Source organism: Lutra lutra, chromosome 3, assembly GCF_902655055.1.
Source record: "Lutra lutra chromosome 3, mLutLut1.2, whole genome shotgun sequence".
Lineage (NCBI taxonomy): Eukaryota > Metazoa > Chordata > Mammalia > Carnivora > Mustelidae > Lutra > Lutra lutra.
The window spans coordinates 82,279,855-82,351,943 of record NC_062280.1 but is presented as its reverse complement, the minus strand read 5'-3'; the positions used below and the strand labels follow the sequence as shown (position 1 = coordinate 82,351,943).

General features: G+C 36.6%; 1 protein-coding gene across 1 annotated transcript; it reads right to left on the bottom strand.

The window, feature by feature from the left end:
• Window positions 1-32,536: 32,536 nt before the first annotated feature.
• Window positions 32,537-54,208, bottom strand: ZC3H15 (zinc finger CCCH-type containing 15). The gene is made up of 10 exons (XM_047722396.1): window positions 53,994-54,208; window positions 45,474-45,575; window positions 40,670-40,781; window positions 39,497-39,649; window positions 38,980-39,071; window positions 37,663-37,845; window positions 36,170-36,316; window positions 35,903-36,004; window positions 35,038-35,161; window positions 32,537-33,340 (listed from the first exon to the last, which is right to left on the bottom strand). Exons 1-10 carry the CDS (start codon window positions 54,066-54,068, stop codon window positions 33,150-33,152), a joined length of 1,281 nt encoding a protein of 426 aa, XP_047578352.1. The 5' UTR covers window positions 54,069-54,208; the 3' UTR covers window positions 32,537-33,149.
• Window positions 54,209-72,089: the final 17,881 nt, after the last annotated feature.

Here is a 72,089-nt window from a genome sequence, read left to right as displayed (position 1 = left end):
ACAATTTTGTGAGTTTTATCTCTAGAAACTTGACTTGGTTCTCACAGTGAGTATCAGAGAAAAATCAGCTTGTGTTTCTGTCAGGGAGAAGAGAAAAGAAACTATTTTGCAAGAGCATTGTCTTCTTAACAAGGCCTGCCCACAAGAGAAACTATTTTATAGATCCTAAACTACTGAGATTTTATCAGAAGGGAAATGCCCAATTCTAGCCAGCTCTAGCCTTCCACGCGGAAGAAGGGAAATACCCAACCCAATCCCTTCTAGCCTTCTACATGGGGGAAGGGAAGTAGCCCACTCCAGCCCCCATTAACCATCTTGTCCCACCTGGGGGGCAAATACTGAGATGCAATTGTGGAGTTCACAACTTAGAGGGACTTACAAAAGACTGAGGCCTAGTAGGACTGTAGAACACTTTCCCTTACTACCTTACCCCTTACTACCACATTACTAAAGGCCTATTTACTATAGTTAATTTTACCCAGTATATCATGTATGACTATCAAGGAAAAATTTTAAAGCATACTAAAAGCCAAAAATACTGTTTGAACAGACAGCATGCATTAGAACCAGACTCAGATATCTTAGGGATGTTGGAATTATCAGACCAGGAACTTAAAAACAATTACGTTTAATATGCTAAGGGCTCTAATGGATAAAGCGGATAGCTTGCAAGAAGAAATGGGCAATGTAAACAGAGAGGTGGAAATTCTAAGAAAGAATAAAAAAGAAATACTAGAGATAAAAAAAGCTATAACAGAAATGAAGAATACCTTCAATGTACTTATTGGTAGATTGGACACAGATGAGAAAAGAATCTCTGAGCTTGAGGAGATCTTAATGGAAACCTCCAAAACTGAAAAACGAAGAGAGAAAAATAAAAGATTGTGGGGAAGAAGACAAAAAAGAATGTCTAAGAACTGTGGGACAATTATAAAAGGTGGAATATATACATAATGGGAACACTAGAAGGAGAAGAAAAAGAGAAATGAAAGAGGGAATAGCACTATAGATTCCACAGACATTTAAAGGATAATTAAACACTTCATAAAAACTAACTCAAAGTGGATTATAAACCAAAATGTAAGACACAAATCTTAAAACTCCTAGAAGAGAACACAGGAGAAAACCTGAGTAACCTTAGGTGTGGTGGTAGTTTTTCAGATGATAGAAAAAATTGGTAAGGTGGACTTCATTAAAATCATACAGTTCTACTTTGCAAAAGACAATATCAAGAGAATGAGAAAACAAGCCTCAAGGTAGGAGAAAATATTTTCAAAACATATCTGATAAAGGACTGTTTTCTGAAATACACAAAAACACTTAAAACTCAACTATAAGAAAATGAAGAACTGCATTAGAAACTGAGTCAAAGACCTGAATACTCAATCAAAGAAAATATAAGTGGCAAATAAGTACATAAAAAGATGCTCAACATCATATGTCATCAGGGAACTGTGAGTTGAAATAATGTGAAGCCACTATCCACCTTGTAAAATGGTCAAAATCCAGAACAAACACCAAAAGCAGGTGAGGATATGGAAGAATAGGAAGTGTCATTGCTGGTGGGAATGTGAAAGGCTTTGGAAGACAGTGTGACAATTTCTTACTACACTAAACATATCTTGTCACAAGATCCTTAGTATTTACTCAAATCAGTTGAAAAGTTATATCCACACAAAAACTTGCACATAAAGATGTTTATAGCAGCTTTTTTCATAAGGGCCAAATGGAGAAGCAATCAAGATGCCCTTCAGTAGGTGAATGAATAAACTGTGGTACATCCAGACAATGGAATATTTCTCAGCGCTACAAAGAAATGTTATTGAGCCACGAAAAGACAGAGGAACTTTAAGTACATATTATTAAGTGAAAGAAGCCAGTTGGGAGAGTCTACCTCCTGTATGATTCTAAGTATGTGACCTTCTAAGAAAAGACAAAACTATGGAGACAATAAAAAGATCAGTTGTTTTGGGGGTGGGGGTTGGGGATATGAATAGGTTAAAAGGATTTTTAGAGAATTTGGTTCTGGAAAAGCCGAACCATGGAGGAAGTAGAAGGATCAATGGTTGCTAGGGTTTGGGGGAGAAGAAGATGAACAAGTGGAGCGCTGGATGTTTATGTCAGTGGGGCTATATGTTTATGTTTATGTCAGTGGGACCGAGCTCAGTCTTTGGTCTTCTTTTTTGTATCTATACTTACTTTCTTGGTGATTTCATCAAGACTCATAGTTTTAATTACTATGGATAACTAAGGATGCCTCATTCAAAACACCCAATTTGTGGGCTGTGGAAGGATTAAGTAAGTTAATATATATAAATTTGTGTCTGAACAGAGTAAGTATTTTACATAATCAGCTAGAAACTTGGTAGCTGTATAATAGGCATCACAAATGGTATGTGTTCAAAACTAAATTTCCAATTTTTCTTTCTTGGGTTCCCCCTCCTGTAGATTTTTCCAAATTATCACTTACTTCCTAACATATTCACCATCTGGTCTACGAGAAAATTTTGGTGGTTCTACCTTCAAAATATATTCAGGACCTAATTCTTCCCATTCTCATCACTGGAGCAGAAAACTGAATCATATCTACTTTTCCTGTTAGAGCCTTGTCCAAGGTACAAGCATCACCTTCCACCTACTCTACCGTAAATTTACGGACAAGTCTCCCTGCTTTCCTTATCGCCCTTTGGTCTAGTTCAACGCAGCAACCAAAGTGCTCCTCTTAAAATGTAAGTCAGATCCTGACATTATTTAGTTCTAACTCCTCCAAGGGCAGTGCATCTTATACAGGGTAAAAGCCAGTATCTGTGCAATAGCCTACAAGACCTTAGATTAACTGGTTTGGTGCTCCTGATTTCATCTCTTATCACTCTCTGTGTAGTTCACTCCACCTCAGCATATCAGCCTCCTTGCTGTTTCCCAACTATACCAAATATATTCCTTCCTCCATTACTTTTGCATTTGATTTCCCTCTGCCTAGAATGTCCTTCCTCCAGATAATCTGCTCAAATGTCTCTGCTCATCGCTTCTTGCCTTCTTTCGTATCACCCTCAAAAAATTTTCCCCTCTCTTGCAGTATCATGGCCACCAGGAGAGGACCTAGCCTGTAGATAATGTTAAAACTTCAAAACCAGGTTCTTTTTTTTTTTTTTAATAATTTTTTTTATTTTTTATAAACATATATTTTTATCCCCAGGGGTACGGGTCTGCGAATCGCCAGGTTTACACACTTCACAGCACTCACCATAGCACATACCCTCCCCAATATCCATAACCCCACCCTCCTCTCCCAACCCCCTCCCCCCATCAACCCTCAGTTTGTTTTGTGAGATTAAGAGTCACTTATGGTTTGTCTCCCTCCCAATCCCATCTTGTTTCATTTACTCTTCTCCTACCCCCTCAACCCCCCATGTTGCATCTCCTCTCCCTCATATCAGGGAGATCATATGATAGTTGTCTTTCTCCGATTGACTTATTTCGCTAAGCATGATACCCTCTAGTTCCATCCACGTCGTCGCAAATGGCAAGATTTCATTTCTTTTGATGGCTGCATAGTATTCCATTGTGTATATATACCATATCTTCTTTATCCATTCGTCTGTTGATGGACATCTAGGTTCTTTCCATAGTTTGGCTATTGTAGACATTGCTGCTATAAACATTCGGGTGCACATGCCCCTTTGGATCACTACGTTTGTATCTTTAGGGTAAATACCCAGCAGTGCAATTGCTGGGTCATAGGGTAGTTCTATTTTCAACATTTTGAGGAACCTCCATGCTGTTTTCCAGAGTGGTTGCACCAGCTTGCATTCCCACCAACAGTGTAGGAGGGTTCCCCTTTCTCCGCATCCTCGCCAGCATCTGTCATTTTCTGACTTGTTAATTTTAGCCATTCTGACTGGTGTGAGGTGATATCTCATTGTGGTTTTGATTTGTATTTCCCTGATGCCGAGGGATGTGGAGCACTTTTTCATGTGTCTGTAGGCCATCTGGATGTCTTCTTTGCAGAAATGTCTGTTCATGTACTCTGCCCATTTCTTGACTGGATTATTTGTTCTTTGGGTGTTGAGTTTGCTAAGTTCTTTATAGATTTTGGACACTAGCCCTTTATCTGATATGTCATTTGCAAATATCTTCTCCCATTCTGTCAGTTGTCTTTTGGTTTTGTTCACTGTTTCCTTTGCTGTGCAAAAGCTTTTGATCTTGATAAAATCCCAATAGTTCATTTTTGCCCTTGCTTCCCTTGCCTTTGGTGATGTTCCTAGGAAGATGTTGCTGCGGCTGAGGTCGAAGAGGTTGCTGCCTGTGTTCTCCTCAAGGATTTTGATGGATTCCTTTCTCACATTGAGATCCTTCATCCATTTTGAGTCTATTTTCGTGTGTGGTGTAAGGAAATGATCCAATTTCATTTTTCTGCAGGTGGCTGTCCAATTTTCCCAACACCATTTATTGAAGAGGCTGTCTTTTTTCTATTGGACATTCTTTCCTGCTTTGTCGAAGATGAGTTGACCATAGAGTTGAGGGTCTATTTCTGGGCTCTCTATTCTGTTCCATTGATCTATGTGTCTGTTTTTGTGCCAGTACCATGCAGTCTTGATGATGACAGCTTTGGAATAGAGCTTGAAGTCCGGAATTGTGATGCCATCAACTTTGGCTTTCTTTTTCAATATTGCTTTGGCTATTCGAGGTCTTTTCTGGTTCCATATAAATTTTAGGATTATTTGTTCCATTTCTTTGAAAAAAATGGATGGTACTTTGATAGGAATTGCATTAAATGTGTAGATTGCTTTAGGTAGCATAGACATTTTCACAATATTTATTCTTCCAATCCAGGAGCATGGAATATTTTTCCATTTCTTTGTGTCTTCCTCAATTTCTTTCATGAGTACTTTATAGTTTTCTGAGTATAGATTCTTAGTTTCCTTGGTTAGGTTTATTCCTAGGTATCTTATAGTTTTGGGTGCAATTGTAAATGGGATGGACTCCTTAATTTCTCTTTCTTCTGTCTTGTTGTTGGTGTAGAGAAATGCAACTGATTTCTGTGCATTGATTTTACATCCTGACACTTTACTGAATTCCTGTACAAGTTCTAGCAGTTTTGGAGTGGAGTCTTTTGGGTTTTCCACATATAGTATCATATCATCTGCAAAGAGTGATAGTTTGACTTCTTCTTTGCCGATTTGGATGCTTTTAATTTCCTTTTGTTGTCTGATTGCTGAGGCTAGGACTTCTAGTACTATGTTGAATAGCAGTGGTGATAACGGACATCCCTGCCGTGTTCCTGACCTTAGCAGAAAAGCTTTCAGTTTTTCTCCATTGAGAATGATATTTGCGGTGGGTTTTTCATAGATGGCTTTGATAATATTGAGGTACGTGCCGTCTATCCCTACACTTTGAAGAGTTTTGATCAGGAAGGGATACTGTACTTTGTCAAATGCTTTTTCAGCATCTATGGAGAGTATCATATGGTTCTTGTTCTTTCTTTTATTAATGTGTTGTATCACATTGATTGATTTGCAGATGTTGAACCAACCTTGCAGCCCTGGAATAAATCCCACTTGGTCATGGTGAATAATCCTTTTAATGTACTGTTGAATCCTATTGGCTAGTATTTTGGCGAGAATTTTTGCATCTGTGTTCATCAAGGATATTGGTCTGCAGTTCTCTTTTTTGATGGGATCCTTGTCTGGTTTTGGGATCAAGGTGATGCTGGCCTCATAAAATGAGTTTGGAAGTTTTCCTTCTATTTCTATTTTTTTGGAACAGTTTCAGGAGAATAGGAATTAGTTCTTCTTTAAATGTTTGGTAGAATTCCCCCGGGAAGCCGTCTGGCCCTGGGCTTTTGTTTGTTTGGAGATTTTTGATGACTGTTTCAATCTCCTTACTGGTTATGGGTCTGTTCAGGCTTTCTATTTCTTCCTGGTTCAGTTGTGGTAGTTTATATGTCTCTAGGAATGCATCCATTTCTTCCAGATTGTCCAATTTGTTGGCGTAGAGTTGCTCATAGTATGTTCTTATAATTGTCTGTATTTCTTTGGTGTTCGTTGTGATCTCTCCTCTTTCATTCATGATTCTATTTATTTGGGTCCTTTCTCTTTTCTTTTTGATAAGTCTGGCCAGGGGTTTATCAATCTTATTAATTCTTTCAAAGAACCAGCTCCTAGTTTTGTTGATTTGTTCTATTGTTTTTTGGTTTCTATTTCATTGATTTCTGCTCTGATCTTTATGATTTCTCTTCTCCTGCTGGGTTTAGGCTTTCTTTCTTGTTCTTTCTCCAGCTCCTTTAGGTGTAGGGTTAGGTTGTGTACCTGAGACCTTTCTTGTTTCTTGAGAAAGGCTTGCACCGCTATATATTTTCCTCTCAGGACTGCCTTTGTTGTGTCCCACAGATTCTGAACCGTTGTGTTTTCATTATCATTTGTTTCCATAAATTTTTTCAATTCTTCTTTAATTTCCTGGTTGACCCATTCATTCTTTAGAAGGATGCTGTTTAGTCTCCATGTATTTGGGTTCTTTCCAAATTTCCTCTTGTTATTGAGTTCTAGCTTTAGAGCATTGTGGTCTGAAAATATGCAGGGAATGATCCCAGTCTTTTGATACTGGTTGAGACTTGATTTAGGACCAAGAATGTGATCTATTCTGGAGAATGTTCCATGTGCACTAGAGAAGAATGTGTATTCTGTTGCTTTGGGATGAAATGTTCTGAATATATCTGTGATGTCCATCTGGTCCAGTGTGTCATTTAAGGCCTTGATTTCCTTGTTGATCTTTTGCTTGGATGATCTGTCCATTTCAGTGAGGGGAGTGTTAAAATCCCCTACTATTATTGTATTCTTGTCGATGTGTTTCTTTGATTTTGTTATTAATTGGTTTATATAGTTGGCTGCTCCCACGTTAGGGGCATAGATATTTAAAATTGTTAGATCTTCTTGTTGGACAGTTCCTTTGAGTATGATATAGTGTCCTTCCTCATCTCTTATGATAGTCTTTGGCTTAAAATCTAATTGATCTGATATAAGGATTGCCACTCCTGCTTTCTTCTGATGTCCATTAGCATGGTAAATTCTTTTCCACCCCCTCACTTTAAACCTGGAGGTGTCTTCGGGTTTAAGATGAGTTTCTTGTAGGCAACATATAGATGGGTTTTGTTTTTTTTATCCATTCTGATACCCTGTGTCTTTTGATTGGGGCATTTAGCCCATTAACATTCAGGGTAAGTATTGAGAGATATGAATTTAGTGCCATTGTATTGCCTGTAAGGTGACTGTTATTGTATATTGTCTCTGTTTCTTTCTGATCTACTACTTTTAGGGTCTCTCTTTGCTTAGAGGACCCCTTTCAATATTTCCTGTAGAGCTGGTTTGGTATTTGCAAATTCTTTCAGTTTTTGTTTGTCCTGGAAGCTTTTAATCTCTCCTTCTATTTTCAATGATAGCCTAGCTGGATATAGTATTCTTGGCTGCATGTTTTTCTCATTTAGTACTCTGAATATATCATGCCAGCTCTTTCTGGCCTGCCAGGTCTCTGTGGATAAGTCTGCTGCCAATCTAATATTTTTACCATTGTACGTTACAGACTTCTTTTCCCGGGCTGCCTTCAGGATCTTTTCTTTGTCACTAAGACTTGTAAATTTTACTATTAGGTGACGGGGTGTGGACCTATTCTTATTGATTTTGAGGGGAGTTCTCTGAACCTCCTGAATTTTGATGCTTGTTCCCTTTGCCATATTGGGGAAATTCTCTCCAATAATTCTCTCCAATATACCTTCTGCTCCCCTTTCTGTTTCCTCTTCTTCTGGAATCCCAATTATTCTAATGTTGTTTCGTCTTATGGTGTCACTTATCTCTCGAATTCTCCCCTCGTGGTCCAGTAGCTGTTTGTCCCTCTTTTGCTCAGCTTCTTTATTCTCTGTCATTTGGTCTTCTATATCGCTAATTCTTTCTTCTGCCTCATTTATCCTAGCCGTCAGAGCTTCCATTTTTGATTGCACCTCATTAATAGCTTTTTTGATTTCAACTTGGTTAGATTTTAGTTCTTTTATTTCTCCAGAAAGGGCTTTTATATCTCCCGAGAGGGTTGCTTTAATATCTTCCATGCCTTTTTCAAACCCGGCTAGAACCTTGAGAATCGTCATTCTGAACTCTATATCTGACATATTACCAATGTCTGTATTGATTAGGTCCCTAGCCTTTGGTACTGCCTCTTGTTCTTTTTTTTGTTGTGAATTTTTCCGCCTTGTCATTTTGTCCAGGTAAGAGTTTATGAAGGAGCAAGTAAAATACTAAAAGGATGGCAACAACCCCAGGAAAATATGCTTTAGCCAAATCAGAAGAGATCCCAAATTGTGAGGGGGGAGAAAGGGGATAAAAAGGGGTTCAGAAAGAAAAAAAAAAAAAGAAACTATTAAAAAAAGAAAGCCAATAAAGAAAAAATATAAAAAGAGGAAAAAATATATATATATTAGATAAACTATTTAAAAAACGTTAAAAAAGAAAACGGTAAAAGTTAAAAAAATTTAGCAGAAGAAGAGAAAAAGAAAAAAATTGAAAAAGAAAAAAAATTAAATTAACTGCAAGGCTAAAAAATCATGGGGAGAAAGCCATGAGTTCCGTGCTTTGCTTTCTTCTCCTCTGGAATTCTGCCACTCTCCTTGGTATTGAAACTTCACTCCTTGGTAGGTGAACTTGGTCCTGGCTGGGTTTCCCGTTGATCTTCTCGGGGAGGGGCCTGTTGTAGTGATTCTCAAGCGTCTTTGCCCCAGGCGGAGTTGCACCGCCCTTACCCGGGGCCGGGCTGAGTAATCCGCTCGGGTTTGCTGGGTTTGCTTTCGGGAGCTTTTGTTCCCTGAGCACTTTCCGTAGAGTTCCTGAGGACGGGAATGAAGATGGCGGCCTCCCGGTCTCTGGCCCAGAGGAGCCGAGAGCCCGGGGCCCCACTCCTCAGTGCGCCCTCAGAGAACAATGCCCAATGACTCCCGTCACCCTGGCCTCTGGCCGCGCTCCGAGCTGACCGAGCCTGCGACCGGTTCAAGGCAACCCCGAGCTGAGAGTCACTCCTCGGCTCTGTCTCTGTAGCTGGCTTCCCCATTCTAATACCGGTAAGCTCTGCGACACTCAGACACCCCCGATCCTTCTGCAACCCTGCGGGACCTGAGGCCGCACTGACCCCGCCTGGGCCTCACCCCAGTTAAGCCTCTGGAGCGATGTCCCTCAGCGGAATAGACTTTTAAAAGTCCTGATTTTGTGCTCCGTTGCTCCGCCGCTTGCCGGGAGCCGGCCCCTCCCCCCACGGTCTATCTTCCCGTCGCTTTGGATTCACTTCTCCGCCAGTCCTACCTTTCAGATAGTGGTTGATTTTCTGTTTCTAGAATTGCTGTTCTTCTTCTCTTCAATCTCCCGTTGGATTTGTAGGTGTTTGCAATCTTTAGATAAGCTATTTAGCTGATCTCCCGCTACCTGAAGTAGTCTCAGCCTGCTACTTCTCCGCCATCTTGACTCCTCCCCAAAACCAGGTTCTTGATGATATTCTTTGAGCATCTAGATCAAGCCTTGCCTAATGACAGCCATACCCTTGAACTATTACATGAGGCAACCACGCCCTGTAGAGCTGATTAACATTTCTGGCAAACAACCTGGAAGGCACTGTATGTGAAAAATATCACTATCATTAGCATATTTTAATCATAACTTATTATTCATATTTTAATGTTGTAGAATTGCATAATGAGTATTAGCAAAAAGAAAATTGTAATTTGTGTAAAGGATGGAGAAATGTATTGCTTAATCTTTTCTTCTAAAGACATTATTATGTTGTACAACATGAAGAGAAAAGAGTAAAGACAGGGTAAGGGGACAAAAGGAAGAGAGCAGACAGTTATAAATTGTTAGGCTTTGTGCTAAGTGCTTCACATGTATTTTCTTCTCTGAAATTCAGCACCCCCAGGGCAAACGTTTTCCATTGCATTTTACAGATGAGGAAGGGCAGAAAGTTAAGGTCATCTAGCTATTAAGGGGAATAGTTAGCACTTGTGACTAGGGCTGTGTTACTCCAAAATCTATCCTTTTTCCATTTTCACCATGCTGGGTTTGGTCTTTAAATCTTTCTGCAATAAATAAGTACTATTTATTGAGTCAGTGAGTGAAGCCAGAAACCAAGTGGAAAAAAAAATTCTTTTCAGTCTGCAAATGTCAAGGATGATAATATGTGGCTGTGTTCTTACCATTGAACTTAAAATCTTGTAATTCAGGCTTTTGTAAAAATATGAGGAACAGAAGAAATTTCCTATCAGCACTTTTAAAGATTAAAGATTGGTAAAATGTTACTGCATATAGGGACAATAACCCATCTATTTCTTGGAACCAAGTCTATGAGGGAGAAGGCTATGAATTAACTACAAATAGAAAAATCAGCTCATCTGGTTTTTTCTTTTCTTTTCTTTCTTTCTTTCTTTCTCTTTCTTTCTTTCTTTCTTTTTTTAAGATTTTATTTATTTATTTGACAGAGCGTGAGAGAGTGCAAGCAGAGCAGCAGAGGGTGAGGGAGAAGCAGTCTCTGTACTGAGCAGAGAGCCGGATGTGGGGCTTGATCCCAGGACCCTGGGATCATGACCTGAGCCACCCAGGTGCCCAGCTCATCTGTTTTTGTCAGATGCAGTCAAATTTAGTATCTAGGGTAAGAATTAAAGAGTCCCCCTGAACTTGCTTTTTAGTGAGCAAAAATTTTTGAAGAGTATATGTTTAAGAAATTATGATTATTTACTGTTATACTGTGGCTTAAAGTATATCACATGAGAAACATTTAAAGGAGGATAATTTGATATCTTTCCCAAGAGAAATTAACTTTAAACTACTGTAAGATATCAGGTTAATTCACTCAAGTAACATTATTTATTAAGTGTCTACTTGTGCTTTGAACTCTGTTGGATACTATGTACAAAGAGAGCATGGTGTACTCAAACTAGTCCATAGTCTCTAGAAATCCTCCAGGGGCCCCTTCTTTTGTGAGTTCCCAGGCAAAACAAAAGCTATTTGGGATGAGCTATTTCCTGGGCACAAAGCTGGCATTTAAATTGGTCACCTCACCTCCTTCATGAAGTCAGAGAACGGAAATAAAGGCAGGGTATTCTTTTAAAATCCTTTGCATAACCAACCTACAATTAATCCTTGAAGTGTCTTTTCAATTAATCTGTCTTGCACATAAATTACTTTCATTGCTATTTTTTGAATCTATGCCAAAATATGTTATATATTCCCAGTGCTGAGATATGGACAAATGGACACAAAAATTTTCCAGTAATTCTTATGAAAACATGTATTTAAAAAAAAAATCATCACTTGGGGTTTTTATTGGGAGAGCTGCCCTATTAGGTTTATTGTTGATACTCCAGCCATGTTAGTTTGGTATCTACTTTTCCTGTTAGAGCCAATGTTCAGTTCATTTGTCGCTGAAAATGTTCTCACTCCCATTAACATTTTGTGCTGTGCCAATTAAAACAAGTTTTTAATCTATATAACATTTTTTTGTTTGTTTGTTTCTTCTCTCTCAAGAATTTGCAATAGGAGCCAATCTCCGTTTAGGGCCACCAGTGTGTTACCATGCTTTAATAAAGAAGTTGTTCACGGCGTTATATCATACAGTTAAAAGATTCCAGGAAAAAGTCCAATTTAGCCACACCTTTTAATACACATATACAGCAGTATTTCTGTACATGGATGGGAAAACCACTTGGCAAATAAAACCACAACACAGCTGGGGGAAGAGAGGGATGACACATTGGCTATGAATTCTCACTTCTTAAGCCAAGAGGGCCCTTACGCCTGCACTTTTGTATTCTTCAATCCACTCTAGACTTCGGTGGGTCCAGATTCAAGAAACCCTTATTAGTGGTGGTTACCATAGCTTGCTTATGTAGTTTCTGGAGTTTGGGTGAGGCGCCTATGATTGTTGTGAACGTGTTCAGGCATGAGACAGTTTTCAGGAACCATAAGAAGTGAGAAATCATGACTACCAGGTAACTTTATTCTTTCTTCTTTATCCAGTTATGGAATACACAACTTTGTCAGTTTGTCATCTTGCAGATCCACTGCCCAGAATATGAGGTCTGTGCAAAAGCATGGTGGGCAAGGTGGAGGAGTGTAAGGAGAGAGAAACATGTCTTTTTTATGTTCAAACATGGGACTCCAGAACATACTTATAATAATACCTTCCAATTTAGTGGGAAATACAAAGCTCTCACATGTCACTTTACTATTTTTCAGAAAGAAAAACCCAAGATAATGGTTGAGAGACCTTCACAGTTTCTAGAAATTAACTTGAAATTGAAGTCAACTCTGGAAATAAGATTTTTTTTTCATTTTAATGTTGAATACATGAAATGACTCAAGAATAAATTTTGTATTTTCATACCGGACATGTATAACAACCCATGGTTTCAAAATTTTCATTTGTCAAGTTAAAGTATATCACATGAGATTAAACACCGTTCTGTATAATTCTTTTTTCTGGGTCATCTAATTCAATAAATATAAGAGAATTTGATCAATGTAGTTCAATCAAATCTAATTTATGCTTTATAAATGGGGTAATGCCTACCTAATTATAACATATTAGTCTGAAACATTAATAACAACTATGTTTAAAGCTATTGTTGAGTAATTCATTAAGGATTAGAGGAAGCTAGAGCAGGCAGGATATGGAAATAAGGTGGAAAAAATCCTCATTTTGGAGATCAGAATCTGACTCTTTTTGATGGTGTAACATAGTACCATTAACTTGGCTACTACTTGGGTTTGATGAAATTTGCTCTAAAGATCACCATCTCTGGTTAACATTCAGAACTCAGTAGGCAGCAAGGCTGTTTTAGCCATTTTAAGAAACAGAAGCTGATTAACTCTTTGCTCTATGTGCTCTTTCTTGAACCATCTCAGGAATGAGTCTTTTTGTAGTCTTCATCCTCCTGCACATGCTACCTCAGGACTTTAAATCTTATTTTCTGGGCTTAACTAAAGGCCAGCAGTACTAGATTGACTTAAGTCATTAAAAGCCTTAGAAGAAACCAAGAATTTGATTACTTTGGAAAAAATATCAAGCCTAGAATATTCCTTTATTTTTAGCAATATCATTTGACTATGAAAACTTGTTTTTGTGGATTTTTAAGAACCTGAATCTTAACTATGGTTTTCTTTCTTTTCTTTTTCCTTCCTTCCTTCCTTCTTTTTTTAACCTATGGTTCTCTTATGCCTGAAATGTTTTCAGCCATGAAATCAGTAATCTCTCATGACTCCTCCTCTCCTTTGATTAAACTGAACTGAGAGCCACACTTATGTATGTTTCTGTCCCTCTGCACTTCAAGATTTAAAGTATTATTTTCTATGGGATACCTTCTTGGTCCTCCCTGTTTTGAGTTAGGTGATATCTCTGTGACACTGTATTAAACTCATCCATTTATTTTCCAACCTCCCCACTGGACTGGGGCCTCATGAAGAGTTTTATTTTGTTTAACCTCTGTTATCCCTAAAGCCCAGCATAGTGCTTGCACGTGGTACCTGCACAGCAAGTGTTTGTTGAATAAATGAAAAAGTTGAGATGCTTAACAAAGGAACAAAATTGTGGGGATTTGATTATTTTTTTTCCTCTATGCTCGACTGAACTAGTCATTGCTAAGTAAACCCAGCGCACAGATGTGTTTCTATACTGATTCTTTCTCCTCTAATGATTTCAAGTGAATTACCAAGCAGTTAATGCTATATATAATAATAGCACATTATAAATGGGGATGTCTTGGTCATTATAATTAAAAAGTTCTAGTTATAAAGATGATTGTGAGGATAATGTTACCCTGAAAAGAAGGGAATGACTAGATCCAAAAAATGGAACGAGTGGATTCATTAAATGGCTAAGTTTTTGCCTTAGAAGTTCACTGGTATCACTGCATAATCATTTGGGTCCCAGAGTTCAGTATTCATTCTGAAAGGATCTGCTGTGCCTTAGCCCAATTAATTCATCCTGCAGATCCACTGCCCAGAATATGAGCAAAATGAGTAGTTGAATAGACTCAGATATTTTTCTAATTAAATCACAGTAATGTTGATTTTTTATATTGATAATCACAATAGCCCCATAGTATACTAGCTGAGGTTAAAAATAAAGAACTATTCATAAAATAATGTCCAAAAGACTGAGATTTAATTCTGCTTCTAACACTTAGTAGTTATTTGACCTTGAGACATTTTCTTTTTCTTTTTTTAAGATTTATTTTTTTATTTTAGAGAGAGAGAGAGAGAGAGCATGATTGGGAGTGGCAGAAGGACAGGGAGGGAGAATCTCAAGCAGACTCCCCACTGAGCACGGGGCTTGCTCTTAGGACAGAGATCACGATCTCAGCTGAAACCAAGAGTTGGATGCTCAACTGACTCTGCTACCCAGGCACCCCAGGGACATTTTCTTAACCTTTCTGGGACTCATTTGGTTTTTATGGGACAGAGGGATAAGAGTACTCAGCTCAGAGAGTTCTTGTGAGGAATACATGAGACTAGAATGGAAAGAATTTAGCATAATGCCTGGTACACAGTAAGTGCTCAATAGATGTAAAGTGCTATCATCATCATCATTACTACTACTGCTTCTACATGTGAGTGTTATCACGTAAGTGTTGTTCCTCCTCAACTCTATTGGGGTGAACCCCAAGTAGAGGAAAATCAAATCTAAATTTAGTAATTAACAAAATTCAAATAGGTTAAAAAAAAATCCTTCACAGTACTTTTAAGTATCCAGTAAACAATTCTAATGTCTTGTTTTTTATAAATATAATGTATTTATAATAAAATATAAATACAAATATTTATTTATTTATATACATACTTTGTAAATAATTTAGGAATTTAGGCAGTCTCATGAAAAGGAAACTTTGTGCCACTCAATCTATTGATAGGATGTGAAAATAGGTTTTTTTAAAGTTTCTTTTTTTTAGTAATCTCTACACCCAACATGGGGCTCAAACTCATGACTCCGGGATCAAGAGTCATGTACTTTTCTGACTGAGCCAGCCAAGCACCCTGAAATAGTTTTTAAGACAAGAAAATACTTATTTCAATTGATGTAGAATAAGCATTTGACATAAATCAATACCCTTTCATGACAAAAATGAGGATAAAAGGAAAGTATTTAAACATATTAAAAGCCATACATGAAAAATTCACAGAACATCATAATCAAATATGAAAGACTGAAAACTTTTCTTCTAAAAAGAACAAGGCAAAGATGTCAGCTCTTGTCATTACTATTCAATATAGTACTGGATGTCTAACCAGGGCAATTAGACAAGAAAAATAAATAAAAGGCACCCAAATTATAAAGCAAAAAGTAAAATTATCTCTGTTCTCAGATGACATGTAGAATGCATGGCTATGTAGAAAATCCTTAATATTTAACATAAAAAATTGTTAAACCTAAAAAAGTATTTTAGCGGGACGCCTGGGTGGCTCAGTTGGTTAAGCAGCTGCCTTCGGCTCAGGTCATGATCCCAGCGTCCTGGGATCAAGTCCCACATCGGGCTCCTTGCTTGGCGGGGAGCCTGCTTCTCCCTCTGCCTCTGCCTGCCATTCTGTCTGCCTGTGCTTGCTCTCTCTCCCTGACCAAAAAAAAAATAAAATAAAATAAAAAAGTATTTTAGCAAAGTTGTAGGATACAAAAGCAACATGCAAAATTCAGTTGCATTTCTATACACTAACGATGACCAATCTGAAGAAGAGGAAATTAAGAAAATAATCCCATTTATAGAAGCATTAAAAAGGATAAAATCTTAGGAATAAATTAAGGGAATGGAACACTTATATACTGAAAACTATAAAACATTGCTAAAATAAACTGAAGGAGATACCAAAAAAGTGGAAAACTTTAGAAGTGACTTACCATTGTTAAAAATGTCCATACTACCCAAAGAATTTGCAGATTTAGGAAATCCTTATCAAAATCCCAACAATATCCTTTGAGGAAATAGAAAAAAACCTAAAAGTCATATGTAATCCCATGGGACCCTGACTAGCCAAAACAATGTAAAAGAACAAAGTTGGAGCCCTCATACCTTCTTACTTCGAAATATACTACAAAGCAACAGTAATGGTATATACATACAATAGAATACAATACAGCCTTTAAAGGGAAGAAAATACTGTCACATGCTACAATAGTGATGAACCTGGAGGACGTTAAACTAAGAGAAATGAGCCAGTCACAAAAAGACATCTACTATATGATTCCACTCATATGAACTATCAGAAGTAGCCAAAAATCATAGAAACAGAAAGTAAAAAGGTGGCTTCCCAGGGCTTGGGTTGGGGAAAGGAGAAAGGGGAAATTAACATTTTGGTTCTGCAAGATGAAAAAGTTCTAGAGATCTGTTGAACAACAATGTGAATATACTTAATACTATTGACTGTTACACTTAAAAATAGTCAAGATAGTAAATTTAATGTTATGGGTTTTGTTTGTTTGTTTGTTTGTTTGTTTTTTTGCTACACACACACAAATCTGATCGTCTAGGGTCTCTGTAACTACACTTCCTCCCTACTATGATTATACTACATAAAAACCGTAATATAAAGACAACTACTGTTAACAGGTATATAGCTTCAACACCTTTTCTTTTTAACAAGACACACACACACAATACACCTATACATGCTTTTCAGTACACTTTTTTTTTTTAAAGATTTTTTTTTTTATTTATTTGACAGAGAGAGAGAGAGATCACAAGTAGGCAGAGAGGCAGGCAGAGAGAGAGAGGGGAGGAAGCAGGCTCCCTGCCGAGCAGAGAGCCTGACTCGGGACTCGATCCCAGGACCCGGGACCACGACCTGAGCTGAAGGCAGAGGCCCCAACCCACTGAGCCACCCAGGCGCCCCTTCAGTACACTTTTGATACTTGCGTTTCTTTTTTAATAGTCAACATAGTATCGTGATTATCTTTTCATGTCAGTATGTAGAAAAATCTACTTCATTTTTTTTTTTTTTTTTCAGATTTCATTTTTAAGCAATTTCTACACCTGGCATGGGGCTTGAAGGCACAAGTCAATGAGAAAGAGTCGCACTCTCTATGGGATAAGCCAGCCAGGTGTCCCTCTACCTCATTCTTTTAAACAGCTGCACAGTACCTCATTGTATGGATGTGCCATATTTGACAAATGTAGAACCACAGGTCTCAGAGATTTAATATTACCAAAAGAATGAGCACTTTAATGATAAATACTTTAATAATGAATAAATATTTATTCAAAGCACAGCACTGGGGGGGAGGGAGTGCTAAAATTAATGAGAGTTCCTGTCCTCAAGCAAATAATACTCTACTATGGAAGCAAAGATATATACATTAATAAACAAGGTAGAAATATTAGAATGTGAATTTTAGACCACCAATTTGGGGGAATCAAAGGTGGTTTTAAAGGAATCTGTCTTCAGACTATTCAAGGATAAGAAGGATTTAGGAACGTGGAGATTGGTAGACTGGAAAAGAGCAAAATACTCCACAAAGTAGGAACAGGCAGATAAAACATACAAAATTACAATACAATAACATAAAACCTACCAGTTCCTCACCACCTATGTACCAAGCACTTGGTAGCAAGTACTAAGTACCTATGTACAAAGCTGCATTCTTTACATATAATACCATATTTTAGCCTCACAACTGAGGACTATTTTATTCCTATTTTACTAGTGAGGTAATTCAGGATCAGGAAAGGTAAACATTAACATTTTGAGTTATTTGACTAAAGAAATTATAATGTTGTGGCAACATGGATGAACCTTGGGGGCATTATGGTAAGAGAAATAAGTCAGAGGAAGACAAATACCCTATGATATCACTTACATGTGGCATCTAAACAAAAACAAAAACAAAAAAACAACTCATTGAAAAAGAGGTCAGATATCTTGTTACCAGTCTGATGATGAGGATGGGGAAATTGGATAAAAGTGGTTAAAAAGTACAAATTTCCAGCTAGCAGATAAATACGTACTAGGGATTTAATGTACAACATGGTGATTATAGTTAATACTGCTGTGTATTATATTTGAAAGTTATAAGATGGACAGAACATGCAAAAAACTGAAACTGGACCACTTTTCTTACACCACACACAGAAATAAATTTGAAATGGATGAAAGAACCAAATATGAGACAAGAAAATATCCAAGAGGAGAACATACGCGGTAACCTCTTTGACATCAGCCATAGCAACTTTCTTCTACGTATGTCCCCTGAGGCAAGGAAAACAAAAGCAAAAATAAACTATTGGGACCACAGTAAAATAAAAAAGCTTCTGCACAGTGAAGGAAACAATCAACAAAACTAAAAGGCAACCTACAGAATGAGAGAAAATATTTGCAAATGACATATCTGATAAAGGGTTAGTATCCAAAAATCTAGAAAGACCTTATAACACTGAACACCCCAAAAATGAATAATCCACTTAAAAAATGGGCAGAAGACGTGACTAGACATTTCTCCAAAGAAGACATACAGATGGCCAATGGACACATGAAAAGATGCTCAACATTACTAATCATGCGGGGAAATACAAATCAAAACTATAATGAGATAACACCTTACACCTGTCAGAATGGTTAAAATCAACAACACAGGAAACAACAGGTGTTGCTGAGGGTGTGGAGAAAAAGGAACCCTCTTGCACTCTTGGTGGAAACACAAACTGGTGCAGCCACTCTGGAAAATAGTATGGAGGTTTCTCAAAAAGTTAAAAACAGATCTACCCTTTGATCCAGCAATTGTACCACTAGGTATTTACCCAAAGAATAAAAAAATACTAATTTGAAGGAATACATGCACCCCAATGTTTATAGCAGCATTATCACCAATAGCCAAATCACGGAAAGGGCCCAAATGTCCCTTGAATGATGAATGGATAAAGAAGTGAGATACAGGGGCACTTGGATGGCTCAGATGGTTAAGTGTTTGCCTTTGGTTCAGATCATGATCCCAGGGTCCTGGGATTGAGCCCCACATCAGGCTCCCCACTGAGCAGGGAGCCTGCTTCTCCCTCTCCCACTGCCAGCCCCTCCCTCTGCTTATACTCTCTCTCTCCTAGTGTCAAATAAATAAAACCTTTTTTAAAAAATGAGACACACACACACACATTACCCAGTCATTAAAAAAAAAAAAAAAAGAAATCTTGCCATTTGCAATGACATGGATGGAGCTAGAGAGTATTACAGTAAATGAAATAAATCAGAGGAAGATATCATATGATTTCATTCATACATGGAACTTTTTTCTTTCCTCAAAGATTTTATGTGAAAGTGAGAGAGAGAGAGGATGAGATGGGGGAGGAGCAGAAGGAGAGAGAGAAGGAGGCTCTCCACTGAGCAGGGAGCCCAATGTGGGGTTCAATCCCAGGACCCTGGGATCGTGACCTGAGCTGAAGGCAGACGCTTAACTGAGCCATCCAGGCGCCTCCATACATGGAACTTAAGACACAAAACAAATGAGCAAAGGAAAAGAGAAAAAGAGAGGGAGACAGACAGAGACAAACCAAGAAACACTTAACTATAGAGAACCAGCTGAGGGTTACCAAAGGGGAGGTGAGTGGGGGGTGTAGGTTAATTGGGTGATTGGTATTAAGCAGTGCTCTTGTGATGAGCACCAGCTGTTGTATGGAAGTGTTGAATCACTATAATGTACACCTTAAACTAATATTATACTGTATGCTAACTACTGGAATTTGAATAAAAACATTAAAGAGAGTTAAGAGAGTAGATCCTAAGAGTTCTCATTACAGGGAAAAAGCATTAAAATATTTTGGGTATTGGGGCACCTGGGTAGCTCAGTTGTTAAGCATCTGCCTTCAGCTCGGATCATGATCCCAGGGTCCTGGGATTGAGCACCACATTGGGCTCCCTGCTTAGCGAGAAGCGTGCTTCTCCCTCTCTCACTCTCCTTGCTGGTGTTCCTGCTCTCACTCTCTCTCTCTGTCAAATAAATAAATAAATAAATAAATAAAAACTTTTAAAAATTTGGGTATTTATATAAGTTGATGGATGTTAACTTATTGTGGTAATAATTTCACAATATATTTAAGTGAAGTCATTATGCCGTAGACCTTAAACTCGTACAGTGCTGTATGTATTGAGTTATACCTCAATAAAACTGGGCGGGGGGGAAGAAGTGATAATATAAGAGAGGGAAGTTGGCACCAGACCAAAGTAGACTTGGAAGATAATGCCCGGATGTTCAGATTTTCTTTTTGTTTTAGACAATTTAAAGCCATTGAAGAATTAGGAAGATGGAGACCTCATGATTAAAGCAATGCTTTAAGAAGCTAAATCTGGGGTCGCCTGGGTGGCTCAGTGGGTTAAGCCGCTGCCTTCGGCTCGGGTCATGATCTCAGGGTCCTGGGATCGAGTCCCACATCGGGCTCTCTGCTCAGCAAGAAGCCTGCTTCCCTCTCTCTCTCTCTCTGCCTTCCTCTCCGTCTACTTGTGATCTCTCTCTGTCAAATAAATAAAATCTTTAAAAAAAAAAAAGCTAAATCTGGTAGTGCTTTGGATGATTATAGGAAGGAAAGGAAAGAAGTTAGATTAACTGGAGCACAGTGACCAAATGCGCAGGTTTGAGAGGGGCAGTTTCAATGTGTGTCAGTTGTACTAGTATAAGTATTGAGAGTTTCTTCACTCCCCACAATGTCTTTTTCACACTCAAAAATGTCCCAGTTTGGAAGATAAATAATTATGAAGGCAGTTGAGAGCCTGAGTAATACAGAACAGTAATGGAGGATAGTTAAATAGAAAGGAGGGTGGATGTGAGAGAATGTTGGTGTTGTTAGAATAATCAATTTGTATTTTTTAGTTCAAGTTGATGGATAATAAAATCTCAGTAACAAGACGATAAAAGAGAGAAAGAAGAAAAAGAAGAAACAATTTAGGAGAGAAAATGATGACTTTAACCTGGAATCTGATGCGGTGGCAGGATATTCTTGTTGAGCCATGAGGTAGCTTATTGGAAATATGAGGTTGGAGTTCATATGGAAGTGATTATTGAAATCATGGAAGTGAATGAGATTGCCAAAGAACAGGGAATAATTAAAGATGGCAAAGAGGGCTAAAGGACTTCAAGGAAAGCCTATTTAGAAAAATTCTCAAACTGTAAATACTAAACGAATTTAATAGAGTTAATAGATAGTTCTGCAATTACTTGAGCATGTTGAGACCAGTCAACAACCGCCCGTGGGGAATGATGAGTTTGAAAGTAGCTGGTCAAGAAACCAAAGGGCAACTGCACAAACTCTCCTGCTTGTTAACACTTCGTGAAATTTGCATTAACATTTTCCTTGCGAATGTGAATTCCTCCCAAGTATTATGTTATAACCATCACACATATTCTTAGTCCAGGACTAGAGTGATTAATATGCAGGTGAAGAAAAGGTTTCCCTTCTTCCCTTCTAGGTTCCTTGGCTGGTCCCATAATTAAATTGGCATAAAACACACAGGAGAAAAACAAATTTAATTTCATACTCATGGGAGCCCCAAAGATAAGAGACTTCAAAAAAAGTGACCAAAGCAGGCAGCTTTTGCAGCTTTCAGACAAAGAAACAGTATTTGTGAAGATTTGACAAAGCAAAGAGGTTTGGGCTTACGGTAACAAATTAATGAAGAAGTGACGAAGTTTGCTTATCCAGCCTTCTTGGCCTTGAATTCCCTATCTCTGGCAATAATGATGCTTTCTCCCTACCTGGTATAGAAAGGATACCAGGTTTATTTCCTGCATTCAGAGTGTCCTTTTTACACTGGCTATTTCTTAAATACTTTAATTCAAAATAATCAATATGCCTAAGTGGCATATTTTGTGAGCCTTCAGATATAAGAAGGTAAATATTGCAGTAGGTGATGTGGACCATTTAAGTGTCTACATTCTCTGTCACTCACTTCCCTGTACATGACTAAAGAACAGAATTCATCTCTGTATTATCAGTGTCTTCAGAACTACAGGGTACATTGGCAAATTATCAAGCATTCATATGTAAAAGCCCATGATTTACTGTTTGATTTATATCTAGAGATGTAAATTTCATCCAGGAAAGACCAGATACATCTTAAAATTACTACATGGAATTGATAAACATATTAAAAAAAAAAGAGATCTGAATTTAAGGCTACTTTGACAATTGAGAAAAGGGTGCCTTAAAAATGTTTATATTTTATAGAGCAAATTCATATTCTTTTTTCCCTTAAAGCCATATGAAAGCACTTTAAATGCAAAACTTCATGGACTGTGCAGGAAGTTGAAATTAAACATGAGTACCCCCATGGTTTTTAGCTTGTCTCTTAAAACAAAACAAAACAAAACAAAATTTGATGTTTCAGTACCAACAACATTTATAATTAACTACAAGTCTAACTGAAAATAGAGACTTTGCAACCGCAATGCTCTCTTCCTTCGTTTAACAAAATTCACTCTTTGGAGTAGAAACAGTTTTAAAGTAAACCACATATTTTTCCATATATCTGAAAACAAATGGCACAGTCAACTGGAGTTAATTTATGAGGAAGAAAACAGAGGATTATAATGAATCTTTCCAAGCAATTTCAATACATTCCAAACCTTAACCTACTGTCAAAAAGACAAATAGTGCAGCAACTCTGCTAAGACTCTCTGAAAAGCAATGTGTTTTTAATACCTGCTTGGGGGAAAAAAAAATGTATGTGTCCAGTTAAGAATTCAGATACTTTGCCAATATTGTAAGATGAATTCAGGTGGTATGGTAATCCGCAATATGCAGAGTTCATTACTCATCAATGCAACCAATTTTTCCAGGTTGGTATTAGGACTTTCACATGTAAAACTGAAAATTTTTAATACAGTCATCATGGGAAACTTGTGCCTGATGGTAAAACACATTCATTATTAAGTTGTAAAGTCAATTAATGGCTAGAATCTAGCTAGACACTATGCCGTTTGACATCGTTAATGGTTTCATCTTTGTTGTTGTTGTTTTTTTTTTTTTTTTTTTTTTTTGAAAAAGGACTACCATATTCATATCAGGAAAAAAATCTGTAAACCGTTTTTGGTGATAGGTTTAGTAAATAGCCTATAGAGGCTGAGAATTTTTCTTTCCCAGGAGCTAAGAAAAATAGGTTCAGAGGATGAGGCAAAATCAACTGTGGTCTTGTATGTTCCCTGAATTTCCAAATTTTAAAGTGGAGAACTTGAACAGTTTGTTATTACCACTTCAAATGTTTTCCCCATTTTTAGGATGGTGTTAACTTCAGTCTTCATCATTAACATATAGGCAAGTAAATGAACCAAGAAACCAAAAGTGGTCAAATGTGTCAAAATATTTCTTGAGATCCAATTTAAAGCAACAGCTTTTAACCTAAACATATAGAAATAAAAACAAAGCAAAAAGATACATCTATATCTTCTCTGAGAAGGTAATACACTGAATATTTAAGCTTCTATAAATTTATATAGTTTTAAAGAATTTGTTAGTTATTGTGGCTTTTACATAGAAAGTCTTTGGAAAGATTTGAAAGCAGTAATTTGGGGAAAAATTTTTTGTTTCACATAATCATTTAAATACAGACACATCTTTTTAATAGTGAATTCAAAAGAAGTATGTACAATAATAAGATCATTCTTTCAGCCACTCAGTAGACCTCTTTATCAATTTCAGCAGAAGTTCTTTACATTTACTTATATCTGAGTTGTTCTCATGAGATTTTAATATTTCATACTATAATCACACAGAGAATTTCTACTCAAATGTTTAACCATAAAAAAAATCTTAACAAAATAAAGCAAATTGTTCTTTCTTGAGTATGAACATTCTTAATACTTACAAATCTATTTCTGTCAAGTAATTTCACAAATAGTACTAACTAAAAACACAAGATACCTGGGTAAACATAAGGATCTGTGGTGAAGAATTAATGGGGGGTTGGTAACTTTGTGAACCCCCACACTTCTACAAGATTTTGAAGGTTAGGCCAAATCTTTCCTGCAACAAAGAAGTAGTGCAAATCTAAATTTAGACTTCACTTGCACTTTTGGCCAAGATGTCACAATGAATCAGATTTATCTCCTGCTTGAAAAATGGTTTTCAAGGCACTGAGTATCAGACAATAGGAAGTGATCCCTACAGATGGAAAACAAAGGTGAGCCCCGTGATTGCTCCCAGCTAACTATGTGGAGTTTCCAGGCCACAGAGCAGGAAGGCAAAACCCAGGAAGATATGGAGTCTAGGAAAGCCAAGGCAATTACAATTTGTAAGACAAATGTACCAGAGAGAAGAAAGCCATACACAAGGCCACTCTAGAGATATTTAGAAGATGTTCTCAACTGAGTACTAATGACATGTCCATGTATTTCAGTAAAGTATACAAGGCTGGAGGAAAAAACCACCTAAAAGTTTTAGAGAGAATAATACTCAAAGCTCAGACCGAGCCAGAACAATTCCTGCTCTCACCAATCAGAGAGGAAGATATCTTAATTCATGGGGCACAGTACTCAGAAAGGTTTTGCCTCACTTGTGAGGAAAATTACACCTAGACTAAATATGTTCTTAAGCAACTTAACTACATACAAAACTCAAGTAATATTTACAGAAATACAAAAATATCCAGCACTCAACAAAGAATAGTTCAAAATATTTAATCACCCAATTGAAAATTATCAGGTGAAAGAAGCACAAAAATATAACCCATAATGAGAAGAAAACTAACCAATCAAAATTAACAGATTACAGCTAATAAGTGAAAAGAAATAAAATGAAATCATACAATCTAAAAACAAGGTAGTAAAAGGAAAAAGAACAAACAGAAACAAGAGCAAGATGGTAGACTTTAAACCAATCAGATGTGTAATCATATTACATGTAAATGGTCTAAGAACCCCAATTAAAAGGCAAAGATTATTAGATTAGATTAAAAAAACCCAAGACCTAACTACATGTTGTCTAAAAGAAACCCACTTTAAATATAAAGACATAAATAGGATAAATGTAAAAGGACAGAAAAGATAAGCCATGCTAGCACTTATCAGTAATGATATAAAAGGACTAAAAAACACTACTGACCAACTTGACCTAATAAACATTTATAGAACATAACAACCAACAACAGCAGAAATACGCATGGGACATTCACCAAGATTAACCATATGCTGGATCATAAAATAAATCTCAATGATTTTAAAAGGATCTAAATTTAAAAAAATATATGTTCTCCATTCAAAACAGAATTAGGAATCAGTAACAGATGATTCTTAGAAAATTTCCAAATATTTGTGAAAAAGCACATTTCTAAATATCTCACTGGTCAAGTGAAATTAGGACTTATTTTGATCTGAATTAAAATGCAAATTTATGGGCTATAACATATCAAAACTTATGAGATACAGCCAAAGCAGTAATTAGAGGGATATAAGTAAATGTATGCTAATACATTGAAAACATATGAAATAGCCAAATTCCTTGAGAGACAAACTAACAAAGCCTAAACAAGAAGACATAATCTAAACACCTCTCTATTAAAAGATATTGAATTTATATTTGAAAACCTTTCTACAAAGGTGGTTTCACTGGTAAATTCTACCATATATTTAGGGAAGATCTAATACATAGCACCTTCCAGAAAATCAAGGAGATGAAATATTTCCCAGTTCATTCTTTAAGAACAGTACGACCCTGATCCCAAAATGAAAGACATTTCAAGAAAACGACAAAGTAACTCATCAATTATACACATAACCATAAATACTCTAAGTATAATTTTATCAAATCAAATTTAACAATGTATTAAAAAACACATTATGATCAAGTAGAGTTTATCTCAGAAATTAAAAGTTGGCTTCACCATATTAACATGTTACAAATTAAAAAAAATTATATGATCACTTCAGAGGATTCAAAAGCCAACACCTATTCTTGACTAAAACAAAACCAAAACCCCTCCAACTCTCAGTAAGTTTGGAAAAGGGAACTTGCTCAGTCTTACATAAGGAATCTATAAAAAATCTACAGCTAACATTACTTACTGGTGAAAAGACTGAATGCTTTTCACCTAAGATCATGAACAAAGTAAAAATGTTTAGTTTTACCCCTTCTATTCAATACCTTACTAAAGGTTCTAGCCTTCTTAAAAAATATTAAAAAAAAATTTTAAATAAAGGTTCAAGTAGTAAATAAGTCAGGCTTTGTGAGGCCATTTCATCTTTATAGTCACCACTAAACTATCATTGTAGCATGAAAGAAGGGAAGATAATATACATAAACAAATGTATTTGAATAAAACTTCATTTACAAAAACAGGCTTGCTGACTCATGCACAATTAATGCAATTATGCAAGACAAAGAAACAAGACATATCCAGATTGGAAAGAAAGAAAACTTTCTTTATTCACTTGTGACTCTCAGATGATCAACTATGTGGAAGACTGTGAAATCTACAAAAGGAGCTAGTAGAATTAAGTGAGTTTAGCAATGTTGCAGAATACAATCAAAATGCAAAATCATGTTTCTGTATATTAACCACCAATAACTGTAAACTGAAATTTTAAAAAATACCATTTACAATAACATCAAAAAATATGAAATACTTAAGGATAAATATGACAAAAGATGTGTAAGAACAGCATACTGAAAACTACAAAACACTGAAATTCAAAGACCTAAATAAAATGGAGACATGTATCATATTCATGGATCAGAAGTTTCAATACTGAAATGTCAACTCCTTGCAAACCTGATCTACAAATTTAATGTAAGTCTGAAAAAAATTCTAGCAGTATTTTTTTATTTGTTTTTGGTAAAAATTGGCAAGCTCATTATTCTAAAATGCACATGGAAATGCACAGAATCTAGAAAGGCCAAAGCAACTTTGTAAAAGATTAACAAAGTTGGAGGAATTATTCTGATTTCAAGACTCTATTAGTATAAAGCTACAGTCATGAAGAAAGCATGATATCAATATGCTAGCCAAAGAGATAAATGAATCAAAATAGTTAAAAAAACCACAACAGTTGAATTGTCAATTGATGGTCAGTTGATTTTCAACAAAGATACAAAGACAATTCAGTGTAGAACAGTCTTCCAATAAATGGTGCTGGAATTATCAGGTTGTTCACTATGCACAAATATATTAACTTATATCCATACTTTGGACCAGATTAAAAATTAACCCTAAATGGATAACAGACCTAAATTAAAACTGATTACATCAAATGTTAGTATGTAGAGCAAACAGAACTCTTATAAACTGCTGGTGGAAACACAGAATAGTACAACCACTTTGAAAACATTGTAGAATTTTCTTAAAAGCTAACAGTATGAACTAGATGGGACACCTGGGTGACTTGGTTGGTTAAGTGGCTGCCTTCGGCTCGGGTCTTGATCCCAGGGTGCTGGGATCGAGTCACACGTCAGAATCCCTGCTCAGCGGGAAGCCTGCTTCTCCCTCTCCCACTCCCCCTGCTTGTGGTTCCCTGTCTCTGTCAAATAAATAAAATCTTTTAAAAAAAGAAATATGAACTAGACATTCCATTTTTATGTATTTATCCAAATGAAGTGAAATTGTATGTTCATACAAAGACTTGTATGTGAATATTCACGGTAATTTTATAATAACCCCAAACTGGAAATAACCCTAAAATGTAACAACAGACTAACAGATAAACAAGTTATTTTATCCATACAAGAAAATACTACTTAGCAACAAAAAAGAATGCACTGTTGATACCTCCAACATCATGGATATATCTCCAATAATTATGCCGAGTTAAAAAAAATACACATGATTCTATTTACATAAAGTTAAAGAAAATGCAAATGAAACTATGGTGATAAGTGCTTGCTTGAAGACGGAAGGACTATCAAAGACATGAGGAATATTCTGGTGTGGTTGATTAAAAAAATACACATGATTCTATTTACATAAAGTTAAAGAAAATGCAAATGAAACTATGGTGATAAGTGCTTGCTTGAAGACGGAAGGACTATCAAAGACATGAGGAATATTCTGGTGTGGTTGATTATGTACAATGTATCTTAACTGTGATTATGATTTTACAGGTATATACATTTGTCAAACAAAATTGTTTATTTCAAATATGCATAGTTTGTGTCAATATACCTCAATAAATCTGTTTAATGAAAAGCTATTTGGTTTTTTAAAAAGATATTGAGAGAGAAAGAGAGAGAGAACGAGTGGAGGGAGAGGCATAGGGAGAAGCAGACTCCCCAAGGAACAGGGAGCCTAATGTGTGACCCGATCCCAGGACCCTGGGATCATGACCTGAGCCAAGATAGATTTTAACCAACTGAGCCTCCTAGGTACTCTGAAAAGCCATTTGGTTTTATCAGAGGAATTAATTCAGACATTTCTATCAATTTACCTCTGAAATTTGCCTTATTTTACACCTTCAAATGTTAGTAACTCACCATGTAAGGTCCCATTTTGAAAAATAAATTTCATTTAAAACTGTGGCAAAAATCTCCATGTGAAGGCCATTGCACAGCAAATTCCAATGTGTTATGTACTTCTCATAGAAAAGCTTATTCTCAGTTCTACAGACAAGTATGATGACTCTTACTTATGTATGAAATTAGATCAGATACAAAAACATAAGTACAAGAATAAACCTGTTAGCAGCTTAAGTTTGTTGTCAAAGCCTCTGAAATATTATTGGCTCACTTTTAATTTTTTCCTATGCTTTTATTGTTTGCCTCTGGACAAGTTCTGACAGTCAGTTTTGCACTTGGTCTTCTGATCTTCAACTATCAAAGAGAAGAGAAAATGAAAAAGATGGACAGGCTTTTGAAAACTGTTAGCACCATTCAACTCTGTTCAGGAAGAATGCAGTGAGTGATATGCATTATCATTTAAGAATCTTACTAAAACTTAAAAAAGAATCTGCACTTATTTTCATTTGACTTCAAATATACTGGCAGAGTTCTAAGCAGCATATAAAGCTTGTATTAAATTATAAGGGCACCTGGGTGGCTCAGTAGGTTAAGCTTCTGGCTCTTGATTTAGGCTCAGGTCATGATCTCAGGGTCCTGAGATCCTGTCCTGTGGTCAGGTTCCATGCTGAGTAAGGAGTCTGTTTGGGGTTCTGTCTCCCTCTGCAACCCCGACCCCCACCCCTGCCAAATAAAGAATTTAAGAAATTAAGAAATTTTTTTCCTTTCTTCCTTTTATATATACATGACACATGTAAAGGATGAAGAGATTTATGTTCCTGCCCAGATGAAACTTTTTAATTTTATGCAAATGAATTATCAGGAAAATTGATCCTAAACCGTTTCACTTGTTCTTACATTCCTATATTTTTAAGGAGTATTACATGTTTGTACAGTAGCATGTTGTGTATGGACACAGGATTCTATGATTAGCTTGAAACTACTCTCCCAGTGAATGCCTTCCCAGCCTTCCGAACACCGTTTTCTTACAGACAACTCACCTGTGTTGATAATTCTGTCACTTCTAATAGTGATTCTTACTGTTTTAAATAAAGAGTATAATTTTTTTTAATCTCTAATATTGGATGATCAAGTTCTTTGCTGTCAAAAATCTTGGGAGAGGGGAGGTGTGGCATGGGTGTCAAGGATGAATGGGGTCTCCTATATATAAGCCATTTCACACATCTAAGTGTCCTTGAAGGCTGCATGCATATTAGCTAGCTGAGTCTTTACCCCTCCCATTAAAAGACTACACTGGGGGAAAAAATTAAAAAGACCAATCAAATAATTAAAAAACGGCAATGATTAGCTCAAACTAGATGGTATCGTAATTCTTTTTAGTCCTGCCTGAAGATAAACAGGCTAAAACTATTAGCAATTAATCCCCACCCCCCTACAGGAGTGGAAGATAGTTCTGGAGTATAAAAGATATTAATTATTTACTTTTCCTCCGTGGTGGGTAATCAGTACAAGAGGTATTGGACTACCTAATAATTCTTAGCATATTAGAAGAAAATAATCCATGGAGTGAACTACCAATGTAGTTAGTTAATTAGCTTGACTATAACTGAATGGATAACAGCTGGTATAGTTATGCATTATCTCCACAAATTAACTGGCTTCTCAATCACATGTTAATTCACAAAATCATCAAAAGGATTTAGTTACTAAATTCAAGGATGAACATTACTATTACTGCAGTGGATTCTACTACCCTACGTTGAACTTTTCTAAGTGCAATACATACAATATATACAATAATGCACAATTATGAACTGATCCACACAGTGTATTATACACTGTACTTTTAAATTGAGGGGTTTCTATTAACTCAAGTACTTTCAATTATACATTCTTACTTTATATGCCATAAACAGGATTACTCAAAATAAATATTAAATATGGAAACACCATCACAAAATTCTTAAAATACCTTTGTCACTGATAAACACAGAACCTTAAGACTAAGATAAAAATAGTTTCAAGGATTCACAGGTAGAAACAGCTGTACATGTAGAATAAAACTGATGTATGTTCCTTTGAGAACACTGGTACAACCTGGAGATTACCCAAAAAGTGGTTAATAGGATAAAAAGAACATGGGCTGATGAAATCTGGATATTGAGGAGAAAACTAAAAGTTCTTACATTTGGGAAAATAATCTCATTTTACAGACTATAAGAAATAAGCGCAAAACTATGGAAGGCTTACAGTGTAAGTTTCTGAATGTCTAAATCACAAGCCTTGTAAAATGAAGCTAAGTCACATAACTGAAATTAGATTACAGAGATATACTATGTTAACAATTGGAATGAGAAAAAAGAACAATTTGTAGGAAAAAACTATGTAGTTATGTGTAAATGGGTTTGAAAAGGAGTTAATTTCAGATTTACTGTACTAATATACGGTAACTGTACTGTGAACAATACAAAACTGTATCGCTTGGCCTCTGAAATACACTGTTATTTTAGAAGATTTAATTTTACATTTTAATTTTCTCATATTAAAATATTTTGTATTCTCTGAGGATATATTGATTGTATTTATAATGGAAGAAACCTAAGGGCAAGATAGGTGAAGCCCATCTTAAAGATTTGTAGGTATCCGGACGCATGGATGGCTCAGTTAGTTAAGCCACTGCCTTAGGCTCAGGTCATGATACCAGGGTCCTGGGATCAAGTCCCGCATTGGGCTCCTTGCTTGGCAGAGAGCCTGCTTCTCTCTCTGCCTCTGCCTGCCACTCTGCCTGCTTGTGCTCTCGAACTGTGACAAATAAAATCTTAAAAAATTGTTGGTATCAAAAATTACCTCCATGATAGCATTTCCCTTTGACTTACTAAAGAAAATCTGGGTTTTCAAAATCACATATTTGCTGTAAGGTAGTAATACTTTAAATTCAAGAACTAAAAGTCTTCAGCATACTTTTGTTTAAAAAGGCCTTCCACATACATTTAACAACACACACACACACACACACACACACACACACACACACACACAATTTAGGGCCTAAAGTAAAAGGACTAAAGGTAAGCTCTAAAGTAATACAATTATTTGGAAAAGTTTCAGATGGTTTCAAAAGTGAAAAAGAAAAGAATTGCTTGGGTTATAGCTTTAGAAAGATTTAAACTCTACATTATTTTGAAAATATTTCATTATTAAATATTATAATTGGTAACATTTAAAACTTTTCATAAAGAAATAAACAATCTTTCATAGATCAAAATTTTAAAACTCAAGCAGTCTTTTTAAATACAAAGTATACTTTCATTGCATATGGGAAATAAACTTGGTTCATGTTCTACATTTTAAAAGTGTCAATTACAGTAGGAGTCATTATAAACTTTGATATTATCATTTGACAAAATTTACAATCATGTTTTCTTAGGTTTTATAACTGAGAAGCACTTTAACTGCTATATGCAGATGAAGAAACCAAGTTTCAGATTTAAAAATCAAACAATTTATCTAAGGCAGAAATGAAATTGGGGCCATCACCAGACATGCTCATACATTATCTTAGTCTAATGCTTTAGAATCCATTTTTATTTGCAGATAACCAAAGAAACACAGCACAAATATTTGCAAATAAAATGACAAAAAGCTGCTGGCACAAATTTCCATTTGTAAATTATGTCCATTTAACTGTATATATCATCCTAATTTTTCAGGGAACTCAATGACAAAGACCCTCAGCTCAGCTTTCTGATGAATTTGTTTACACTCTTTCATAGTAATCAAATTTCAGCATGTAATATTGTTAATACCATTGGTCTCCACAAAAATGGTTAAGTAGTAATTAGTTCTGTAGGTGATATTTAATTAGGCTGATATCTATCAATTAGGGAATTACTCTTTCCTATAGTTTTATCTATAGTCTCTTTTTAAAGCCAAATTCATAGTTTACTGAATTCATAGTAGTACTGTCAGTATTCTACGTAATCCCATAACCAGTTAAGAGAATCCATTAACTGTCTATACCTTCTGTGCTAACTATAAGGGATCCTCAAACTATAAATTCTAAGAAAATATTCATATAAAAACTTAAAGAAAAAAAGGACTATACTTGGATTTTAATGTGACAGTCTTTATTTACAACTTTATTGGCAAAAAAAAAAGAGGGAAACATTTAAAACAGTTTAACACAGGGCATTGCAGCTGATTCTGTCAGGTTAAAGAAGTTTCTTTTTAAATGTCCATCTAATCGTCCAAAGATATACAATACTGAATCTGCATATGCAGTTTCCTTTATGAAATACAGTGCTCATATTTTAGGCAGTCTTTGAAACACATAAATACAAAGAAAAACACTCATTAAAAACTGTGTTAAATGAAGGGTATTTTAAATCTAAATTTAGGTTGTTCTTATAATGCATGCCCAATGAAAACCAAAAGCTGGAAAAGCAGTCACACTTCCTACTTGAATGGACAGTTACAACAATCATTTTCTGCAATGACCATTATATTTTCAATTTATCATGAACTACTCTGAACTTACTATGAGATGTAGCCAAAGTCAGAAGACAAGACGTAGGGAGAATATTCCTTTTTTGGAGGAGAGTAAGCCCTCCAGAATCAGCATGGGAAATAAACATCCTGTTGAAGAATTCTAGGTGGAAAAAAATTAGTGTAGTCAATTTCAACTCATGCTGAGCTGGCTTAATTTTTTCAGACTTGTCTGGTGTCATTCTTCCAAATCAAGTGTGTTTAATTCTTCTTCTAGTTCATCCAAATCTTCCCCAGTGAAAAGATTTTCATCAACAGGAACAGCATCGACGGCTCCATTTTCCTGTCCCTCCCCTTCGTTGTCCTCTTCCAAATCACTTCTTTCACCATTTTCAGCCCTACCTCCAGAAGCTTCACTTAATTTGTTTTCTAAAAGTAAACACTGAAATCAGTAAAGCCAAGAAACAAACAGAGTCACAGACATACTACATTTTTTTTCCTTTTTCAATGAAAGCCTTTCCTAAGATTACTCCAACAAGAAATGATCTTTTTCTAAGCCTAAGAAAGCTTAAGCTACATACCTAGTGCAAGTATGTTGTGCACTATAGACATTTGATTGCTTAATGGTATACATTTGAAAGTAAGATTTATCTTCTATAATTTAGTATTTCCTATATGACCTAGCAATTAGGTTTTTAGAAAGTCAACTTCCACACAGTATTTTGAATAAATGACCATGGAATCAAAAAATGTTTATTAGCAGCTACTTAGCTTTTGATTTGGGGGACAGCAGTTAAATCACACTAGTTGTAATGCTGCAAAGAGATGTGAATCCAAAAACATTTCAACCTATCAAATTGTGAAAAAAAGAACCTAGGGTTATGCAGCTACTTTATAGGCTAGGAAAGACTGAGACGACAAAAATGCTGTCTTTTAATGTTCAAAGACACCAATATTTACACAAAGACAATTTTTAATAGCCTTACTTAGATTTTAGCTATTTTAAACATCTATGATGTCAAGTCTTGGGGGATTATAGACTCTGAAGTACTTGCAATTTTGCCTACTATTACCAGCCCTACTTTTAAAAGGATAAATCCAGTCTTCAGATTGGCATTAAGACAATAGCCTGACAGCACTCACACCTCAGGAAGGCAAGCCAGTTTTTCAAGTTATAACTTGCATTCTTTTATTGTAAAAATAAGGTTAGTTTTTGCTCTCTCAACCTTTGCCTTGATTAGTATTCTACGTTTTCCTCTCATACTAACCATGCCAAACGTTCACTTTTCTTTCAACTCCTCAGTCAAGGCACCATTAGACATAAATTTTATCAACAAGCCTTACTATCCAGCCTTTCCCCCATTCTCACTCTTAACTGAACTTATTACTTCTATTTCCAGATCTTGTTTCTTTAACTAATACCCTTTCATCTTCCATTTTTCTTCTTCTCCCAGATCTTTTCCCCCTGGTATATAAGCCCTTCCCATGACCATGTCTCCCCCTCAAGCAAAATTTGTAAGAGTGATCTGCACTTATTTTTCTCCTCATTCCTCTTATCATTGCAGTCCTGATGAAAACTGGCACCCTAATTCCTACAACTCCTTTCTTACTGCAACTAAAGATTTCCAGTTTAAATCCTACTTGATTTTCCTGAAACTCTTCTTTCTTTTCCTTTGTACTTCTCAAGCTTTCCCTCTTTCGAGTACTCTAACTGATGTTTGCAGTATATTCTACAATGTTCTCATGTTAAGTATTGTGCCTGGGTGAGTTCATTCACTCTGAGCTACCAATGAAAATGATTTTCGAAAGTTTTCCTCCTGTTGACAGTGTCACTTTTGATAATTAAAATATCTCAAAATCATGAGGTTCCAAACTGATTAGCTACATCTTCAAAGTCATTTTTGTCCCCTTCTACTTCCAGTTAATGGCTTCGGTATCCACCTCGCCACCAATTCTACAGCTTCCACGACTATTTCTATATATAGCCAAACCATACATATTTATGTTACCAGTCTGGTACCTGCAGACATCAAAGTTTGCCAGTCTGGTCTAACTGTCCACCCCTGCTATCTTTAGACAGTGTCCTAGTTCTTGGAATATTGGAATACAAAAGTTAGCATACTTACCATCCTTTTCTGAAGTGTATGTGCTGAATCTTTCAAGACTGGCTACAGTAATACCTGTCTCATCTACATCTCTTGGGATATACAGGCTTAAATCTATGTCATTTACACTCACAGAATCATCAACCTTTAAAAATATAAAAAATAAAGTTGTTACTTATGAGAACAGCTTTCATAAATTACTTACCTTTTACCTCTGACATTTATCTTAGTGAAACAAAATTATTACTAATGCCAAGTGAAAACAATAACTTGACAACTGCCAAAATTCACTCCTTTTCCTAAACTTCTTGGGAAAAAAAGTAGCAATGTCATATTTTAACTTTCTTCCTCTCACATACAGAATATGACACTTTTATTTTCAACTCAAAGACAGAGGTTAAAATTTTATACTATACAAAAAATGAATAATCAGCTATGTTTGCCTGTAACTGAGTGATTTTGCTGTTGTCTCCTGCTCCCTACTCAATTTTCCCCTTACTTTGTACCTTTTAGTCTCTGTCCCGTTTTTTTTTTTTTCCAGTATAAAAATCATTTTCCTTTTAGGAAAATAAAACAGATACTTTTTAGCTAATACATATAAGCATTTAACTCTACCCCAGTCACTGTTCTACTTTCTGTATAAAGAACTATAATATAATTTTATTAACTCATTTAACTCTCGCAAGTAGTCTGCATGTAGGAATTATCATTATGACTTTATTAGAGATCAAGATAGAGACCTACAGTATAAATGATTTCCCAGATGAGAGTCAGGATTTGAACTGAGGCCCTAAAGTTGATTCTCTTAACCATGCTATTCTATTGTTATTCTCCACTGTTTCTCTCCATCAACATGAGGAGATGAGGTGCCAAAGCTTCTTCTTACCTCATCACCACCTGTTCCTTGGGTGTAACGGGTATCATCTGCTTCCTCATCATCATCATCAACCAGTTCAGGACGAAATTCAAACACCTCACGACCACTAATCTATTCAGATACACAAATATATCAACTCATGGTAAAATTCAAATATTTCATGGTCATGGATTTCAGACATAAACATGATTAAATTATAATAAATTCTTGCATGACACAGAAATTATAAAATGAAAGAAAAAATAAAGAATCTCTTCAGGTGTGTTTGGGACGTACCACTAATGCCTTCCCTGCCTTGAAGTCTGCTTTCCTTCTTTCCATATCTTGCTCAAGTTTATCAATCTTTTCTTGTCTTTTTCTTTTCTTCCATGCAAGAAAAGATTCTAGAGTGATTTTGGTAACATTTGGACCTAGGGCAGAACGCTGCAAAGACAAAAGAGTTGTTTATTTTCCCCCAAATCACCTATAACAATATTTAATAATTTTCTCTTAATGCAATTAAGTCCTTGCCTGTGACTGTTAAGACATCAAATTTAGAATAAACAGATTTATTTTGATTTTATATGGCAATGAGTGTCCAGAGATACAAGCATTTGTAAACACAGTAAAATATATTTTCTGAGCTGCATTTCTTTTCAATACTGAAAGTGAGTAAAACCTGTCATATGAGAAATGGTTTTAAAATAAGTCAACTGCTGAAAACAAAAAATATCAAAAGTACCATGAAAATATCCAAGTATCATTTGTGTTCCTCAGGAAAAGAGGGAAAAAACTAGGCAAAAACACCATCTGCTCCTCAGAGCCAATAATCAAGTAATAAATGTATGGAAAAAAAATACTTCCTGAACATCTGCAGCTATCAGTATTAAATGTTTTCTACACATACGCTAACACGCTGATCTCCACAAATAAGCCAACAGAAAGATATGGGAAATTTACCGAGGTTAATAGCTAGTACTTAGCAGAAGTAGGATACAAACAATCCCAAATATACCAGACTCCAAAGTCTGTATTTTCTATTATAGCATAGTGCCTCATATGAGACACTAAACAATATGTCCATTTAAGAACAAATGTATATAATCCCAACCTTAGACACTTACACAACGTATTTAGACGATCCAAAGACAAAATGGATATAATTTGAAATATATAATCCTAAACCTAGTATTTTCAATAATCTCAACATTTTCTTGTCACTCCCAGGAGCCATATCTACTAATTCAGTGGCCCCATCTGCTATTTCATGGAGTAAACCTCTTTTGTGCTAAACCAGAAATGAGGAGCAGAAGATTTTCTTCAATGAGACATATTCCCCTCTACCGACACAGTGGGAGTTTTGACCCCAGGGATGATAAAATATACAACTGGAAAACTGTAGGAGCTGTTTCCTTCAATATATATTACTGATTAGTAAAATGGCTAAAAAATAAGACATCAGGGGAAACATCTAAAATTTCAAGTTCAATAAGTCTGAATATCATTTTAATGAATATACTAGTACAACAATCTTATAGAATTTATTTGATAAACCAGTGGCATAAAAAATTGTTTCATAATCCTAAAATTAATGTCATGATGGACTAGTGATTATGGTTAGGTTTATATTCTAGACATAAAATAACTAAAGAAAAAAATAAGGCAACTTTGGGAAAAGGTGTATTTTTTTTCCCCTTTCATAATAACATGCTATTGCCCCCAAGTGGTAAATATTATAATTTCATGATAAATACTACTTTAGTTTTATAGTAGGAAAAAATTCTAGTTACCTCTCTTTCAATAAGATCTTCTAATGAAATTTCATCTTCTTTCTCTTCTTTTTTTTTATCTTTTTTCAATACAAATCCAGGAGGAAGTGCATGACGATACATGCAAATATCACCACCTCCAGGGCATACCCAAAACCAGCCATACTTGTTGTTTTCAATAGCTTCAAGGAAATGCTTGCACACCTGTAGAGACAATATTATTCACAGTAATGGCTCAGAAGTCCATTTCCAAGGTAAATGCTTAAATATATGGAACAAGTACATTCTTATTTACATCCTTAGGCTATTCTCTTTTCAGAACACCCTTGGCACAGAAATGTACACGTAAATCAATCTTAAAATACTTAATATGATGGTAAATTCCCTTTAGAGAAGATCTATATAAAATTTCTATTTTCAACACTGCTCCAAATTCTGAATTACACAAAAGGACATGCCTCAGTTTTAGCCTTTGTAAATGTAATCCAACCTGATTTTTAAATAAATGAAAAAAAAAATGTGGTTAAACTAAAACCAATGATTTTGTTTTGATCTTTCCTAAAAACTCATCACATGCAATAGTGATACAAATACTATTTGAATTACCTGAAATTATAGGCAATTTCTCACATCTAAGAAGGGAGAAAGCAAGCAAGGTACAAAAGGAACACAAAGGACAGTGACCTTTGGTGCAGAATACAATTGTATTGAAGCCTCAGGTAATAAACTTTAAAAGAAAGAAGTGAAAATTAACTAATAAACAATATTCTTTTCCTGAAAAAAAAAAATAGAGCAGATATAAATAAAACTGGTGTTTAGAAATTTTCTAGCATATCAAGGTTTTTCACTATAACTGCACTATAGATAAATATGTGGACATGAATGCTGGGTCCGAGAAAAAAAAGTACACATTTTTAAAAGTGCATTTCCTGGAATACTAGAGCCATTACCTATCCAAAACTCATTTTCACCTTCTTGTTTTAAAAATCTCATTATTAGAGTAGGTGTTTATCAACTGTCCCTCAATTCACTTTGCACAAGGAAAGAATTCTTGTCTGAATATGTGATCGTGTTCATCCATATCTGAGAGAAAGTAAAATCACCTCACAAAATGACACTTTGAGGACTTTAGTCATATGCTTTTCAAAGGCTACTTTTGAAAAAGAATCTTATTTTGTATGACTTAACACTTGCAAATTCCAACAAAGCTTGATGCACTTTATAAAAAGCTCCAATAATTTAAAAAATAATCCAGTAAAAAATAGCAGCAAATACCTTGCCACATAATTCTCCCTAATGATAAATATCACAGCAACTCAATTCAAGAAAAGGACATACTATTTGAGTTTTTGGTTTTTTCTTTTCCGCCTCACCGTGCTTCTTGTTCACTACTTCTTCCAGCTTTTTCTCATCCCAATTATCCATAGTATCTAAATAAAAAGAGATACGAAAACTAAATACTGTAATTTTATCTACTGTTCCCAAAACATATTGCATTATCTCCTTAGACAGGAAAGCTGGATATAAGACTTATAACCTGACACATTTTCTTTAAATGACACCAAAGATAGGAATAAACAGTGCTATGAAATTATTCACCAAAATCCCAAGCAGTTTAGGCAAATGAGAAGGTAGTACTGGAAGAAAGGGTGAGACTAATCCAAAAGAAGTAACTGCTTTTTATACATCCTCATTTATTTAACTAAAGGACATAATGCTGTCAACTCAGATTTTGTGAAAAAGAATATTTTTTTTTTAACAAACACAGCCTTCCTAAGAGCAAAATATTCTTCAAGTTCTAAATATCTTAGTAACAACCAAAAGATATTTTTAAGAAAATGTCTTAAAAAAATACCTTTTTCAAGTTCTTCATCTCTTGCATCAATGTAAACACTTCGCTTTTCACACTTTCTCTCCAGAGTCAAGTCATGAGAGAACTTACACTTATCTCCTTTAGTACACTGTCCTTGCTTAAAGAATGCACACACCACGGATTTGGGATCTGCACCTATGTCAAATGGCACATGGTATTTGTATTACAATCTGCCAGATCACAAAGTATAGCTTCTATCTGAGATATAATTACTACTGGTGAACTTGTTATTTTCCATTCACTGATGTGAGAGCAAAATACCACTTATAGGTGATTATTAAGACATTTCTTTAAAGCTCATTCTACACCATTTTTTTTTTACCTATTTTTTGTTTCTTTTATTCTTACCATTATTCCTTCCATTCTTACTCTTATTTCCAGAGGTGGGAAACCAAACAAACTTAGAGGTTATTCCATAGTCACTTGTCTAGTTTGAGTCAATGAGGCAGAGATAAAAGAGAAATATAAACATACATGGAGATACATTACCAAGAGTTTGGAACTTATAATTTATAGAACCACAGGTTGTCTACCAAAGAACAGATATTATAAATCAACTAGCAGACTGTCTAAATCCTTAATTTTACCTTAAGTGGGGAGCTAGTGGCTGGATTTATAGTTGTACAATCACATAGCTGCACACATATATAGAGGAACTATAAGAAAGTCATTGATATAGTTTAATTTTGACAAAGGGAATATCATTTCCATAGCAGACACACTGGCTTATACGAAGAAGATATACATCAAAACAAATTAAAGGTTTTTTAAATTGCAATTGACCCACAATGTTGCATTAGTTTCAGGACTACAACATAGAGATTTGACAAGCCTATATGCCACCCTCACCACAAATGTAGCTGCCATCTGTCACCATGCAATGCTATTACAATACCACTGACTATACTCCCTCTGCTGTACCTTTTATACTCATGACTTCTTCACTCTGTAACTGGAAGCCTATACATCCCACTCCCCTTCATCCTTTTGCCCATCCCAGGCCTCCAACCTCCTCCCCTCTGGCAAAGCATCAGTTTATTCTCTGTATTTATGGTTTGTGCTTTTTGTGTGTGTGTATTCAATAAAACAAATCAAGAGGCTTTTAAATATGAATTATATTTGATAAAAATAATACTTCCGACATTTAAAATTTACCTTTACTTATTTTTTGAGCAGCAACTACAGGTTTGAACAGCTCATTTAGTTCCTGCAATTCTTTCTTCTTGTCATCTTTCTTCAATTTCTTTTCAGCCTCACTTTGTGCTACCTAAAATATTCCCAGGAATAATATGAAAATTTGGTTTCATATAATAAAACTGTTCTCATTATACAATAGTACATAGAGCATCACTAACAAAACATTTGCACATTTATGTATATATAGTCCATACCTCTTAGTATCAGTGTTACAATGGCCTTTAAGTAAGTATTAAATCGTATGGTTAAACTATTAAATGAAACTGCGAAATCTTGTATCAGTTGACTTAAAAAAATTTATAAAAATGGTACCATGCCAAGTAAAAAGCATATTCAAAAGCTTACAGCAATAAGCATTTATTAAGCATTTGCTACATGCCCAGCACTTTTAGTAATGGATCTCACCTGGGATTTTCTTCTTATGACAACCACCCACTTCCCAGAAACATGAGGGTGTCTTTTGAAGATCAGAAATGCAAACATCTGGAAATGCGCAGTCCCAGACAATAAAGAACTGTACCACCCAAAATACCTACTCCCCTTGTGGAAAAACACTGAGCTAGGTCAATGTGGGAGATAAAACAAAACAAATATGACATATGACATAGTTCCAGGCACACAATTTACATACCTAATATGATTAGAGGATTCATCCAGACATTTATATGTCAGGTCCTATGTTAGATGACAGGGAATACAAAGATGAAAAGATAAAGATGCTTATTTAAAGAAGCTCAGACTCTAGTGGGAAGACAGACATGTCAACAACTGTAATATACATGGTTCTCTGGGAACAAGGAACGCCTATATGCCTATGAAAATTAGACTGAGCTAATACCTTATGGATGAATTTTTCTGATGGGTAAGAAAAGGAATGCAGAGAGCCAGCCAATGCAAAGATACAGGCACGAGAAGGAACACAGTATGAGAAACATCAATTAAAAGTTTGGACTGTATCAGTAGGTGACGAGTAAAACTCCATGGCTTAAAGCAAGTCAATGACACAATCAGACTGTATTTTATAAAGACCACAATGGCAACTGTGTGAAAAGTGGACTAGAAGGAGCCCAAGAACAGCAAAGAAAATGAAGAGGCTAATGCAACTGCTGTAGGCAAGAAAACACAAGAGCTTAAAGTAGGCATTAGTAGCAAGGTTGGAGAAAAGAGGTGAGAACTCTTAAGGAGGTAGAACTGACAGTACAAAGTGACTGACTAGACATGAAGTAGAAAAGAGAGGGTGGGGTCTAGGACTATCCCATGTATGGTTAGTGCTGTTAAACAAGACAGGGTATACAGGAGTAACAGGTTTCAGGGCAGAAGGTGGAGAGGAACTCAGTTTTAGACATACTGAGTATGAGATGCTTACAGAGCAACTGAATAGAGCTACTTAGAAGGCAAGTGGACAAGGATCTTGATACCTGGGGAGAGAGTCTGATTTGAAATAAAGATTTTAGAAACAGCTTACCGATAATAATTGATTAAAACTTTGAGTGTGTAAGAGATTACTCAAGAATAGCATAAAGAAGTGATTAAAAAAAAAGTGACAAGAGCAGAGGACAGTTCCCTGAAGAATACCAATATTAAATGAGCCAACAGCACAACTTTAAAAAGCCCATAAAAGGGTCCAAGAAACATCAAAGATACAGGTGGAAATCCAGCACAAAAAAAGTACTTAAGGAAGGAGAAATTTTAGGAAGGCAATGGTCAAATGCTATAAGGTTAAAGACATCCCAAATCCTAACTTTGATCATATGGTAGATATGTTCAAATGGAAAAATCGGAAAACATTTTTTAAAAAGAAAAATTTAAGTCATTTTATCTATAATAAAACTATCATTTGCTCATGAGGTTCATCTCAAACATTTATGGACCCAGAGCAAGGATACATTGGAAGCCCATAAACCATTTCTGTGAATATTTATAAGTTAGAAATCAAACTAATGCTAAATAAAATATGGTTGTACCCCTATTGACAAATATACCTTACAACCTGGAAGGACAGGTTCAAATTTAAAACGCCCAGGTTCCATGGAGTTCTACGCTGGAGCACGGCAGTAAAACAAGAATCAACTTCTGGCTCTTCCTCTTCCCACACTGAGTTTCATCCCACCATGTGTGTGCATGAAGGTGGATGGTGTGGGGAAGGACATGGTATGGATTCAGATCTGTCCATACTCCCAGCACATACCCTTCTTTTTTTGTGTATGTGCCGCTGAAGTGAACACACAGCCTTCCTTTTGAGTACTTCAGGCATATTGGCAGTAGAGTATACCCTAAGTATAGGCAACATAACCTTTGTAGGTCCTGAAGTATTGTGGAGAGGGATGGTATAAACTCCCTTAACCCCACTGACTCCTTGCCTGTGGGAGAGCTATGTCTAGAGGAGACATAGAGTAGGGTCATCCTCTACAGTACAGGGCCTACAGTGGGGTACCTACTGCCTGGCTTTAACAGCAGGACTGCTGCTCATTTTGCAGATAAAATCCCAAGTACCCAAGAAATTATAAAAAATTATAATACTGAAGGTACCATCAATCCTAACCACCACCACCACTGAAAATTTCGGGCTTCCTCGGGTCTATAAAAAATAAAATATAAAATTACCTGTCAATATACTTCCCACTAGAAGAAAAAATAGGGAGGGGAGAACAGGATTGAAAAAAGGAGTAAGGGAAGAAAAGTAAATTCTTTTCACACACCTATATTCACCAGAAGATTCACATTATCTTCTCATTTAACCACCACAGGTACCACAATTATCCTTCCACCGTACAGATAAGTGTCACTAAAATTTAAGTTCATGTAACAAATGAGATGACTCCAAGATCTAAGCATACATTTTTATTAAACCAGGCTACTAAATGAGCAGCATGGAAGATCAATAGTTTTTGGCTATATAATCAAGCTGGGTGTAAGAAAAGAAAAATGCTCGAGGCACTAATCTGCTGACAATATATGTGAGAGAAATTTGTTTCAGATTACAGTCACAAACATATATTCTGATATTCTCAGATGAAAAAAAGTATTTCCAAAAGTTAAGGATAGAGTGGCAAAAAGAGTACTTTTTAAAATAAATATGCATGTCTGTAAAATCTTAAACTCAAGAAAGTGAAAGATCTAAAGAACATGAAGAAAAGGAGCTAACTTCTTTGAACATGTTGCCAATAGATAAAATGATTTCAAAATTCATATGGAAGAATAAATGCCTAAGAATAGCCAAGAAAAATATAAAAGAAGTAACATTTGGGGGAAAGGACTTCCTTTAAAGAGCTAACAGAACAGGGGCACCTGGGAGGCTCAGTGGGTTAAGCCTCCACCTTGGGCTCAGGTCATGATCTCAGGGTCCTGGGATCGAGCCCCGCATCGGGCTCTCTGCTTGGCGGGGAGTCTGCTTCCCCCTCTCTCTCTACCTACTTGTGATCTCTGTCTGTCTGTCAAATAAATAAATAAAATCTTAAAAAGAAAAAAAAAAAGAGCTAACAGAACATGTTACTAAGGCACTATAATAAAAATCAATGGGATACTGGTTTAGGGACAGACAATAAACAGAACAGAAAAGAGAATCCAGGAACAGATCCTAATATATTTGAGACTTTACTATATGTCAACAATGGTATTTCAATTTGGTGGGATAAATGATGCTGGTGTAAATGGCTATTTATTTGAAAGAAAATTAGCTTACTGACATATAAAATAAATTTATGACAAATTATAGACTGTAAAAATAAAATAGAAATCTAGGAAAAACACACATAATCCAGTGGTGCAAGAGACTTTTAAACTGTATTTTTAAAAAGCTAGACATACCTGACAATACAAAAAATAAAAATTATTGTACAGCAAATGAAACAGAAACATCACAAATTATCTGTAATGCAGGCAAAGGTGTCTCTCATAAATTGACAAGAAAAAGACAACCAGAAAAGCAAAGGATATGAATACACAAGTCAGAGAAGTATAAACCCAGACAGCCAACAACCATTTGAAAAGGTACTCAAAACAGAACAACAACAACAACAAAACAAATGCTACTCAAACTCACTAGTAGTGAGGGAAACAAAGCAAAGAATGAGGTCTCAATTTATACTTACCAGATTGGAAAACATTAAAAAGAACGTTAGTACCTATAACTCATGCACTGCAAATGAAAATGTGAAGGATTACAATCGCCACAGAAACTAATCTAATCTATTAAAATTAGATATCTGGGGCACCTGGATGGCTCAGCTGGTTAACCATCAGATTCTTGATTTCCACTCATATAATGATCTCAGAGTCATGAGATCGAGGCCTGCTTTAGCTCTGAGCTAATTGGGATTCTCCCCTCCCCACCCAGCTGGCACTCTCACACTCTCTCTCTTTAAAAAACAAACAAATAAAAAAAGAAGTCCATTTCCCTTGATCTAGAAATGTGTCACAAAAAAGCAAAAATGCCTGTAAGAACACACGTACACAGACATTTCTCATAGAATTATTCTAACGTCAAAAAGCTAGAAACAAAGTGATCACTTATAGTGAAATGGATGTATACAGTACACCCATATTGTAGAATAGTATGAAGCCATTAGAAGAAATTAGAGCTATATCAAAATGGCTTAGAGAAATATCTAAGACATACTGCTGAGTAACAAAGGCAAGATGCAGAAAAGTTTTAGAGTAGGATTCCATTTTAAAATACAATTACCATTCCAAATACGTCTATCTGTAACAGATGCCTTATTACATCCATATGAAGAAAATGCAGAAATTTTAAGTTACTTACCTGACGTGGATTTTGTTGACCAAACTTAACCTGATGAGTCACAGCCTTAATAAACTTCTGTTGCTTTGCTCCTTTCTTATTCTTTAGACCAAAAGTTTTGTCCTGAATGAAAAAGAGGACAGAAATATCTTAGCAATTTATATTAATTTCTCATCTATTTTTTTCAGTCAGACCTAAAAATCACTCTTTCATTTATGCAAAAGAAAACTTTTCTTTAGTATGCTACATAAACATGTGAAACACTAAAACATCAAGTCGACCCAGAATTCTTTACAATTCAATATATACTTACAACTATCGTTATTAAACCTGTTACTCTAGGATGCTTTTTCCAAAGTGTGTTTCAGAATATAAATTCTACCATCAACAGATGAATGGATAAAGAAGATGTGGTATATATACACAATGGAATACTATGCAGCCATCAAAAGAAATGAAATCTTGCCATTTGTGACGACGTGGATGGAACTAGAGGGTATCATCGTTCGCGAAATAAGTCAATCGGAGAAAGACAACTACCATATGATCTCCCTGATATGAGGAAGTGGAGATGCAACATGGGGGGTTAAGGGGGTAGGAAAAGAATAAATGAAACAAGATGGGATTGGGAGGAAGACAATCTTAATCTCACAAAACAAACAGGGTTGCTGGGGGGAGGGAGGTTGGGAGAAGGGGGGTGGGGTTATGGACACCGGGGAGGGTATGTGCTATGGTGAGTGCTGTGAAGTGTGTAAACCTGGCGATTCACAGACCTGTACCCCTGGGGATAAAAATATATGTTTATAAAAAAAAAAAAAACTGAAGCAATACTAAAGAATATAAAATAAAGACATAAAACCCCTTTCTGTTTCCTGCCACCTCCCATTTCCTATTTGATGGTGGCAGGCACAACTAGAGGAGTACATGTATACACTCACACGTGTGGCTGTGGATGCTTGTGTCTGACTGCACATGAAACAAAATGGAGTAACCTAATGTTTACTATCATGGAACTTTCTTATTTCATAAAATAACATATCTTAAATTTCACCATGTCACAGCATAAATAACACGTATATAAAATTAACATAATAATTTTATTATTGACATTTAAGAAGTTTCTAATATTCTGTTATGGTGATGTATGAATTTACATCATATTGTTAAATGTTAAATGTTTCCATGCTGCGCATATAATTCTGTATTCTGTATTATACATATATGAAGGTTTATGTAATAATTCCCTTATTGATGGTTAGTTTTTATTTTAAATGTAATGACAATGCTATAACGAGCATACTTGGAAATATATTTTGTGAATATGTTAAAAAAAAAGAATATAAATTCTACAAGATGTGCAGGGTTGGAATACAAGACAAGATGACATACAGTCAAGAAAGTTTAGGAAAATGCTTGCCTAACAGTGTTTTTAATTCTTAAACGTAAGATATCTTAGAGCCTTTACCAGAAGGGATGCAGTATGTAGCAATTCTGAATCTTTTTTTTACTTCAGAATGCATTCTTCTCAGAGTACCCTAAGGGATTATGTACTACCAAACACATTTTAGGAATACTGCATAAATATTATGTACTTCACTGGTTTTGTTTGTTTGTTTTTTGCAAGAGAATTATCTTCTCAAAACAATTTTAAATTTTTTTTTAAAGATTTATTTATACGGGTGCTTGAGTGGCTTAGTTGGTTGAGCTCTGTTCTTCTACTGAGCCAGTTACCAACTTATCCATACACTACCAATCTTTGTAGACTGAGGTTCAAACAGATGTTTAACTTTATCCTTTTTAAAAATTTATTTATTTTTTAAAGTAAGCTTCATGCCCAATATGTGGGTTGAACTCATGACCTCGTGATCAAGAGTTCCATGCTCAGGGAACCTGGGAGGCTCAGCTGGTTAAGCATCAGCCTTTGGCTCTGGTCATGATACTAGGGTTCTGGGATCAAGTCGCATATTGGGGAGAGGTTCTTGCTCAGTGGGGAGCCTGCTTCTCCCTCTGCCTACTGCTTCCCCTGCTAGTCTGCTTGTTCTCTCTGACAAATAAAATCTGGAAAAAAAAAAGTTGCATGCTCTACCAACTGAATCGACTAGCTGACCCTAGATGTTTAATTTTAAAATGGGAGTTTGCATCTTTTTCATTCTCTTGTTTGTGGATAGGTCTCAGAAAGGATGAAGCGGTAAAAAGGTCTATACTACTGAAAGAAACGTGAGACCCTCTAAAAATAATCAGTCTGGAATAAACTGACGATTTTAAAGCCTTCATTTTGGTATTATTCTTTTTTTTTTTTTTAAAGATTTTATTTATTTATTTGACAGACAGAGATCACAAGTAGGCAGAGAAGCAGGCAGAGAGAGAGAGAGGAGGAAGCAGGCTCCCCGCTGAGCAGAGAGCCCGATGCGGGGCTCGATCCCAGAACCCTGGGATCATGACCTGAGCCGAAAGCAGAGGCTTTAAACCACTGAGCCACCCAGGCGCCCCATTTTGGTATTATTCTGAGAGAAGGGACAAAGTAATAGGAAGTATTAACAGCTGCAGAATACCTATGTGGACACGTTGGAAATGAAAAACAGTACTGATATGATTAATATTTGAAAACATTCAGCATGACGTAACTTTACAGAATCTCAAAATCAGTAAAACAGATCTTTCAGTTTTCTTAACATTTGCAAAGTTGAAGACAGTTCAGCTCTAGAAGGTTCTCATTAAGAAGTATCTTTTTATTCATTCACATCTACATCCATCCATATACCAAAATTTCACTTTCCCCTTCTTAAATTTCTCTCATATTTCAAAATTCTACATGAATTTTCTGTAATTTACGCATGTAAAAAAAGTAGGACGTACAAACATGCTGAACTTGAGGTTTTTTAGGGCCAATGCCCCCCCCACCTTTAAAAAATATATATTTATTTGACAGAGAGAGGGATCACAATTAGGCAGAGGGGCCGGCAGAAAGAGGGGGAAAGCAGGCTCCCCGCTGGGCAGGGAGCCCGATGTGGGGCTTGATCCCAGGACCCTGAGATCATGACCCGAACTGAAGGCAGAGGCTTAACCCACTGAGCCACTCAGGTGCCCTTGGTGTCCCTTGTTTTTATAGGTAAGAGAGTTCAATATTCAATTCAGTAAGAAGAAAAGATGGTCAAGTATAATGTGATATATGAAAAGAAATGAGCACATGCAGCAACCGGGTATGAAATGACTTTCCTTTTACAAAAAGTGAGTTCTCATGGGAGGTAGGGGAGATGGAAAAATCCTAGATAAAAATATCAAGATCAAAGTGCAAGTACATCTACATAAGGCCTGCCAGAGAAGAGCGTAACTAGGGTTCAAACCATGCCCCATAAGTTAACCACAAAACTACTGAATAAACAAGGCCAAACAGCAAGATAGATACTAACAAATGAAGATTTAGGAAAGAAAAAAGTGCTCTAAGGGGACTTGCCTAGTTAGAAAAAAATACTCATGACAACAGTTTCTGATAGAAGTATATAAGCTCCAGATCCCAGAAGAAAAACAGTTTTTCAGGTTTAATTACACCGCTTTAGCACATAATTAACCAGCCTAAAAAGAGATAATGAATGAGTTGTGTTTTTAAAGTCTTTAATTAGGTTAGAGCTCAGAAATCATTATTTTTTTCACAGAGACAGGGGACACATCTATTCAGCATTCATGAAACCTAAAGTCAACATATATTTTATTGAATCCTCTTAACAATCTTATGTTATATTGAAGCTGAGAACTGTTCAACAATTCTTCTGAAGTCAGACTGTATAGTGTAATGATTTAAGAGTATAAGCTCGAGCCAGGCTGCAAAAGTTCTAAGCTCAAACAAAAGTGAGCAAATTACCTTCTTTGCCACAGTTTTCTTATTTGTAAAGTGGGTCTCACTCTAACCTTTTAGGACTGTTGTGGAAGTTAAAAGATTTACTACAAAGTAGTGGAGCACACTGGTTAACAGTAGGGGGTCTACAGCCACACTTCCTGGGTTTGAATCGTGGTTCAAACGGCCAATTTAGTAACCTTGGGCAAGTTATTTAATCCCTGTACCTGTTTCCTCAATTATAAAAAGGGTGATAAAACTTATCTCACTGAGAGAATTAAAAAAGCTGCATAAATTTATCACTTGTACGTGGCTTGTCTTCTCTCCTTTCTCCAACACACTGATAATTGTGTCTGGCTCACTACGTGTTAACTATTAAGTGACACAGATGATATTTGAACCAAGGTATATTTGACTCCAAGCAAAGTCTTTGTTCTTTCCACCATGAAAAACTATTTTCCAGAGAAACCTAGTTAGGTTACTGTGCAGGTTGGTACACAAAAAACTTTCTGAATACCACATTGTTGATGTGGGATACTAACACCGCCTACTGAAAATAGGATGGTTTATTATTTGGAATACTTCAAAAGGGCTTTCTCCCTTTTTCTTGAATTTAGGACACTTATGTGAAGATTAACCTGGATTTTTTGCAGGTGGGGAGTATGAGACAGGAAGACTGGAGGTTACAATTGAACCCAAATCGTGCTTAAAATAAAACTGGAAGGGGTGCCTGGGTGCCTCAGTTGGTTAAGCAACTGCCTTGTGCTCCGGTCAGGATCCTGGAGTCGGGCATTGGGCTCCCCACTGAGTAGGGGGCCTGCTTTTCCCTTTGACCCTCCACTTCCCGTGCTTTCTCTCTCTCAAATAAAATCTTAAAAAAAAAAATCTCTTATTTAAAAAAAATAAAAAATAAAAAATAAGCTTAGAAATAGTAGTCCTCATTGGATCAATATGGTCCCAAAGTTTAGGTTATAAGGAAGGAACAGTGTATGTGTATGTTTCAGATGTGCAAAACTGAATACAAAGCAGTTTAGAAAACACGTATTTTTTTTTTTAAGGATGGCTCCCTGAAGCTCCAAGAGCCTTAACATTCAATGAACTCCAGACTTCACTTAAAACTGACCCTTTCTTCTTCCCCCTGCTATACCATTAAGTAATCATGCTTCTTTTACAGCCAGCCTCCAGTCCTTAAATAAGATATGTGAAAACAAGGGGGAAAGGTTGGGAGAGCAGGACAATACTGAATAGTACTCCAAGACACCTAGAGACTACCTTTTGGGACATTAGGGTAAGCAGAAGCAAGCACTGTTTTATTTCGTTAGTCATTGTCTGCCTCCCCCACCCGCCACACGCACTGTCTGATGTATTTTTGTTCTCCATGAAATGGATATTCTACAGCTGGCTAATCTAACTTCAAATAATCAACTGACCTTGACTAAAGTTTTTCCATTGGCAACCAATCATTTCTCTTTCTCCATCCTTTACACATCTGGATACCATCTCTTTAGGTGTCTTATTACCACTTTTTTTTTTTTTTAAGATTTTATTCATTCATTTGACAGGGACAGATCACAAGTAGGAAGAGAGGCAGGCAGAGAGAGAGAGAGAGGGAAGCAGGCTCCCCGCTGAGCAGAGCGCCCGATGCGGGACTCGATCCTAGGACCCTGAGATCATGACCTAGGCAGCGGCTTAACCCACTGAGCCACCCAGGCGCCCCTTACTACCACTTTCTTGCTGCTACAAGTCCATAGCTGGACAATTTATTTGCATGCCCTACAACCCAAGGATCCTTTCTCTTTCCATTTTCAAATCTACTTCTCAAAGCTGACTTCAGTTTATTAAATGTTAGCTATAAGAAAGCAAATAGTATATGCCATTTGAGATAACTGCATAAATGTCTAACAGAACCATAACATATTTTGATATACTCATTTCAGAAAGAAAATACCTAATAGTGCAAATCAATTAATACATTTTGGAAGGGTTAAAGAGAGAAAGAAAAAAATGTAGGCAACAGAAGGAAATTATTTCAGGTGACAGAAAGTAAACCCTTTACAGACAGCACAGGCCAGTCTGATTATTTTCACTTACTAGTTCTTTTTAAAATAGTAAATAATAGCAACTGCCATTTATTATCTATATGTCAATTACTTTACAAATGTCATTTCTTTTAACCCACAGCTCTATAATATAGGAATTAGTTCCATTTTGCTGATAAGAACTACATAAGGCTTTGCTCCCAGCTCCTCAATCAATTTTCATCCTTAACCCCATACACTAGCCATCAGGATATGCTAGGGTTTGGGGAAAGTTAAAAAAAAAAAAAAAGTCATCTATAATATTTAACAAAGAGGAATATACTGTTTCCTAACCAGGCTAAGTAATAGAATTTTCTACGTAAATCTCATTTCACAACAAATGACAAACTTAACACTAAATTCACAATATTGTTGTACCTCTCCACTGGTAGCAAATATCCATGCAGTACACTTGAGTCTACAAAACCTTACTACCATTAAGGAAAGAAAAAAAAAAAAGATGCCCACCATATATGATAAATGGGGGGGAGGGGCAGGCTAATATCATCACTGTTAGGGTATTTTTGGTTAAAAAATGCAGCTGTCTTATTTTGTATTTTTCTTTGGCTAAGTTTTCATTAATGAAACTAAGGTTGCTTTCTCTCTACCTTAAGAATAACTGTGTACAAGATGAATGAACCCATTATATACCTACACTTTTAGTTGATAAACAGTACATAACTTTCATGTAAAACTCCTTAAAACAAAAATACTACTCCTGCCAATTTAAAATAAAATCACTGCATACAGTTAAAGTTCAATAATGTAGGAGGTATACTTTGTCAGGTAACATTTAATTTCACGTCTGTAAGGAAATTTCACTTTGTATCACGTTAACTCAATCTTAGTACAGGAAACTGACAAGTATAATGTGATCCCTAAAATGTCCCTCGTTTACATAGCACTGAGTGCTATGAGATCACCATTCCCAGAGATCTACTCAAGTGCCAGTGTCCAGATTGTTCAAAAAGGTGACAGGAGACACATGTGTGAAGAAGATAGTCATTTGCTTTTAAAGTTCTGGCTATCTGCTTCATCACAGTTCTAAATAGAACAAATTAGCAATAATAATATAGGTTGGGAGGGTGCACCTGAGTGGCTCAGTCAATTCAGCGTGCGACTCTTGACCTCAGCTCAGGCCATGATTTCAGGGTTATGAATTCAAGCCCTAAGGTGGGCTCCAAGTAGAGCCCACTTTAAAAAAAAAAAAAAAGAAAGAAAAAAAAAAAGAAAGAAAAAAAAAAAAGAAAAAAAGAATACAGGTTCTGCTTCAGAGCTGGAACTCAGCAAAGATTACTAGAATTCTTTATAAGCATGTTAAACCAGCAGAATTTAAAAATTATGTAAAAATTGACAAAGACAAGTTCCAATAAGGTTTATACTATGAAGCCTTGAGGGTTTTCACTGCTGTTTTTCAAGGCTATAAATACCAAATATTAAAAACAGTAATCATTTAGGTATGCCTGGGTGGCTCAGTTGGTTAAGGGTCTGCCTTCCACTCAGGTCATGATCCCAGAGTCCTGGGATTGAGTCCCGCATGGGCTACTTGCTCAGTGGGGAACCTGCTTCTCCCTCTGTCTGCCGCTCCTCTTGCTTGAGTGGTCTCTGACAAATAAATAAGACCTTTGAAAAACAAATAAACAAAACCAGTAATCATTTATAAATAAACTCATTTCAAAACAACCAACATGCATTTTGGTTGAGTTCTGATAAAAAGTAACAATTCCACAAAGGGTGTCCATTATTCAGGTATACCATAAGCAGGAAAATGATCATAGGTTTTTCCAATTATATCCAAAGGACACGAAGAACTGTTTAAAAGTCACTGATGGTTCACTCTCAGGAAACTCACTGGTAGTCATTAGAAGGCAAATATAAAACATTCAAGAACGTCAATAATGTTCCTCGGCCATAAAGAGCTGTAGACTCAGGGCACTAATTGAATAAATGTGTGTGTATATACATATATATACATGTGCATCTACATATCTGTGAATACATAACAAATTCAAATACGGCACTTAATACGGCTAGCGACACTAAAACAATCTCTTTTAAAGCAGAGCGAATGTAATTCACAATGTATATATATAGAGCCATGTACAAACGGTGAGCTGCGACCTTAAAGAAACCGCCACTCTATGGAACTTGTAATGGATCGAAAAGGCCACGAAGTGGTAATTTGTTAGCTCGAAACTACCACTGAAAGTGATGGGTAAAATTGGAACACAAAGGCTCCTCACGAGCCGACCCCCCCAGAAAAAGTCTGATCCAAGCCCATTCAGCTTACTTTCCAAAAACACCAGCCTAGAAACGTCTTCAATTTTAAGGACTAGCGAAGGTCAAAACCCTGAAACGGGAAGGGGAGAGGGGTGCACTTTCGGACCTGGGTCGGAGAAGGCGGGCGCGTGGGCGGAGAAGCAAAGGCTGGGTGCGGGGGCGCCAGCAGCGTCACTATAGCGATGAGAGGTAGGGAGCGTCATCACGGGGCTGGGGAAGGGGCAGTGGGCCACAGAGCCAGAGGGGGACACGTCGTCCCGGAAGACAAGAGCAGAAGCCGTGGAGCGGGGAACCAGGAGGCTGCTTCCCTGAGGGCTCACAGCATGAGTGGGGGAGGGGGTGGGTACTCACTTCAATAATCTTCTCCTTCTTTTTCTGCTCCGCCTTTTTGCTGCCCCCGGCCTGAGCCTGTTTCTTGGGGGGCATTGCGGAGACAGGTGGCACCGGCCAGACTTAAGCGCAGCTGGACACCGTCAGGGTATCTGGCCCCGCGGCAGGAGGAAGAGGACACGGGCCTCCTTCGCCGCCGCACCGCACGGAAAGCAAGGCGCTCACTCGCCGCCGAAATGCGGCCTTTGCGACAGGTCGGTGCCGCAGAGCATTGTGGGTCGCGAGGAGGGCGCCCGGACACGGAGCTGCGCGTGCGCTTCTGCCGCGGCCGGCCAGGAGGGGGCAGGGAAGGGACGTGGGGAAATGACTTGGCATCACTTGTGATGTCGTTCATCCACCTGGTCCTTTCTAGGTTGTGTCAGGCCTTAGGATCAATGAGGCGAGTTGGTTGTCACCTGCTGCGCTTTGGTCCTCCCTTCAGGTTCGTTGTTGTTGAGGATGGGCGATTCTTTTGTCCTGCCTGCTCGGTTAATGATTGCCCTTACCGGTTCCCATCCTGAATGATCACCGAACAGCCGCCGCAACTCAGGGCTGCTGGGAGGCCACGGTACTCAAGTACTTTCTTAGGCACAGATGGAACAGGGCCGGCGAACACAGCATGCTTCGGGTTCCTGCAAAGCCTTATTAAGACATGGAAAAAGTTTCATTTGAAGGGAGCCAGGGGTGGCAGCCCAGAGAAGGGGAAACTTGAACTCTTTTGATGTACTGTACTTATCAAATCATTTTCAGATTTCAGGAAAGTGTCTAGATGATTCCTAAAAACCCATTTGTAATGTGAAAACCAAACCTAGTTTGGGGGTGGAGAGCACATCTCAACAACTTTCATTAAGTTCTTGAAAGGCTGGAAACTATTTGGCACATTACACACATTATTTCATTTAGTTATCACAAGGACTTTGAGGTAGGAATTGTTACTATTTGCGTTTTCACAGAAAGGAAGAAACATGCCCAAGGTTATGTTAAAAGCTGAGCCACGGATTTCAACTTTGACAGTTTCATATCTATCTAAATTCCTATCACTAATATTACAAAAGTCTAGATTTCTATCACTAATATTACAAAAATGGTCCTGTTTGAAAAAGTACGTGAATGAATGGTTGGTTCCTGTTAATATATCTACAAACCAAAATACTGTTGTGTGTGTTTTTTAATGTAATGCTTGGCTGTTATTTTTGTTCCATGATTATCATTTAATCTGTTTCTGTTAGAAAAGTACTATAGGGCCTAGAGTCATCTTTATAGATAAAGGTTTTAAATCTTTTTCACTAATTTCCATAAGGAGAGAACTAAGATTCCTTTAATTAGTGCAATTGATTGAGTAGTAGCTTTCTACATAAGCTAGATAATGCCAAAGAATCCCAAGTATGGATGTGTGTGCTTGTGTATATGTGTTTGTGTATATACAGATCTTTCTAAACATACGATGGGGTTATGTCCTGATAAAACCATGGTGAGTTGAAAATACTAAGTCAAAGTGCAATTAATATATTTAATCCACTGACCATCATAGCTTAGCCTAGCCTACCTTAAACATGCTCAGAACACTCACATTAGTTTACAGTTGGGCAAAATCATCTAATGCAAAGCCTATTTTATAATGAAGTATTTAATAGCTCATGAAATTTATTGAACGTTGTACTGAAAGCAAAAAAAAAGAATGGCAGGAGTGCCTGGGTGGCTCAGTCATTAAGTGTCTGCCTTCAGCTCAGGTCATGATCCTGGGATTAAGCCCACAATAAGCCCTGCATCAGGCTCCCTGCTCAGCAGGAGGCCTGCTTCTTCCTCTCTCACTCTCCCTGGTTTATTCCCTCTCTCACTCTCTGTCAAAGTAAATAAATACATAAATAAAATCTTAAAACAAAATGAAAGAAAACAAAAAACCAGAATGGCACCATAGGTAAAGAATGGTTATAGGTCTGTTGGTTGTTTACCCTTGTGATCATGTGGCTGACTAGGAGCTGTCGCTGCTGCTTCTGCCCAGCATTGGGAGAGTATCTTATGACATATGAGTAGCCTGGGAAAAGATAAAAATTCAAAATTTGAAATATGGTTTCTACTGAATGCATATCACGTTTGTATTATTAAAAGTAAAAAATTTTTAAGTCAAACCTTCATAAGTCGGGTGCTGGCTATATATACAATCATGAAATTTACTTCCTCTGGGCTCCTGTCCCAGGTTGATGGACCACCCTATCTTTTACTTCTTTATTTACTCCCTTATTTATTTCCTTGTTTATCTTTTGTTATTTTTGTGGTTGTTCTTGTTAGAGCACAGAGGGACCCAGCCTTCTTTCCTCTTTACTCAGTTTTATAATTGATTTGATTCTTTGGGGATTATCTCCTTTAAGAGGGGTAAAATGTAGTTGTCTTAATTGTTACTTTTTAGTGCTTTCAAAAATACACTTTGGGCCCTTTGTTTTTGGAAGAATTTTACTGGCAATTGTTCTTATGAATCTGATCAATAATAAGTAACAAATATGGGGGAAAATACAAAGAATCTAGAATCTCATTAATTATAATAGTAGTGCCAGGTCCATAATTTTTAACTACCTTCTGCCTTTCACATTTGCTTTTGTTTCTGCCCTGAAGTTGTGATTTATGTAGAGGAAAAAGATCCTTCCTGGCCTCAACTGAAAAATAAACATTTCTAAATATGGTGTCTTCTCTGATAGCTCTCTCTCACAGTCATTTCTTCATGAGTCAGAAATCTGACTAATTGAACTCACTGTTTTATGAAATAAGGTAATTGCTGGTTTGCAATCTCTGATAGAAAACTGCAACAAGAGGAGGAATTCTATATCTGCTTCTCCACTTCTTCATAATTCAAGCTAAACTCCCACAAAAAAAAAGTTTAAAGTTGTAGTCAGGGGTTACCAAATTCAAATGCCCAAAAGGCAGGGATATACATTTGGGTGTCAAGATGAGTGAAATACATTAGGGAATGGTGGGACCACGGCCAAGCCTGAGGTAAATGCACACCATTAAAGAGAGAGCGAGAGAAAAAAAAAAAAAAAAAGCCATACCTGCCTGGCTGATTTGATGGACAGGCTGTGAATTTACTGCCTTGGATACCATTTCCAAAACTTTACATCTTTAGAAGACATCAGAATATATTTTTTGAACCTGAGTCACTAGGGTGTAGATTTGGAATGGAAGTAGATTTTTTATTACTGTTGTTATCCAACATCCAAAGGTCCTTCCTGGCCATGGTTAATAATACTGTATTGTATACTTGAAAATTGCTAAGAGAATAGATTCTAAAAGTTCTTTCACACATAACAAAAGTAACTATGTGACATGATGGATGTGTTAACTAACTTTATCACAGTATCATTTTGTAATATATACGTATATCAAATCCTGTTGTATACCTTAAACTTAACACAGTGTTATATGTTACTTATATATCAATAAAAATGGAGGGAAGAAAGAGAACGGGGTAGAGATCCAAGATGTTAGACAAAGCAAACAAAGGTCCTCCCTGTGTGTGTGAGAAAGAATTACCCATTATGTTATAATTCCCACTTTACAAGCTAAATGGGGGCAAGTTTCTCCTTTTCCCTTACCCCACACAACCAGATCCTCAATTCATAATCTAGGGAAGGGCAGGAAGATTCTTCTTTCTCTCCCACCTACACCTAAGGCTTTGTCCTCAAAGGAATGAGATAAGACTCAGGAAGAGTTCTGGAGTTCTTAAGGGCATTTTAGGGATTACAGATCCAGTGGTAGTAGGCCAGTGGCAACATCTGCACTAGACTTCTAATTATATTCTTTGGTATTCTCTCTTGCTGCTTTGTTTTCCTAGCCTGATTTTCTAGGCTCCCTAAGATTCTGATTTACTAAGATTTCCAGGATTCCTTAAATTCTGTGCGAAATATTTCCAATAAATTTGCTTTTTACTTAAGTTAGTCTTGATTTTAGTTGTTTGCAATCAAGGACTCTGTAGTGGAGTGAATTGTGTTCCCCCTTTATTCATATGTTAAAGCACCAATCTTAGTACCTCCAAATGTGAAATTGTGACTGTGTTTGGAGATAGGGCTTTTCTAGAGTTGATTAAGTTGAAATGAGGTGATTAGGGTTGGCTCTAAAGGAATCTAACTGGTCTTCTTTTTTTTTTTTTTAAAGATTTTATTTATTTATTTGACAGAGAGAGATCACAAGTAGGCAGAGAGGCAGGCAGAGAGAGAGGAGGAAGCAGGCTCCCTGCTGAGCAGAGAGCCCGATGTGGGGCTCGAACCCAGGACCTGGGATCATGACCTGAGCCGAAGGCAGCGGCTTAACCCACTGAGCCACCCAGGTGCCCCATCTAACTGGTCTTCTAATAAGATGAGGAAATTTGGACATACAAAGAGACATTAGAAATGGCTGCACTCAGGGAAAATACCACATGAGGACAGAGCAGGAAAGCCACCATCTGTAAGCCAAGGAGAGAGGCCTCAGAAGAAACCACCACCTTGATCTTGGATTGCTAGCCTCCAGTATCATACGGATATAAATTTCTGTTGGCTAAGCCACCCATCTGTGATATTTTGTCATGGCAGCTCTAGCAAAGTACTACAGCCCTGACTGGTAAAGGACCAGTCTCTTCTGTAGATGTTGCTATTACGGTGAGCAGAGGCAAGACTGCTAGCTTATCTAAACAAATTCTTGTCATAGAAATAAGACCAATCTGGTCACATAAGTCACCGATGCATTTTATGAGTTGAGGCAGTACATAGTAGAAAGTATTTTCATTTATATATAATGAGTTCTTCAAAATGCTTCTGACGGGGGCGCCTGGGTGGCTCAGTGGGTTAAGCCGCTGCCTTCAGCTCAGGTCATGATCTCAGGGTCCTGGGATCGAGTCCCGCATCGGGGCTCTCTGCTCAGCAGGGAGCCTGCTTCCCTCTCTCTCTCTCTCTCTCTGCCTGCTTCTCTGTCTACTTGTGATCTCTGTCAAATAAATAAATAAAATCTTTAAAAAAAATGCTTCTGACATGTAGGCAGTCTCCTTTAAGACTTTTTTTTCTCTCCAAAATAATAAACTATTACAAAAGATTTGCCAATGTTTCAATAGAGCATGTAAAATCTCTTTTCACTTGTCAGTATGAGTTTAAATTCTGTAAACCTTCACTTCAACCTACACTGACATAAAATTATCTTAAATGGGTGACTTATGTGGGTGACTTATCTATTGCTATTTGAAATACTTCTTGGTGCCATTCTGATAATAGTTATTATGGCATTTGTCAAGATATCAAGATGTACAATTTCCAAATATTTTTTGTTTCATTGAAGTTAAAACCAGTTCCCATCAATCATGTCATTGCCCTAGTAATAGTTTTCTGTTGGCTTCCCCTGCCCCTTTGAATTCAATACTAAGGATTCTATACTTTTCTCAGCCCAATAATGATTACTTTTTATCTGGTTATTTCAGTGTATACTCTTCATTTTAGGACAACTTTCCTATCCCCTCTGTGCCCCACATACTAGACTCCACACTCTTGAGTTTTTCATAAATAGCCCCGTGTATGTAACAGAAACTGCCTACCTTTTATCTCGGTACCATAAGTAGAAACTGATGAGTCATCTTTGATTCCTACTTCAGCTTCCAAATCCAGTCAAGTCCTAATTATTCTTTCTTTTATTTTTTAAAGAGAATTATTTATTTTAGAGAGGGAGAAAGAGAGCAAGAGAGTGAGTGGGGAAGGGGACAGGAAGGGCAGAGGAAGAGGGAGAAGAAGGCTCAAGCAGACTCCACAATGAGCAGAGGAGCCTGATGTGGGGCTTGATCCCATGACCCTCAGATCATGACCTGAGCCAAAACCAAGAGTGGGATGCTCTACCTACTGTGATACCCAGGTGCCCACTAATGACTCTACCTTTTAAATATTTTTCAGATTATGCCCTTCCTACCTCACTATTTTATTCCCAGGACACATCTCTTGCTTGAACTATTGCAAAAAACTCATATTCTCATTTTCAATATTTCTCCTTCATATATGTTCTTAAAAAGTAGATTGCTAGCATTTTTAGTTAGCATATCATCAAACAAATGAACAAAGAAGAAACTAGCAGTCATGGATAAAATACTTCATGTGGCTTCATGTTTTATATACATTTCAAGTAATCTGAGGATATTACATAAAATGAGTCTTATTTTCTGTTTGAAACATATCTAGGTTTTTGTGAAATGAAGTGTATATATATATATTTTGTTATTGCTCAAGTAACACCACAACTTCCAGATGTCTGCTATATGAATACTTTTTAGAATAACTGATTTAATTAATCAAACACCATGTCACCTATGTATCTGGATTTAGCAGTTATTCCAGAATGCTAAAATCTTTGAAGTGTTTTTTAAGTTTGTTCCTGGAAGGAACTATCAAGTTAAATGCTTCATTTTTCTGTTAAGAAAACTAACTTCTACTTCTTTTCTATGATATAGTGTTTAGAAGATCAAATTTTAAAGTCAGAACTAATATGGGTTAAATCTCATCCTTTCCACTTCTGTAAGTGATTTTAGGCAAATTCCTGAACACCTCTAAGCTTTGGTTTCCTCATATATAAAAGAGAAATAATTATACTCTTCATAGCTTACAAAGCTATTGGAGGGATGAAATGACATAATGCATCAGAGTGCATGACACATGGTAAGCACAAAATTAGTTTATATTACCATGTAATCCAGGTCATAGTATAAAGAAGTAAATAGTTTAGTGCTGACTCATTAATTTCTAAAGGAACTTATTCCAAGAAATATTAGGAATGTCTAAATGGGAGATTGGGTGACTAGGTGTGGGAGCTGAGGCAGAAGAAGCCAGAAAGTAAGGAGAGGATTTCCATGTGTCAAGCATGGCCAAATGATCAGTGATGATGTTAGGTGGGTTATATCAGTAATGTACAGAGCATAGGGGGTAGGGAGTAAGGCATCCAGTTTTGGCTCAGTTGCATATAGGGTGGTGCTAGCAGGACATCACGTGGAGAAATGGCATATGGATATTTGACATATGGCATATTGAAAACTCAGGAGAGACTTTGGAACATATGAACGTCAATGGGAATGGATGATGTTGAGGGAGATTATACAGAGCAAAAACAATAGGAATATAGGGGAACAGCATTTAAAAGGCAAACATAGGAAAAGCAGCTCAGGGAGGAAAGTGAGAAGAGGCAACTGTGACAGGGATGCTTACTGAGATGAACCTTTTAGGTGGAGATTGTCAACAGGGTAATTTTGACTCTGGAGTTGGTTTTAAAATGTGGGTACTCGTTTAGAATTAGGATGAATTGTACTGAGCACCCAATGTAAGACAAAGTTCCGATGTTTGTAGATATTTCAAACTGTCTTGGCCTCTATTTCTTTCCATGTGTATGTGGATACTGTTATTTGCTGGTAACCTGCATTTTGTGATTAGGGTACTGTATTTAGGGTATGGTTGCTCTGAGTCCCTCTTTGGGGTATATTCTTCTGCCAGATCTCCACATAACTGGCTCATTTTCACCTCAGCGGTCTCAGCTCAAATGCCAGTTCCTCCAAATGCCTACCTATGAACATTATATCTAAAGGACTTCCATCCCCCAACTCCCAGGTGATCTCCATCTCATCACTCATCATTTCTTTAATAGCATTTACCATAGTTTGTAATTACTTTGTGCTTTTGCTTCTTTATTTCTTTTTTTTAAGGATTTTATTTATTTATTTGACAGACAGAGATCAAAAGTAGGCAGAGAGGCAGGCAGAGAGAGAGGAAGGGAAGCAGGCTCCCCGCTGAGCAAAGAGCCCAATGCGGGGCTCAATCCCAGGACCTGAACTGAAGGCAGAGGCTTTAACCTGCTGAGCCACCCAGGCGCCCCTGTTTCTTTATTTCTTAATCAGATGTCACTTGCCCCAGAATGTAGACTTCATGGGAGCAGGGATCCTAAGTGTCTTATTTACCACTACATTAACAGCATCTAACACAACCTGTCTCTTAGAATGAACTCAATGAATATTTGTGTGTGTGTGTGTGTGTTTTAAGTAAATGGTGGTTAAGAACTGAGGTGATAGCTGAGAGTTCCTTCCCATTTGCTCTGCAAAAGTATATTTAGTTTTGGTATTTATCTTATCTATGGAAAATGAATTTGATAAAAAGCCTCTGGGCCAAGATGTTTTGAGCATCAACTTCCATCTGGGGAATTTTCCAGTAATTATGGGGATGTGCTATATGTCACCAAATGCCAAGATTCCACAAGAAAAAGACGACATTAATAGGTGAGGTTTCTGAGGATAAACATCTTTAATTAGGTGTAGAGATGCATTTGTAGGCTTCCTTTCTTCCAGTTCTCTTGATGACACAGCTGCTTATTATGAAATGTGGATTTTTAATGGTGTGTTGGGGTGGGGGGGATGGGGAATGGACAATGTGGAGAAGGGTGTAAACGTTATTAAAATATTTACTTGTGCTGTGGTCTTGAAATGACTCTTTGTCTTCTTTAATGATGAGTGTTTGCAACATAAAATTTAACTATGTTCCAAAGTTTCTGCAAGAGAAGGTGTCTTCCTGCAATAGTTACTCTGCAGCTCCTGGAGGGGACAAGTAGTGTCACTAGCAATCACATTTTCCGAATTAAGAAGTGGGAAACATAGTCTGACAAATTTATTCATGTTCTCATGAGGAAATAAAGACAGAACATCTGAAATTGAAGCTGTCCTAAAAAACATTCATGACATATGGGTGACAAAGATATGCCAATAGGATATGTGATGGTGTGATAGAAATGACTTCTCACCTAGGGAAGTCAGAGAGAGGAGCTTAGAGGAGGTGCTGTTCGAACTCTGAATATAGGAGTTTACCAAGCAGAGTGGAGAGTGGTGGGTATTTCAGACAGAAGATAACATGTGCAAATATATGACTGTGTGAAAGTACATGACATTTTTGGGGAATGCCAGTGATTTGGTGAAGATGTGTTAGGACAGTGACAAGAGATGAAGTTAAAAACATTTTGGGATTAGATTTTAAAGGGCCTTATATATCATTTTAAAGGACTTGGACTTTAAACTGAAGTTATTAGTGAACCATTCAGGGTTTTTATAGAGATATATGATCTCAGATATATATTTTAGCCAAGATAAATCTGACAAAAGATAAATTAGAAAGAGGAGAGACTAGACATAGAAATCAATTATTATAAGGCTACTGTAGTAGTCTTAGAGAGAAATGATGACAGTTTTACAGAGATAGTGATGATGAAGAGAGGAAATAAACTGTTATTTAGGAGGTATAAACAATGAGGGTGAATCTATATCAAAGTCCTGGGAGGTGAGGAGAAATAGGAATTGAGCATAATTTCATGTTTTCTATCTTGGAAACTGGGTTGAAGATCTAGAAGAACTAGCTGAACTGGGAGCGAAGAGAAAGGAAAACGAATTTGGTTCTGGTTAAGCTGAGTTGGCTTTCTGGTGACATATGACAGGCAGTTGACAATACAAATATGAATTTGGAAGTCAGGTCAGAACTAGAATAATGAATCTCTCAAATAATGATTTGAGACTAAACATAGGAGAATATATTAAACAATATAGCTGACATTTGGAACCTTTGGAGTAGTTGAGATCACTGAGGAAGAGAATAAAGTGAGAAGGTAAGAGGACTGTGATAAGACTCCTCAGGAACAGTAAAGTTCAAAGAATGCAACATAGAAGTCGGTGGTAATATAAAAATATGTCCACATATTTTTTTAAAAGATTTTATTTATTTATTTGACAGAGAGAGATCACAAGTAGACAGAGAGGCAGGCAGAGAGAGAGAGAGAGAGGGAAGCAGGCTCCCTGCTGAGCAGAGAGCCTGATGCGGGCCTCGATCCCAGGACCCTGAGATCATGACCTGAGCCGAAGGCAGCGGCTTAACCCACTGAGCCACCCAGGCGCCCAATATGTCCACATATTAACTCATACTTCTCAAGAGGTAGAATCTAATTCCTCTCTTCTTGAGTGTTGGACTGGGTTTGGTGGCTTATTTCCAACAAATAGAATTCAAGTAAAAGTGGCAGTGTACAACTTTAAATACTAGAGCATGAAAGGTATTGCAGCTTTCTGTCTGTCTGTCTGTCTGTCCTTCTATCTACTTCTTTGCTTGATTTGGGGGAAGTCATATGCCACGTCATGAAGACAATCAGACAGCCTATATGTAGAAGGACCCATGGGGTGAGGAACCGAGGTTTCTAGCAATTGAGGTAGAAGTGGGGAACTGTGGGGAACTGGAACACCTGTAATAAGCTGGAGAGGAACTGAGGACTTCTGCCAATAGCCACATGGAGGAAGCTCATGAAAGATGACCCTCCAGTCCCATTCCAACCTTTAGGTGACTATTGCCCCAGGTAATGTCATAACTGCACCTCATCAGAGACCTGAGCCAGAGTGAATTCCTGACCAACAGACACTTGGAGTGAATTAACATTTGTTTCTTTGAGCCTCTAAGTTTTAGGGTGATTTTTTACACAGGAATAGATAACTAATACAAGGACACTGAAGGAAAAAAAAGGGGGGTTGTCAGAGACGTGGGAGGAAAACAAAGAACAGTGTTGAAAAAACCAGAAGAGGAGAGTTTTTAGGAGGAGGAGTTATGTCAAATGCAATAGGTGAAAGTACTACACTTGGAAAAGACCTTTGGTTCTGGTTAGGAGGGCTGTGGTGATCTAAGTGAGATCCATTTTATTAGAGTTTATGGTAATAAAAGCCATATAGAAAAATCAATTAGAAAGTGGGAACAATAAATATAAATGACATCTTAAGGATACTGGAAATAAGAGGGAAAAAATTTGATTGAGGGAATGACAAAAATAAGGAAATCTCTGTCCAAGGTAGTGGGGAAGCTTGAATGTATTTATAGGTTGTGAGGTCAAAGACAGCCTAGATGTAGCAATTATTTCATTTTATTTTTTAAAGACTTTATTTGAGAGAGAGTACAAGCAGGGGGAATGACTGAGGGGGAGGCACTAACAGACTCTCCACTGAACAGGGAGCCTGACAAGGGACTTGATCCTACCGCCCTGAGATCATGACCTGAGCCGAAGATGCTTAACCCACTGAGCCACCCAGGTACCACTAGCTGTAGCCATTATGAGTGAATTAGTCAAAATCAAGGAGGCTGAATATGATTGCATGAAAAACATAGGAAAAAATGTTTTCTCTGGATAGTTAGGAAAATACCAGTCTCTATGAAATAAGAGGAAATGGAATATGAGGCATAAATAAAGGTATTTGGAGGTAAAGGTAAAAACAAATGAAGTTTTTTTTTCCCAGTAGTCCACTTAAAAGAAAAACCACTGACTAAAGGTAAGGAGAACAAGGTGGGTAGGCAGGTAACTTTGGACCTCACTGGGAAGCATTCTGCACCTGTTCCAGATCAGTCTCTCCTTCCTTGATCTCTCTCCACAATGGACATTTTCCCTCCAGTTCATCTACTATTGAATACTGCTGGAGGAAATCATGCTAATTGGTATTTCTAATGTGTTTAAAATATATTCTCTCCTGTATGTTCTTGTAAGGTAAGGATTTTTCTTTAAATGGAATATGTTATACAACTTCCAATAGAGGAAGAAAATGGCAGCTACTGTGTTGAGGCCTACAGAATAGGATATAGGAAGTGAAATGCTGATTCACTATCAGTTGTCTTAATGAAGGCTATAGCCCAGTTTGTCTATGCAGCTTTCTGACTCCTACTTGTCACTGAGGATTAATGGCTTATCACAGTTTATCATCTGACTTACCTGTAGTTTTTTTTTTTTTTTTTAACCAATGACAATAAACTCTCGAGTAAATTGGAGGGAGAATTGGGACATATTAATTCAAATGTCAAGTGCAAACAAAACTCAAAGATACACAGAGCAAAGAGTCTTCTTTAGTAAATGCTCTCCTTTCCGTATTGTGAGGCAAAGGTTGGTAGCACACACAGATCTGAAAAAGCCATTATGTGAAAGAAGGCACAATATATGCAGCAAACTTTATTTCATGGCTTTGATCAACTTATTAATTTCTTATGAAAATGCAATGGATTCTCCAAATGGAATAACTTTCATATAAAAAAATATGGAAATTTTCTGACATTTACGTGTGAATCCAATGTGTAATTCATGTTTCATTGCCATATGTCAAGACTAAAAATCAAAATACACTTTTTTGCCAGTTAAATAGAAAATAGGTTTTTAAGTTGCTGTAGTTTAAGTTTTAGTACTTATGGTCTGATAGCACTGATTGAATAGCTGTAAGAATTGTATAGTGACCTAAACATTTGCAGAATGCTTTCACTTACATCACCTAATATGAGCTAATAAAAAAAAAATCTATTTCTAAAGATAGAGTTATAATAACTTCCAGTTTTCAAGTAAGAAAATTTAGGCTTATGTAAAACCCGTTAGTTTTCTAGAGTCACTTATTTAAGTTGAAGAGACAGGAACCCTCTTCTTCAAAGTTAAGGCTTTTAAGTAATTAGGCAACACGGATTTTACCAGTGTTCAGTTTTCTGTTCAACCAGTATTTATTGAGAACCACATACTTTTGGTACTGTGCTTTATTTCCCTGTGCTTGGTGAAATTGGTTTTTAAAAATAATTAAATTATAGGTCAATTTTCATTTTCTGATTTCACATTAACTTAGAAAACTATATATCTCTCTTCATAAAGTTTAATTTCTTACAAAATACTTGTTCTGTGTACTGCATTAGCTTTGTAGTCAATTTTTCTGATTTCAGATAGTAAATCCCCTAATATTGAAAGAAATAATCAACAAGAAAAATCTCAAATACACAACCCAACATTCCACCTAAACGAGCTACTGAGAAAACAACAAATAAAACCTAAACCCAGAAGAAGAAGGGAAGTAATAAAGATTAGAGCAGAAATAAATGATATGGAAACAAACAAACAAAAACCGATCGATGAAACCAGGAGCTGGTTCTTCGAAAAAAAATAAAAAACTGATAAACGCTTCGCCAGACCCATTAAAAAGAAAAGAGAATGGACCTAGATAAATAAAATCACAAATGAGAGAGGAGAAGTCACAATCAACACTACAGAAATACAAACAATTAGAATATTATGAAAAATTATATGCCAACAAATTGGGCAAGCTGGAAGAAATGGATAAATACCTAGAAACATAAATTACCAAAACTGAAATAGGAAGAAATAGAAAACTTGAACAGACCCAAAATCAGCAAAGAGAATCAGTAATCAAAAATCTCCCAAAAAAGAAATGTCCCGGGCTAGAGGACTTCCTAGGGGAATTCTCCCAAACTTTTTTTTTTAAATTTAAAAAAATAATTAAAAAAATTTTTTTAAAATTTCTTTTCAGTGTAACAGTATTCATTGTTTTTGCACCACACCCAGTGCTCCATGCAATATGTGCCCTCCCTAATGCCCACCACCTGGTTACCCCAACCTCCCACCCCCAGCCCCTTCAAAACCCTCAGTTTTTTTTTCAGAGTCCATAGTCTCTCATGGTTCACCTCCCCCTCCAATTTCCCTCAACTCCCTTCTCCTCTCCATCTCCCCATGTCCTCCATGTTATTTGTTATGCTCCACAAATAAGTGAAACCATATGATAATTGACTCTCTCTGCTTGACTTATTTCACTCAGCATAATCTCTCCCCCAAACTTTTAAGGAGGGTTTGTACCGATTCTTTTCAAACTGCTCCAAAAAATAGGAAAGGAAGGAAAAGTTCCAAAGTCATTCTATAATACAAACATTTCCTTGATTCCAAAATTGGACAAGACCCTACTAAAAAGGAGAACCACAGGCCAATATCCCTGATGAACATGGATGCAAAAATTGTCAACAAAATACCAGCAAATCAAATCCAACAGTACGTTAAAAGAATCATTCACATGATCACAAGGGATTTATTCCTGGGCTGCAAGGGTGGTTCAATATTTGCAAATCAATCAACATGCTACACTGCAATAATAAAAGAAAGGATAAGAACCATATGATCCCCCCAAAAGATGCAGAAAAAGCATTTGACAAAATACAGAATACATTCTTGATAAAAACCCTCAACAAAGTAGGGTTAGAGGGTATATACCTCAACTTCATAGTCCGTGTAGAAAAGACCCACAGCTAATACCACCCTCAATGGGAAAAACCTGAGAGCTTTTCCTATAAGGTCAGGAACAAGACAGGCATGTCCCTTCTCACCATTGTTATTTAACATGGTACCTGAAATCCAGGCCTTGGCAATCAGACAACAAAAAGAGAAAAAATTAATGCATCCAAATTAGCAAAGAAGAAGTCAAACTTTCACTATTTGCAGAAGACATGATAGTCTATGTAGAAAGCCTGGAAGACTGCACCAAAAATTTCTACAAGTGATACACGAATTTAGTAAAGTCAGAAGATACAAAAATCAACGTACAGAAACCAGATTTCTATACACCAATAATGAATCAGCAGAAAGAGAAATCAAAGAATGGATCCCATTTACAATTGCACTAAAACCCATATGATACCTAGGAACAAACCTAACAAAGAGGTAAAAGATCTGCACTCTGAAAACTATAAAACACTGGTGAAAAAAAAACTGAAGATGACACAAAGAATTGGAAAAACATACCATGCTCTTGGATTGGAAGAATGAATATTATTAAAATGTCTATTCTACCCAATGAAATCTACACATTTAATGCAATCACTATCAAAATAACACCAGCATGATTCACAGAGCTAAAACAAGTGATCCTAAACTTGTATGGAACCACAAAAGACCCTGAATAGCCAAAACAATCTTGAAAAAGAAAAGCAAAGTTGGAGTGATCATCAATTTCAGATGTCAAGTTATATTACAAAGCTGTAGTCATCAAGACAGTATGGTACTGGTATAAAAACCGACACATAGATCAATAGAATAGAATAGAAAACCCAGAAATGATCCACAACTATATGGTTAACTTATCTTTGACAAAACAGGAAAGACTATCCCATGGAAAAAAGACAGTCTCGTCAATAAATGGTGTTGGGAAACCTGGACAACAACATGCAAAAGAATGAAATTGGATCACTTTCTTATACCACACACAAAAAATAAATTCAAAATTGGTGAAAAACTCAATGTGAGATAGGAAACCATCAAAATCCTACAGGAGAACGTAGGCAGTAACCTCTTTGATATGGCTGTAGCAAATTCATTCTAGATATGATTCCTGAAGCAAGGGAAACAAAAACAAAAATAAATTATTGGGACTTCACCAAGATAAAAACTTCTATATGGTGAAGGAAACAATAAAACTTGAAGGCAAACTTTGGAATGGGAGAAGATATTTGCAAATGACATATCTTATGAAGGGTCAGTATCCAAAATCTGTAAAGAACGTGTCAAACTCAACACCCCCAAACCAAATAACCCAGTCAAAAAATGGGCAAAAGACATAATAGCCGTTTTTTTCTAAAGACAGCGAGATGGATAACAGACACATGAAAAGATGCTCAACATCACTCAACATCAGGGAAATACCAATCAAAACTACAATGAGGTACCACCTTACACCTGTCAGAATGGCTGAAATTAACCAGTCAGGAAACAACAGGTATTGGCGAAGATGCAGAGAAAGGGGAATCCTCTTACACTGTTGGTGGGAATGCAAACTGGTGCAGCCACTCTGGAAAACAGTATGGAGGTTCCTCAAAAAGTTAAAAACAGAGCTACCCTCTAACACAGCAATTGCACTAGTAGGTATTTATCCAAAGGATACAAAAATACTGATTAAAAGAGATACATGTACCCCAATGTTTATTGCAGCATTATCAGTAGCCAAATTATGGAAAGAGCCCAAATATCCATAGACTGACGAATGGATATAGAAGAGGTGGTATCTGTATACAATGGAATAATACTCAGCCATAAAAAGAATGAAATCTTGCCATGTGCATGACATGGATGGAACTAGAATATCATGCTAAGCAAGATAAATCAGTCAGAGAAAGACAAGTACCATATGATTTCACCCTATGCAGAATTTAAGAAACAAAACAGATGAACATAGAGGAAGGGAAAGAAAAATAATATAAGATAAAAACAGAAGGGAAGCAAACCAAAAGTTACTCTTACTATAGAGAACAAATGGAAGGTTGCTGTAGGGGAGATGAGTAGGGGGATGGACTAAATAATGTGATGGGCATTAAGGAGGGCACTTGTGATAAGCACTGGGTGTTGTATGTAAGTGATAAATTACTAAGTTCTACACCTGAAACTAATATTACACTGTATGTTAACTAACTGGAATTTAAATACAACAGGAAAAAAAATTAACATTCAGAAAATCTACATAACTAGTTTAACTGATATATTTCAAAAGACCACTGCATGAATTAACAAAATTTTATGTGGGTAAAATACACATTAAAAGTAGAAGATGTGTCACTTTAATGTAACAGAGTAGGAAAATTGATTGACACAATTTCAGACTCCACATTACAACCAACCTTTTTAAAAAACTACCATTTTTTTGAGTCATGGTATATTATTAAATAATGTTATTCACAATTTTTATTTTTTTATTCACAATTATTTTAAAAAATAATAAAGTTCCTTCTCTTTTCTAACAGTCTATCTGGATTTTCATCTTGTTTTAATCAGGAAGCAAGTATGAATATCCAATCACCTTCTATTGATAGATATTAAAGGAGTTTACAAAAATACTGCTCTTTCCATTAAGTTTTTTATTCTGGACAATATTGTTATTTTTCATAAGAATAGTTAACATGTAAGAGGTTTATTGTTACTTTATTTTGTTTATTTAAAAAGATTATTTATTTATTTGACAGAGAGAGAAGGCACATGAGTGGGGGAGGGGCAGAGGGAGAGAGAATCCCCAGCAGATTTCTCGTTGAGTGTGGTGCCTGACAGGGTGTGGCCAGGAGCTCGATCCCAGGACCCTGAGATTATGACCCGTGCTGAAACCAAGAGTCAGCCACTTAAACCACTGAGCCACCTAGGCTTCCCTACTGTTACTTTAAAATGAATGAATATGGGATGTGCGGGTGGCTCAGTAGGTTGATTGACCTGCTCTTGATTTCAGCTCAGGTCTTGATTTCAAGGTTGTGAGACTGAGCCCTGTGTCAGGCTCTGTACTCAGCGGAGAGTCGACTTGAAATTGTCTCTCTCCCTCCTCTTACTCTCTCTCTCTCAAATAAACAAATAAAAATCTTTAAAATGAATGACTATGTGTTAAGCAAACTTCTCAGTATTAATTTCTAGTATGGTAAATATTCAGTGATTAGTCCTCATAAACAAAAGCTCTTTGGCTTCTCAATCATTTTTAAGAACACAAAGCGGTCATGAGATCAACAAATTTGAGAATTGTTGTATGTGCAGTAAGATAGATGATGGAACACTTGGATTTCTAAGTTGAACAGATAAGGTTTCTCTCTATACTGCAGAGAGTAAAGGAACTTTTCTCTGTTGTCCTTTCTTGCAGAGACTAAGTCAATTTTCATCACACAGAGTTTCCAGTGTCAGGCTTGGGGTCTTTACTGTGCAGTAGGATCACAGTAGTGATGGGCTGCAGCCAGCTCTTGGACCTTTGACATTTCTTACAGCTGGTATTAGTATATCATAAAAGTAGATTGGTAAGTTTTTAGGAATTATGCATGACAGTTGTTAAAAAGCCATTTTTAAGAAATTAAATTATACAAACTTATAAGTAAATCAGTTGTATTACAAATAAATAATAGATATTTTAGGCCATAAGTAAGTAATAAATGTTCAGCATTCTCCCCACTCTTGAGATGATATCTGTTATATCTGTAATGGCAACATTACATGATTACATGCTAGTGTGCGTCTCTTTCTCACTATATTCAGTCATGTCACGTGATTAGCTTGAAATCAACCACAATGGAATATTTACAATATGGAATTAGGCAATTCCTACAAATCAGCATTCCCCTCCCCCTTCTCCCCCATCTCCCTCCCCCCACAGAGAACTGGTTGGTAAACATTTACCAACATATCAATGAATATGATGATCTTTTATTATATTAATTTGAGTTTTCTCCTCTTATATTTGTATCTCCGCTCTATTAGGAGCAAATAGTTTGG

Coding starts and splice junctions, on each gene's coding strand:
- ZC3H15 (XM_047722396.1), bottom strand. CDS start 54,068: ATGCCCCCCAAGAAACAGGCTCAGGCCGGGGGCAGCAAAAAGGCGGAG. Junction 39,072..39,496: donor AGATGAAGAACTTGAAAAAG/GTATTTTTTTAA, acceptor CTTTTTATTTAG/ATACTATGGATAATTGGGAT. Junction 33,341..35,037: donor ATACACTTCAGAAAAGGATG/GTAAGTATGCTA, acceptor GTTTACTTTTAG/AAAACAAATTAAGTGAAGCT.